The sequence below is a fragment of the Lolium perenne genome, chromosome 4 (genome assembly GCF_019359855.2).
Source record: "Lolium perenne isolate Kyuss_39 chromosome 4, Kyuss_2.0, whole genome shotgun sequence".
NCBI classification, from domain to species: Eukaryota; Viridiplantae; Streptophyta; class Magnoliopsida; order Poales; family Poaceae; genus Lolium; species Lolium perenne.
Genome location: NC_067247.2, coordinates 105,246,228 through 105,318,316, shown reverse-complemented (window position 1 = coordinate 105,318,316; position 72,089 = coordinate 105,246,228). Strand labels below are relative to the sequence as shown.

At 43.5% G+C, this 72,089-nt stretch overlaps 1 protein-coding gene across 1 annotated transcript; it reads right to left on the bottom strand.

The window, feature by feature from the left end:
* Positions 1-56,510: 56,510 nt before the first annotated feature.
* LOC127348549 (fe(2+) transport protein 1) lies at positions 56,511-60,296 on the bottom strand. The gene is made up of 2 exons (XM_051374537.2): positions 59,547-60,296; positions 56,511-57,163 (listed from the first exon to the last, which is right to left on the bottom strand). The coding sequence occupies exons 1-2, from the start codon at positions 60,186-60,188 to the stop codon at positions 56,708-56,710; spliced, it is 1,098 nt and encodes a 365-aa protein (XP_051230497.1). The 5' UTR covers positions 60,189-60,296; the 3' UTR covers positions 56,511-56,707.
* Positions 60,297-72,089: the final 11,793 nt, after the last annotated feature.

Genomic DNA, 72,089 nt, shown 5'->3' with positions numbered 1-72,089 from the left:
GCCCTCACGCCCATCTCGGGTGTGGGGGCGGCACCCTGCTTGTTTATCATCTAGTAGATCTGATCCGTTACGATTGCTCCTTGCTCTGCAAGGATTAGTTTAATATCTGCAATAGTTAGGCCTTACAAAGGGGTGGAGGATCCAGCGGCACGTAGGGTGGCGTTCGCAAGTCCTAAACAGGATGTTCCGAGGATCAACGTCATGTTGGTTTTTAGGCCTTGTTTAGGATCGGCTTATGAGCACCGTGCGTGGCCGCGAGGCCCAACCTGGAGTAGGATGATCCGATTATGCGGTGAAAACCCTAAATCGTCGTAGATCTCATTAGCTATATTTTGATCAAGCAGGATCACCAAGTATTCGTGCACCCCGTACGAATCATGGGTGGATCGGCTCTTTGAGCCGATTCACAGGATAACCTGAGAGCCGATCGAGGCTCGTATTTAATGTTTACGTGTATGCCATGCAGGAACTAAGCGAGGCATCCCCATCACCTTCCTGACCAGGTATAGGTCAGGTGGCACGCCCTTGCACTTCGCATCGCCGCGTGTGACCAGAAGAGCATTGCGGGCCGTCGCTCGGAGGGGTCTCAGCCAGCCGCAGCTCTAGGCTCTTCCCGGCTCTACTGTGTTGACAGGCCGCTGCCCGCCGGTGGGTTTTGGCAGGCAACAGAAATAATGACAATATAGCGACAAGGTGGACTAAAATGTTGAGCCTACAACCAAGCACAAGTTCTTGGTTGTAGCCTCGGGGGCTACTCCCATCGGGAACGCTGTTCGCGTGCCCGATGAAATTAACAAAGGAAAAATAGAAAAGCAAGAGAGTATATTTCGAGTTATAGTTAACTCTACATATACTCCCATCGGGAGAGCAGTATAAGTCATATTTGACTCGATAAAATGTGCCATTCCAACAGCCGGAAAAGCACTCGACAATATATTCTCAGAACGCCGAAGTTGCGATCAATTTCTGAATGCCGCAAATTTGCGAAGGTAAGACCCCAGATCCGTTCTGCTGGGCGTGGCATCGCCGAAGACTGCGCTCTGCTACTTTTATCCGTATCAACAGATACGAAGAAAAATCCTAACGGACGCGTTAGGTACCCGATAAATTTGACTGGGACTCGACAGAATGGTAAGACCTTAAGCGACACCTGTCGAAGTTTACACCAGTATCCCGAGATCATGTCCAGGGACGTGATTTTGAAGTAGGTTTTTGCGGATTGCCACTAGAGCAGTTAACTAGTACCTGATCCGTCAGATGAACTAGCCCCAACTACCAGTATCCCTGTACAATATAGAATTTTATGTGAAGAAATATAAAAAAGTTAAAGCTTTCGAGTAAACATAAACAGTGGAGATTTTCCCTGACTCTACGATTCAAGCAAAATCTCGGGGGCTACTGACATAGGCATCCCAAATGGGCCTGCCGAATATAGTACCCGGGGTTTATTGAAGGCCCACTACCCGAAGAATAAGAAGATTCGAGAGCCCAAGATGTATTTAAGGAAAAGATAGAGTTGTAATAGGAAGTGTTATTTGTAATCTGGCGGGATGAGTTAGAAACCGTCCCGGACTCTGTAAACTTGTATAGCACGAATCCCTCGGCTCCACCTCCTATATAAAGGGGGAGTCGAGGGACGAAGAATCAATCGAATCATTGTCTGCAAACCCTAGTTTTCATATTCGTCGAGTACTTTTCGGCTGAAACCTTCGAGATCTACTTGCCCTCTACTTCTAACTAAACCCTAGCCTACAATCCATAGGCATTGACAAGTTGATACCTTGTCATTGGCGATGCGCCTAGATTGATTTGTGGTGAACGTTGGTTGTTGTTTATTTCATAAACCCTAGATACATATTTATAGTCCAGGGGACTTTCATATTTATAACCTCGCAAGTGTCCACCAGCATCTTATTGACAGGCCTCCCATCGATATAACCTCGCAAGTACAGGGCCTTCAGATGTCTGTAGCTTCTTTCTCGTGGCTTCTCAAAGATAACCGGCCGTGGGCCGCAGTCAAGTTGTGCCACAGGTGCCTCATCTAATCCTGGAGCACTGAACTCCGAAGGAAGGATGAACACCATGTTTGTGCCAGCCGATGTTTCATCATCGGCTTTCCTTTGCTTGGGGCGCCACACCATTTTTTGTGGTCGACCCTCTTCATCCAGGGTTCGCTGAACTTTCGCGGCCAGATCAGGCCGCGCCTTCCTTAGCGTGCGCAGATATAACCTTTCGGCTTCTTCCAAGCCGCGCAATCGCTGCACCCTACGCTTTTGGGAACGGCTGAGTCCATCAGGGCACCACCTTGGCCGGTGGTACCTGTCTTCTTCTTCTTCATCGTCTTCCAAATCCTCGAGATCTTCCACTCGAGGGGACTCAGCGTGCTTGTTCCGAAGTGGGAGAGGCCCTAGACGTTTGAATACGGACACGTTAGCTGCATCCTTCCTCTTTTGCTTGCATTCTGGGCAGTTGCCGATTGTAGGCAATCGGCTTATTCCTGAATCCCAGCAGTGTCTGAAGAAGGGGCAGTCCCAGTGCCTATCCTCATCGTCTTGCTCCCTCGATTCTTCCTTGGCACGGCGCTCGTACTCCTCCTCATCGCGATCATGCCGACGATGTCTCCTAGCGTCCCTAGCCAGACGGTCTCTATCATCATCGTCGCTGGATCGTCGGCGTTGGCTATATTGACTCACATACTTATTGAGGAGGTGATCAGAGAGAGGTCGCTGATATCTTATGTTCTTCACCTCTCCCTCTGTGACGTAGCGCTTGCCATCGTGACGGAGCCGATCGCGTGGAGCGGCCTCCTCTGTGTCCTTGCTACGAGAGCAGCTGCCCTCGTCTCCATCTTTGCCAGAGTGGTGTCCAGGTCCTACCATGTTGATGCTGAACGAGGATCCTGGCTGGCAACCTTCAGGGTAAGTGCACCCCACCATGTTAACGGCGGGGAAGGGGTGGGTGTCGACCTTCATGGCGTACTGGTTAAAAATCAGACGTCCTTGTTCTATCGCCATTTGGATCTGCTGACGCCACACCCTGCAGTCGTTGGTGCCATGGGAGAGCGAGTTATGCCATTTGCAGTATGGCTTTCCGTTCAGCTCCTGTACCGTGGGGATTTTGAGGCCTTCGGGTATCTTCAACTGCTTCTCCTTGAGTAAGAGGTCGAAGATTTGCTCAGTTTTAGTCACGTCAAAATCAAACCCTCTGGGCGGGCCTGGTGGCTTAACCCATTTGCAGGACACGGGGGTTGCCCCCCGAGTCCATTCAGCCACTGCTACCTCTTGATCTCCCGCAGAACCTTCGTCTTCATCTGCCTCAACCAGGACTACCGCACGCTTGAATTTGTCTTGGTACAAGTCCGGGTGGCGCTGTTCATATGCCGACAGTTTCTGAACCATGTGCGCCAGTGAAGGGTAGTCTGCTTGGGAGGCCATGTCCTTGATTGGTGATGCAAGGCCCACCACTGCCAACTCGACTGCTTCTTTTTCAGTCACACGAGCCGAATAACATCGGTTCCTTAGATTTCTGAAGCGTTGGACGTACTCTGCCACGGTTTCTCCACGCTTCTGACGTATCTGAGCTAGATCGGCAATGCCGGCCTCGGAAGCTTCTGAGTGAAACTGCATGTGGAACTGTTCTTCCAACTGCTTCCAAGTCCGGATCGAGTCTGGCGGCAACGAAGTGTACCACCCGAAAGCCGATCCCGTGAGGGACTGTGCGAAGAACCTCACGCGTAGTGGATCCGACGCTGAGGCCGTTCCTAGCTGTGCCAAATATCGGCTCACATGCTCGATGGAGCTGGAACCATCTGATCCACTAAATTTGGAGAAATCAGGGAGCCGATATTTGGGTGGTAGCGGGACCAATTCGTACTCGTCGGGGTACGGCTTGGAATAGCCGATTGTCCTCCTTTTCGGCACCATGCCGAACTGGTCTCTCAGTATAGTACTGATTTGATCCGCGGTGCTGGCTGCAGGAGTCGAACTCTGAATATTCGCCGGGGTGGCGTACTTAGCCAGCCATGCTTGCTTTTCCAGCTCTGAGCCAACTGCAGGAGCTGAGCTCTGGAGGTTCGTCGGAGTGGCGTACTTAGCTAGCCACGTCTGCTTCTCAAGATCTGTTGCTGACGTTCCTCCTGCTTTTCCAGAAGTCCCTGCTGTCGCGGCCTGGTTTGTGAGTGCCCAGTTACCGCAGTCTGGCACGTATGTGCACATGTATCCGTGAGGGATCTCCTTAGGCGCCTCATGCAAGAACTGGCAGTCACTAGGGTCACCACCGATCTTGTAGACGACGAATGCCGGTGAATTCGGCACTTCTGGTGCTGCCAACGCAAATGGCAGCGGTGGACGGGACTGGAGTGGCATCTCTCCCTGGTATGTCCCGAGAGCTGGACCTGACGGAGAGTACTGGTGCCTCATGATCTCCTGGATCACCCGAAGAGCGACACGCTCCAAAGTGTTCACCAGGTTCTCAGAGTGGCGGTGCAGCGAGTGAGCCACCATGTAGTTAATCTCCTGACGCAGGGACCTGGTGCGTTCTTCTGACGGGGCGGACAGGTCTATCCCATCGAGCGCACCATCAGGTGAGAACCCCTTCCACCTGATGCCATGTGAACGGGTTCTGTGAAAAGAGCCGATGAGGTCGGCCTCGAGGATAGCTTTGACCTCGTTATACTTCTTCTTGAGCTCGTCGGTCAGATCCTCGTACGTGACTGGGGTGCCGTCCACCATCTCGGATGTAGATGGCGATGTGGTTGATGTCGAAGATTGTCCCACCGGGCGTGCCAGAATGTGTCACGGTCAGAAACCCACCGGCGAGCAACGACGGGCAACACAGGAGAGCCGGGAACAACTTAGGGCTGCGGCTGGCCCTGGTCCCTCCGAGCGACGGCCCGCAAAGAGTCTGGCACGCACGTCCGATGCTGGTGCAAGGGCGTGCCACCTGACCTATACCTGGTCAGGAAGGTGATGGAGATGCCTCGCTTAGTTTCCTGCATGGCATACACGTAAACATTAAATACGAGCCTCGATCGGCTCTCAGGTTATCCTGTGAATCGGCTCAAATAGCCGATCCACCCATGATTCGCACGAGGTGTACGAATATATGGTGGTCCTGCTTGATCAAGATAAAGCTAAAACGATCTACGACGATTTAGGGTTTTCACCGCATAATCGGAACATCCTACTCACGATTGGGCCTCGCGGCCGCGTACGGTGATCGTAAGCCGATCCTAGACAAGGCCTAAAAACCAACACGAGGTTGATCCTCGGAACATCCTGTCTAGGGCTAGCAAACTACACCCTACACGTCGCTGGATCCTCCAACCCTTTGTAAGGCCTAACTATTGCAGATATTAAACTAATCCTTGAAGAACAAGGAGCAACCGTAACGGATCGGATCTACTAAATAATGATCAAGCGGGGTGCCGCCCCTACACCTAAGATAGGTGTAAGGGCGGCTAGATGTATAAGGGTTGCACTACGACAGCATATGATACGAAGAACAATGCTAACCCTAACACATCTAAGATAACTACGTTGCTCGCCATCAAAAAGGCTTCAGTACGAGCAACGCATGAACAACAAATAAGCTTGTACTGCCTAGATCGCAAGATGCGATCTAGGCAGCATGATGCTTACCCGGAAGAAACCCTCGAGACGAAGGAGTTGGCGATGCGCCTAGATTGATTTGTGGTGAACGTTGGTTGTTGTTTATTTCATAAACCCTAGATACATATTTATAGTCCAGGGGACTTTCTAATTTAGGCGTGCACCTAACCGTGCACGGGTTAAACTCTATCTTTTAATCTAAGATGCGATCTACTATATTACAGATACACGGGCAAACTAGCCCAAACTTTGCATATAAGGCCGATTCATGTATATTCTTTCATGTATAATCTTCAAGCCCATCTTGATCGCGGCCCACCTCTGACTCGGTCAAATTCTGGTGATAACAAGACCTTGTTTATCAAATTGAATGCTTACTAGCTACATGACATAATAAGAAGACTATGTACTTTGGTTTTTCATTTTCTATTTTTTTAAATTTTCTACCCATTTGAATCTTGGTCAAATCCTAGGTTTGACCATGATTTAAACAAGTTTAAAACATGAATATGAAAAATTAAGCATCTATCATTCTTAAGTCACTCCAAAATGTAACTGTTGGAAGGGTTTTTGAAATTTCCATGTTTGAAACCAAAAACCACTTCTCTTCATGCTTGACTCTCATAAAATCGACCGAGATTAGGGTTAGGGCGTAGATACATGATTTGTCTGGTTTGAATACGTCCAAACATTGTTTATCAACTTGAATGCTTACTATATGACATAAGAATGCTTACCATATGTTTTCTTATGTCATATAGTAAGCATTCAAGTTGATAAACAAGGTTTGGACATATTCAAACAAGACAAATCATGTATCTACCACCTAACCCTAAACTCGGTCAATTTTATGAAAGTCTAGCATGAAGAGAAGTGGTTTTTTGTTTCAACATGGAAATTTCAAAAAACCTCCCAAGAGTTACATTTTGGAGTGACTTAAGAAGGATAGATGCTTAATTTTTCATATTCATGTTTTAAACTTGTTTAAATCATGGTCAGACACCTAGGATTTGACCAAGATTCAAATGGGTATAAAAATTCAAAAAATCAGAAAAATAAAAAACAAATTATATAGTCTTCTTATGCCATGTAGTAAGCATTCAAGTTGATAAACAAGGTCTAGACATATTCAAACTAGACAAACCAGTATTTGAATTTTTATACCCATTTGAATCTTGGTCAAATCCTAGGTTTCACCAAGATTTGAATAAGTTTAAAACATGAATATGAAAAAGTGAGCATGTATGCTTCTCAGTCACTCTAAAATGTAGCTCTTGTTGGGAGGGTTTTTGAAATTTCCATGTTTGAAACCAAAAACAACTTCTCTTCCTGCATGCTTGCCTTCATAAGATAGAGTTTAGGGTTAGGGGTAGATATATACATGATTTTATGGTTTGAATATGTCTAGACCTTGTTTATCAACTTGAATAATGCTTACTATATATATGACATAAGAATGATATGTCCTTTGTTTTTCATTCTTTTGATTTTTTTCTGAATTTTTATGCCCATTTGAATCTTTTGGTCAAATCCTAGGTTTGGCCAAGATTTAAACAAGTTTAAAACATGAAAATGAAAAGGGAAGCTTGTATCCTTCTTAGTCACTCTAAAATGAAGTGTTTGGTTTTTTTTTTAAATTTCCATGTTTGAAACCCAAAACCACTTCTCTTCATGCTTGAGTTCATAAGACAGAGTTAGGGTTAGGTGGTAGATACATGATTTGTATGTTTTGAATATGTCTAGAGACCTTTTTTATGATTACTATATATATGACATAATAAGACCTTGGTTTTTCATATTTTTTTTGATTTTTTGAATTTTTATGCCCATTTGAATCTTGGTCAAATTCTAGGTTTGGCCAAGATTTGAACAAGTTTAAATCATGAATATGAAAAATTAAGCATCTACCCTTCTTAGTCACTCCAAAACTCTTGGGAGGGTTTTTGAAATTTCCATGTTTGAGACCAAAACCACTTCTCTTCTTGCATGCTTGACTTCATAAGACAGAGTTTAATTAGGGTTAACTTAGGGGTAGATATATACATGATTTTCTGGTTTGAATATGTATAGGCCTTGTTTATCAACTTGAATGCTTACTATATATATGACATAAGAATGCTATGTCCTTTGTTTTTTCATTCTCTTGATTTTTTCTGAATTGTTATGCCCATTTGAATCTTTTGGTCAAATCATAGGTTTGACCAATATTTAAACAAGTTTAAAACAAGAAAATGAAAAGGTAATCATGGATCCTTCTTAGTCACTCTAAAATGAAGCTTTTGGGATGTTCTTGAAATTTACATGTTTGAAACCCAAAACGACTTCTCTTCATGCTTGACTTCATAAGACAGAATTTAGCGGTTAGGGGTAGATACATGATTTGTCTAGTTTGAATATGTCTAGACCTTGTTTATCAATTTTAATGCTTACTATACGACATAAGAAGACTATATGTGCTTTGCTTACTATATGACATAAGAAGACTATGTGATTTAACCAAGATAATTTAAACAAGTTTAAAACATGAAAATGAAAATGGAAGCTTGTATCCTTCTTAGTCACTCTAAAATGAAGTTTTTGGGAGTGTTTTTGAAATTTCCATGTTTGAAACCCAAAACCACTTCTCTTCATGCTAGACTTCATAAGACAGAGTTTAGGGGTTAGGGGGTAGATACATGGTTTGTCTAGTTTGAATATGTCTAGACCTTGTTTATCAAATTGAATGCTTACTAGCTACATGACATAAGAAGACTATTTGAAGGGCTATTTTCTAATAGTTTTCTTATGTCACATAGTAAGCATTAAAGTTGATAAACATGTTGCCAAACTATTTGATGGGCTATTTTCTAAAACACTAGTATGGCAGTATGGTATTTTCCCTAGCTATGTAGAAAATGATGAACAATCCATGCCTTTTGATTGCCTTTTTTGAACCACCTTTGGCTTGACTTCAAATTTAGGTAGGGCAAAATCATGCGGGGAGGGGACGAGTGTTTCTTTTGGATGCATCGCTCGTATTTGCAAGTTTAAATCATGAATATGAAAAATTAAGCATCTATCCTTGTTAGTCACTCCAAAACTCTTGGGAGGGTTTTTGAAATTTCCATGTTTGAAACCAAAAACACTTCTCTTCATGCATGCTTGACTTCATAAGATAGAGTTTAGGGTTAGGGGTAGATATATACATGATTTTCTGGTTTGAATATGTCTAGACCTTGTTTATCAACTTGAATGCTTACTATATATATGACATAAGAATGCTATGTCCTTTGTTTTTTCATTCTCTTGATTTTTTTTCTGATTTTTTATGCCCATTTGAATCTTTTGGTCAAATCCTAGGTTTGACCAATATTTAAACAAGTTTAAAACATGAAAATGAAAAGGGAAGCTTGTATCCTTCTTAGTCACTCGAAAATGGAACTTTTTTGGGAGGTTTTTGAAATTTCCATGTTTCAAACCCAAAACCACTTCTCTTCATGCTAGACTTCATAAGACAAAGTTTAGGGGTTAGGGAGTAGATACATGGTTTGTCTAGTTTGAATATGTCTAGACCTTGTTTATCAAATTGAATGCTTACTAGCTACATGATATAATAAGACTATGTACTTTGGTTTTTCATTTTGCTGTTTTTTCATTTTCTGTCCATTTGAATCTTGGTCAAATCCTAGGTTTGACCATGATTTATACAAGTTTAAAACATGAATATGAAAAATTAAGCATCTATCCTTCTTAAGTCACTCCAAAATGTAACTCTTGGGAGGGTTTTTGAAATTTCCATGTTTGAAACCAAAAACCACTTCTCGTCATGCTTGACTTTCATAAAATCGACCGAGAATAGGGTTAGGGGGTAGATACATGATTTGTCTGGTTTGAATATGTCCAAACATTGTTTATGAACTTGAATGCTTACTATATGACATAAGAAGACTATATGCTTTTAAAATTCAAACATATGGTAAGCATTCTTATGAAGTCAAGCATGCATGAAGAAAAGTGGTTTTTGGTTTCAAACATGGAAATTTCAAAAACCCTCCCAAGAGCTGCATTTTGGAGTGACTAAGAAGGATAGATGCTTAATTTTTCATATTCATGATTTAAACTTGTTTAAAACATGGTCAAACCTAGGATTCGACAAAGATTCAAATGGGCAGAATTTAAAAAAAAAAATCAAAAAATGAAAAACCAAGGCACATAGTCTTCTTATGTCATTTTATGAGGTTTTTGAAATTTCCATGTTTGACACCCAAAACCACTTCTCTTCATGTTTGAAACCCAAAACCACTTCTCTCCATGCTTGATTAAATCCTAGGTTTGACATAAAAAGACTATGTGCTTTGGTTTTTCATTTTTATGTTTTTTTTGAATTTTCCGCCCATTTGAATCTTGGTCAAATCGTAGGTTTGACCAAGAGGTAAACAAGTTTAAAACATGAATATGAAAAAGTAAGCATGTATCCTTTTTAGTCACTCCAAAATGAAGCACTTGGGAGGTTATTAAAATTTCTATGTTTGAAACCAAAGACCACTTCTCTTCATGCTTGACTTCACAAGACAAAGTTTAGGGTTAGGGGTAGATACATGATTTTTCCGGTTCAAATATGTCTAGATCTTTTTTATCAACTTGAATGCTTACTGTATGACATAATTAAGAAGGCTATGTGCTTTGGTTTTCATTTTTTTCATTTTTCTGAATTTTTATGCCCATTTGAATTTTGGTCAAATCTTAGGTTTGACCAAGATTGAAACAAGTTAAAAACATGAATATGAAAAAGTAAGCATGCATGGATCCTTCTTAGTCACTACAAAATGAAGCTGGTGGGAGTATTTTCCTCCCACACGTGAGCTTGGTACCACTACACAAGAACCATGCATATGTTAAAACCTTTTTGAATCATGTGTTTTTTCTTCTCTTGATTACTGCCCAAAGGAGAAAAATTATATTAAATGGGTGTTTTCTATGAAGTGCCTACCGAATGAAGTGTACACACTACCACCAATCCAATTTTCACAGGTCTACATATATAAGAGACATGGTAGCTACGTACGATGGCAATTTCCAACGATCCATGGATTATCTTTGTGTGCAACCATATACTGAATTATTTCTGGGCTAAAAGTTTTATTTCAAATGTAATTGGAAGGAAGGGTACATGAATTAGAATTAAAAAACTAGGTAAATACATGACATACCCCCAAGATGTGGAAGCCTAAAACAATGGCCAAACATGTGCGGTGCATCCAAGTATAACACATAGCATGCACCGATAGTTTGACCTAAATTTGAAATCAAGCCGAAGGTGGTTCGAAAAATCGTAAAATGGCAAAACAAAGCATGAAGTTACAAATTTGTGATGTACTATATGTCCATTAGGATATTACAAGGCTGACAAGTATACCTATTGATGGCGTGTAACTCACACGTTCGTTGGGAACCCCAAGAGGAAGGTATGATGCGCACAGCAGCAAGTTTTCCCTCAGAAAGAAACCAAGGTTTATCGAACCAGGAGGAGCCAAGAAGCACGTTGAAGGTTGATGGCGGCGGGATGTAGTGCGGCGCAACACCAGGGATTCCGGCGCCAACGTGGAACCTGCACAACACAACCAAAGTACTTTGCCCCAACGAAATGTGATTGAGGTTGTCAATCTCACCGGCTTGCTGTAACAAAGGATTAACCGTATTGTGTGGAAGATGATTGTTTGCAGAAAACAGTAGAACAGTATTGCAATAGATTGAATTTCAGTAAAGAGAATTGGACCGGGGTCCACAGTTCACTAGAGGTGTCTCTCCCATAAGACAAACAGCATGTTGGGTGAACAAATTACAGTTGGGCAATTGACAAATAAAGAGGGCATGACCATGCACATACATATCATGATGAGTATAGTGAGATTTAATTGGGCATTACGACAAAGTACATAGACCGCCATCCAACTGCATCTATGCCTAAAAAGTCCACCTTCAGGTTATCATCCGAACCCCCTCCAGTATTAAGTTGCAAAGCAACAGACAATTGCATTAAGTATGGTGCGTAATGTAATCAACAACTACATCCTTAGACATAGCATCAATGTTTTATCCCTAGTGGCAACAGCACAACACAACATTAGAACTTTCTGTCACTGTCCCAGGTGTCAATGCAGGCATGAACCCACTATCGAGCATAAATACTCCCTCTTGGAGTTACAAGCATCTACTTGGCCAGAGCATCTACTAGTAACGAAGAGCATGCAAGATCATAAACAACACATAGATATAACTTTGATAATCAACATAACAAGTATTCTCTATTCATCGGATCCCAACAAACGCAACATATAGAATTACAGATAGATGATCTTGATCATGTTAGGCAGCTCACAAGATCCGACAATGATAGCACAATGGGGAGAAGACAACCATCTAGCTACTGCTATGGACCCATAGTCCAGGGGTAGACTACTCACACATCACACCGGAGGCGACCATGGCGGCGTAAAGTCCTCCGGGAGATGATTCCCCTCTCCGGCAGGGTGCCGGAGGCGATCTCCTGGATCCCCCGAGATGGCATCGGCGTTGGCGGCGTCTCTGGAAGGTTTTCCGTATCGTGGCTCTCGGTACTGGGGGTTTAGTCACGGAGGCTTTAAGTAGGCAGAAGGGCATGGCCGCGCCGCCCTAGGGTTTGGGCACCCTGTGGCCCCACTTCGTTTCGTCTTCGGACTTCTGGAAGCTTCGTGGAAAAATAGGCCCCTGGGCGTTGATTTCGTCCAATTCCGAGAATATTTCCTTACTAGGATTTCTGAAACCAAAAACAGCAGAAAACAGCAACTGGCACGTCGGCATCTTGTTAATAGGTTAGTTCCAGAAAATGCACGAATATGACATAAAGTGTGCATAAAACATGTAGATAACATCAATAATGTGGCATGGAACATAAGAAATTATCGATACGTCGGAGACGTATCAGCATCCCCAAGCTTAGTTCTGCTCGTCCCGAGCAGGTAAAACGATAACACAGATAATTTCTGGAGTGACATGCCATCATAATCTTGATCATACTATTTGTAAAGCATATGTAGTGAATGCAGCGATCAAAACAATGTATATGACATGAGTAAACAAGTGAATCATATAGCAAAGACTTTTCATGAATAGCACTTCAAGACAAGCATCAATAAGTCTTGCATAAGAGTTAACTCATAAAGCAATAATTCAAAGTAAAGGCATTGAAGCAACACAAAAGAAGATTAAGTTTCAGCGGTTGCTTTCAACTCATAACATGTATATCTCATGGATATTGTCAACATAGAGTAATATAATAAGTGCAATAAGCAAGTATGTAGGAATCAATGCACAGTTCACACAAGTGTTTGCTTCTTGAGGTGGAGAGAAATAGGTGAACTGACTCAACATTGAAAGTAAAAGAATTGTCCTCCATAGAGGAAAAGCATCGATTGCTATATTTGTGCTAGAGCTTTGATTTTGAAAACATGAAACAATTTTGTCAACGGTAGTAATAAAGCATTTGTATCATGTAAATTATATCTTACAAGTTGCAAGCCTCATGCATAGTGTACTAATAGTGCCCGCACCTTGTCCTAATTAGCTTGGACTACCGGATCATCACAATGCACATGTTTTGACCAAGTGTCACAAAGGGGTACCTCTATACCGCCTGTACAAAGGTCTAAGGAGAAAGCTCGCATTTGGATTTCTCGCTATTGATTATTCTCAACTTAGACATCCATACCGGGACAACATAGACAACAGATAATGGACTCCTCTTTTATGCATAAGCATGTAACAACAATTAATAATTTTCTCATTTGAGATTGAGGATATATGTCCAAAACTGAAACTTCCACCATGGATCATGGCTTTAGTTAGCGGCCCAATGCTCTTCTCTAACAATATGCATGCTTAACCATAAGGTGGTAGATCTCTCTTACTTCAGACAAGACGGACATGCATAGCAACTCACATGAAATTCAACAGTGAATAGTTGATGGCGTCCCCAGTGAACATGGTTATCGCACAACAAGCAACTTAATAAGAGATAAAGTGCATAATTACATATTCAATACCACGATAGTTTTTAAGCTATTTGTCCCATGAGCTATATATTGCAAAGGTGAATGATGGAATTTTAAAGGTAGCACTCAAGCAATTTACTTTGGAATGGCGGAAAATACCATGTAGTAGGTAGGTATGGTGGACACAAATGGCATAGTGGTTGGCTCAAGTATTTTGGATGCATGAGAAGTATTCCCTCTCGATACAAGGTTTAGGCTAGCAAGGCTTATTTGAAACAAACACAAGGATGAACCGGTGCGGCAAAACTCACATAAAAGACATATTGAAAACATTATAAGACTCTACACCGTCTTCCTTGTTGTTCAAACTCAATACTAGAAATTATCTAGACCTTAGAGAAACAAAATATGCAAACCAAATTATAGCATGCTCTATGTATTTCTTCATTAATAGGTGCAAAGCATATGATGCAAGAGCTTAATCATGAGCACAACAATTGCCAAGTATCACATTACCCAAGACATTAATAGCAATTACTACATGTATCATTTTCCAATTCCAACCATATAACAATTTAACGAAGAAGAAACTTCGCCATGAATACTATGAGTAGAAACCAAGGACATACTTGTCCATATGCTACAGAGGAGCGTGTCTCTCTCCCATAAAGTGAATTCTAGGATCCATTTTATTCAAACAAAACAAAAAAACAAAAACAAACCGACGCTCCAAGCAAAGCACATAAGATGTGATGGAATAAAAATATAGTTTCAGGGGAGGAACCTGATAATGTTGTCGATGAAGAAGGGGATGCCTTGGGCATCCCCAAGCTTAGACGCTTGAGTCTTCTTAGAATATGCAGGGGTGAACCACCGGGGCATCCCCAAGCTTAGAGCTTTCACTCTCCTTGATCATGTTGCATCATACTCCTCTCTTGATCCTTGAAAACTTCCTCCACACCAAACTCGAAACAACTTATTAGAGGGTTAGTGCACAATAAAAATTAACATATTCAGAGGTGACACAATAATTCTTAGCACTTCTGGACATTGCATAATGCTACTGGACATTAGTGGATCAAAGAAATTCATCCATCATAGCAAAAGAGACAATGCGAAATAAAAGGCAGAATCTGTCAAAACAGAACAGTTCGTATTGACGAATTTTAAAATGGTACCAGACTTGCTCAAATGAAAATGCTCAAATTGAATGAAAGTTGCGTACATATCTGAGGATCATGCATGTAAATTGGCTTAATTTTCTGAGCTACCTACAGGGAGGTGGACCCAGATTCGTGACAGCAAAGAAATCTGGAACTGCGCAGTAATCCAAATCTAGTACTTACTTTTCTATCAACGGCTTAACTTGGCACAACAAAACACAAAACTAAGATAAGGAGAGGTTGCTACAGTAGTAAACAACTTCCAAGACACAAAATAAAAACAAAGTACTGTAGGTAAAAACATGGGTTGTCTCCCATAAGCGCTTTTCTTTAACGCCTTTCAGCTAGGCGCAGAAAGTGTGTATCAAGTATTATCAAGAGACGAAGTGTCAACATCATAATTTGTTCTCATAATAGAATAAAAAGGTAACTTCATTCTCTTTCTAGGGAAGTGTTCCATACCTTTCTTGAGAGGAAATTGATATTTTATATTGCCTTCCTTCATATCAATGATAGCACCAACAGTTCGAAGAAAAGGTCTTCCCAATATAATGGGACAAGATGCATTGCATTCAATATCCAAGACAACAAAATCAACGGGAACAAGGTTATTGTTAACGGTAATGCGAACATTATCAACTTTCCCCAAAGGTTTCTTTGTAGAATGATCAGCAAGATTAACATCCAAATAACAATTTTTCAGCGGTGGCAAGTCAAGCATATTATAAATTTTCTTAGGCATAGATAGCAACCAATCTTTAGCTCTTCCTCTTAATGAGAAAGGGAACAATTTTAATTTTATAATGTCACCATCTACATCTTTATATTTTTGCATTTCACATAATTCAACAAAATTATTAAGATGGGCAGCAGCATCATCAGAACTAACACCAGAAAATTGCTCTCGCATAACAAGATTCAGTAAAGCAGGTTTAATTTCAAAGAATTCTGCTGTAGTAGCAGGTGGAGCAATAGGTGTGCATAAGAAATCATTATTATTTGTGGTTGTGAAGTCACACAACTTAGTATTTTCAGGGTTGGCCATTTTAGCAACAGTAAATAAAGCAAACTAGATAAAGTAAATGCAAGTAACTAATTTTTTTGTGTTTTTGATATAGCAAACAAGATAGCAAATAAAGTAAAACTAGCAACTAATTTTATTGTATTTTGATTTAGTGCAGCAAACAAAGTAGTAAATAAAACTAAGCAAGACAAAAACAAAGTAAAGAGATTGAGAAGTGGAGACTCCCCTTGCAGCGTGTCTTGATCTCCCCGGCAACGGCGCCAGAAATCTAGCTTGATGGCGTGTAACTCACACGTTCGTTGGGAACCCCAAGAGGAAGGTATGATGCGCACAGCAGCAAGTTTTCCCTCAGAAAGAAACCAAGGTTTATCGAACCAGGAGGAGCCAAGAAGCACGTTGAAGGTTGATGGCGGCGGGATGTAGTGCGGCGCAACACCAGGGATTCCGGCGCCAACGTGGAACCTGCACAACACAACCAAAGTACTTTGCCCCAACGAAACAGTGAGGTTGTCAATCTCACCGGCTTGCTGTAACAAAGGATTAACCGTATTGTGTGGAAGATGATTGTTTGCAGAAAACAGTAGAACAGTATTGCAATAGATTGAATTTCAGTAAAGAGAATTGGACCGGGGTCCACAGTTCACTAGAGGTGTCTCTCCCATAAGACAAACAGCATGTTGGGTGAACAAATTACAGTTGGGCAATTGACAAATAAAGAGGGTATGACCATGCACATACATATCATGATGAGTATAGTGAGATTTAATTGGGCATTACGACAAAGTACATAGACCGCCATCCAACTGCATCTATGCCTAAAAAGTCCACCTTCAGGTTATCATCCAAACCCCCTCCAGTATTAAGTTGCAAAGCAACAGACAATTGCATTAAGTATGGTGCGTAATGTAATCAACAACTACATCCTTAGACATAGCATCAATGTTTTATCCCTAGTGGCAACAGCACAACACAACCTTAGAACTTTTACATCCTTGTCCCAGGTGTCAATGTAGGCATGAACCCACTATCGAGCATAAATACTCCCTCTTGAAGTTACAAGCATCTACTTGGCCAGAGCATCTACTAGTAACGGAGAGCATGCAAGATCATAAACAACACATAGATATAACTTTGATAATCAACATAACAAGTATTCTCTATTCATCGGATCCCAACAAACGCAACATATAGAATTACAGATAGATGATCTTGATCATGTTAGGCAGCTCACAAGATCCGACAATGATAGCACAATGGGGAGAAGACAACCATCTAGCTACTGCTATGGACCCATAGTCCAGGGGTAGACTACTCACACATCACACCGGAGGCGACCATGGCGGCGTAGAGTCCTCCGGGAGATGATTCCCCTCTCCGGCAGGGTGCCGGAGGCGATCTCCTGGATCCCCCGAGATGGGATCGGTGTTGGCGGCGTCTTTGGAAGGTTTTCCGTATCGTGGCTCTCGGTACTGGGGGTTTCGTCACGGAGGCTTTAAGTAGGCAGAAGGGCAAGTCAGGAGGGGGCACAGGGGCCCCACACCATAGGCCGGCGCGGCCAAGGGGGGGGCGCGCCACCCTAGGGTTTGGGCACCCTGTGGCCCCACTTCGTTTCATCTTCGGACTTCTGGAAGCTTCGTGGAAAAATAGGCCCCTGGGCGTTGATTTCGTCCAATTCCGAGAATATTTCCTTACTAGGATTTCTGAAACCAAAAACAGCAGAAAACGAGGCGGCACTTCGGCATCTTGTTAATAGGTTAGTTCCAGAAAATGCACGAATATGACATAAAGTGTGCATAAAACATGTAGATAACATCAATAATGTGGCATGGAACATAAGAAATTATCGATACGTCGGAGACGTATCACCTATGTTGTAAAATTGAGTAACATAATACACAATATATATATATATTACCCAAAATATACGATTAAAAAGTTAAAATGGACATCTAGTTTGTAATGATATAATTTTTGTACCATAAAATTCATATTATGTTGTAATCAAATTAATGATATAGGGATGCACGCTGACATTATAATCCCTAACGGAGGGAGTAAGCACTTCAGTTATGAAAAGTACCGAACAATGTATGCGAAAATGATTTTTATTGGAATACTAGTTCAACTTATTTTGTTATAAAGGGGCGTCGTGAGATTGATCGACCTAAATTTGTAAACAAGCCAAAGTTATTGTGGGGCTCGATATAAAAAGGTCGAAAGAAATGATGGAGTCATATAATTCGTGGTTTACATACTTCCACTATGAACAAAATTTACTTGAAACTTGTTGGCCATGCCATTCTGCTACCACCCCCCCCCCCCCCCAAAAAAAATTCAAATATGAATCCTTGTGGCACGACCATGTTGGGGTTCACTTCTGGGCTTCTGGCTATCTACCCAGCCGAGCATGCAGGCTCTATTACCTTGTACGAATCCTCGTTTTAAACCAAGAAGAAGTGAACAACCCCCCCACCCCCCGCCACACACACACACACACACTCCTCTCTCTCCACTAACCGGCTTTAGATATCGCATCATTTGTCTCTCAGACTCCATTGATTTGCCCCAAGTTCAACAAGGTCGCTCCCTTTTCCTCTGAGAGTCCATTGACTTTTATTTGCTGGTGTCACTTGTGCTAAACTGTCATTCCTTGTACTCCCTCCGATTCATATTACTTGATGGTAATATAGATGTATCTAGACACATTTTAGTTGTAGATACATCCATTTTACCATCAATTAATATTGATCGGAGTTGCAGCGTGGTATGAGGCCTGCCGCCTGCCACCGTCGGCGAGGTTCCAAGTAAACGGTGCCAGAAGAAGAGTAGCACGGCTCCGGATTCAACCACGAGGCCGGCGGCGATGGACGGCACCATGGAAATAAACGCTACGAATTTGGAGGCCATCGCGTACAACATCGCTCGAACGGCGCAGGTCATGTGCTCCCACGACGGCTGCGGGGTCAACGTCAGCTACCACGAGTCCCTAAGACACCAGATCGCGTGCCCGCACGACCGGTGCAACTGCACGGAGCAGGGCTGCGAATTCGCCGCCCCACCGTCAGCGCTCCTCGTTCACCTCGCAGAGGCCCACCCGATTCAGGTGCACAGGTTAGAGTATGGAAAGTCCATAGAGTTCCGGGTGACCATGACGCACCCGTGCTCGCCGTACAGGCGGCTCGTCGTCGAAGGGGATGACGGCTCCGTGTTCGTCCTGTACATCGACGCGCTCGGCCCGGCCATTGTCTTGTCTTTGGTATGCGTCAGGTCGGCCACATCCGTGTGGCCGCTCTACAGGGTGAAGATCTGGGCGCACGGCCCGCCGCCGTCCTCGAAATCGGACTACAGGCGGGATGTCGTGAAGATGTCTGCCGATGCTTCTAGCAGCGCGTCGCCGGGCGCTGTCGTGTTTGAGGAGCTCACGTCGTTCCTCGTTGTGCCGGGGCCATACCTCGTTGGTGCTGGATCGTCCAAGGAGCTGCATTTCTACATTCGCTTATGCAAGCAGATGTAGCTACTGCTACTTTGCGTAGTTGAAAAAACTGTCAATTTGTAAAGTACTAGAGTGTTCGTACGGCTGCTATTTTTTATGGGGTCTTTGTTTCATATTTGTGCTGAACTGTTTGTAGTAGTACTTATACTTAATAATGATGCAGCGTGGAAGTGAATACTCTTTTTTTTTGTGAATCGGAAGTGAATACTCCAACTACTATATGTAATTGTAACCCCTCCATCTGATTTACTCCCTCCATCTCGATTTAGAGGGCTTGGTTTATTTTGCAGCAGGACCAAGGCATTGTTTCATTGGATGACGAAAACTCTCCGGAGCGCTGCCTCCTCCGGATGACAATAAAACATGATGTACAATGGGTTGTTTTTTAGTCTTATCTTTGGTAACGAGACATCCTAAATTTGTGGTGAGAGAGATTTATGCTAAGAGATGATCTCTTAGCTAAGAGAAGGCAAAGTCTTTTTTCATCTTTCTCTTTCTTCCGCATCAGCATTTATCCTACGTGGCACTGCTAAAATATCACCATTGTACATGCCCTAATACTCCACTAATGGTGTACAAAGCGTGCATGCAGCCGATCACATGCCCCCATGCAAACTTGTTTGGTTTCACACTCCACCAGCATGCACAAGGCTGTTCCCAGAGAATAGAAAAAGGAGAAAAGGGAAGGTGGAGACTAATTCGAGAAGGTTACTAGTACTTCTAATTTAAATGCATGCAGGCCTTAGATGAGAGGTAATATGGGACAAATATTTGTTCAGATTAGGCCCTGTGAACCGAGACAGAGGGGTATAAAACTATCTGCACTTCCAGATCATTTCTCCTGTTTTTAGATGTCCTTTCACTTACTATAAAAAACAAAGAAGCACTATAAGGGCTGCTTTCAATCAAAGGAATGTGGAGAGTGTAGAAATAGGAAAGGTGTAGGATTGAAATTTTCCCATATGAATCAAATCCAACATAATTCCTATGTCAATCCTATGAATCAAAGAAGCCCTAAGTGGTTACCGGTGCTTAATGCACAGTTCCAAAGAGTTCATCCCATGATCCAAATAACTAATAATCAGATGATGTCAATTTTTATGTATGTAGTTGTGCCTATTACCATCACAAATATAGTCTCAAATAGTATGATGGCAGAGATACACATTTTTTAACTACCATGATTTTCGGAAAATGCTGAGTCAATTTTGACATAATTTGACTTTCTAAAAATAATACGGAGTATAAGCCTTAAGCTTTGAGATGGAGGTACTATATTGGGTTTTCCTCGTCTTAAGCAAAATCCCTTCCCATCCCCTTAAATAGAGTACTCCAGCCTCGAGGCTAGGAGATAAGAGAGGCCATCGATATGCCATACTCCTCGCGCGCTCGCAATGCTGGAAACTATCACCGTTACCCTGAAGATGGACTCCACCGTGCTTCACTGCATTTTCTGGTCCCAGCCCCTCAAGCCCCCCGTCTTCAAGGTCGATCCCTTTCCCTCCCACACTCCATTGATGTTTCTTTTGTGGGTTCACTACTGCAAAAATGGGAATCCACGAACTTTGATTTGTGCAGTGCAAGGGTAATCATTTGGCCTGCGGCCGCTGCCTCAGCGAGCTTCCCGGGAACCGGTGCCATAGGTGCGTGGAACCCCGCGGCGGATTCGAGCAGGACCCGACAATGGACGCCGTCGTATCAGCGGCGACGGTTGAGTGCCCCCACAGCAGCTGCGGGAGCTTGGTGGCCTACCACCAGGTCCACGACCACAAGATTGCATGCCCGCACGCCCCTTGCGCTTGCACGGAGCCCGGCTGCGACTTCGCCGCCCCGCCAACAGCGCTCGTCACCCACTTCGCAGCGGCCCACTCGATCCAAGTGCACAAGCTCCCGCCGTACAACACGACCAAAGTGTTCCAGGTGCCGGTGCCGGTGCCGGGTTCGCCGTGCCTGCGGATCATCGCCGAAGGGGAGGACGGCGCCGTGTTCGTCCTGATCATCGGCGTGCTCGGTTTGACTTCGACCACCATCGTGTCTACCGTGTGCGTTAGGACGGCCGCGTGCGTGTGGCCTCTATACACGGCAAAGATGTGGGCGAATGGGCCGGCGTCGTGCTCGTTGGCGCACGCGAGGAGCAGGGCGGACACCGTGAGTGTGTCTTTGGAGGCGTCGAGCTGCGCCTTGCCGGGCGACATCGCGTTTGATGAACTCACGCCGTTCCTCTCGGTGCTGCCGCTGTACCTGGTGCTTGATGGACCTTCCAAGCTGCTGCGTTTCTACATTCGCATCGAGAAGGAGAACAATTAATCCTCAAAATAAGTACTCCTACTCCATATGATGATACGTACTAGTATAGTGCTAATGCGGATGTAACCTCTAGTAAAGTACTAGTACTAACACTGTCTGAGTTGTACTATTATTTCAGTTTCGCTTCTATTGTTGGGTAACATCATCAGGAACATAACTTGAACTTATTGGTTTCAAATCTGTGACAACAAAAGAAAAAGAACAAGAAAGGGAGTACTCCGTAACTGTTTTTCGTCCTGCTAATGCAACCCTGAGGTGACAGGGACAACTTTGTACGGAGTACAAAGCATCGTGCTCATATAAATATACGTACAAAATCATCAGCAGTACCTCGATAGGTGCCATGTCCATTGATAGACTGGGTAACTGGGAGATGGATATTACTACTGGATAGCTGTCCTGACGTGATAGGATGCCTACATACACCCTACTCGGCAGGTGACGATACCTTCCCAACGAAGGTATCCAGTCCCATCCATTGATTATTTTATTATGGACGGAGAGCATTCTAGAAGAGATGTCATGTCTTGGGGCAGAGCTTCGGCTTAATCATGGTTTTGATATGGCCACGACTTTTGTCATTTAAGGCAACACCTATGGGAACCAAAAGATTACTGAAACAACAACTACATTTTACTTGACGCTAGTGTAGATGTATCTAGACATATTGTAGCTATAGACACTTCCATTTTAGCATCAAGTAATGTGGATCGGAGGGAGTAATACAATACATTATACTCAGTATAAGGTTAACTTTGGCACACGCTGGGACGCACATATTTGTTAGAAGTACACACATGCAAGACAGAGCATAGAGTAAAATAATTACTCTACTATTTACTTATGAGCAACCAAAAGCTTGTACGTGTCCACTATATATATGGGCATGGACTACACTTATTGCTTGTGGATGAGGATAGCTGTTGTGGACAACACAGTGCATGCTGTTAGAGTGAAACGACACACTTATTATGGATCGTAGGGAGTATGCAAGATAAAAAAGATCTACCATACATATTATTATTATATACTTTTTTTGCGAATCTTATTTTATACTTATCAGTTATGTACTCACGACACTGGGAGCATACACACACACGATCGTACATACTACAGTAGTACTGTACTGCTTTTAACACTACTTGCAAGATAAAATATAGCTGGATGTACAGAACTACTTATCACTGGGTGCATTAGTGCATACACACACGATCGTATACATACTAGTACTGTACTGTACTACTTTTAACACTAGGCTATCCTTTTCAGTGATCTTCCTCTTCAGCTTCCACAGCCTGTACCATGCTGCTCTTCTTCTTCTTCTTCTTCTTACTCCCGCTGTCCTGGAATTCCGCCAATTTTTGTTGACCCTTCTCAAAGTTCACTATTCGCCTGTATACCTCATATGTCGCGTATGCGTCGATGCTTGCATACATGATATGCTTCATGGACAAGGGCACCTGCTTCCACAGCTTGTGTTCCTCATGCGTAAGTTTTTTCATGATAGATTTGTACTGGCTGTCTATAATGGCCGCAGCATAGTCAGCCAACGAATCCTTATTGTTACTAGTGGAATCGGCAGGCTTCCACCTTTTCTGGATATCCACGAAGTTCACCACTGAGAGGTTGCAACGCCCAAGCCTGGTAATGTCGTTGCCGATGTCAACACCTGCAAATGTTACGTCAGCCTTGCCAAGAAAGTCAGCGAGTTTGGGGCATGGCTGGTCGGCCGAGGAAATGCAGTACGGGAGGCAGTCCGTGCCCATGCACAACTGTATGAGGGCAGCCTTCTGTTCAGGCCCATAGGTGTACTCTATGTCTAGGCCAACAATTTTGTACGAGTCTTCTTTCTCCAAGATCAACTCGATTTTGTTGATGTGTTCCTCCACCTTAGACGCCATATTGGTATAGTTGGCCGTAATGGTGGTTGTTCCATGAGCGAGGAAAGTGTGCCCGTGGTAGAACGCTTCCATGGAGGGTAGCTAGAGGGGCACATGCGAGAGTGTCAGGGAGAAGACGAAATGAGGAAGACGAATGTTAACCGCCACGCCAGGGCCTGGAAACCGCTAGATGCATGCATTTTGGACGGTTTTGAAGATGACGGGCCATAGGGCACGAATGCAGTTTTCTTGTTAAAATAATAATAACCGCCCACGTACCTAATTAATTGGATGCTTATTTGTTTCTCGAGAGGAGCCTAGTTTTTTTCTACTACTCCGTACGAAACTCTGAGGATCTAAATCATCAGCATTAGTACAAAGAGATTCAAAAGTAATAGTATTACCTTCGTCTAAAAGGAGGTGTCTTAGTTTTGTCTAATACGGATGTATATAGACATATCTTAGTTGTAGAAATTACAAATATGTCTTCCTTGCACCACTTAGCTACCACTACAAACACTAACGCAAGGTAGATCAGCATCATGCAATGTAGACATTACAATGTTTTTGTACTACTGTACTTGTCTTCCCTGGTCTATGATTCAATATCTAGTATACTGTACTGCTTATACACCAGGGAGATTCAAAATACGAGTTGAGCGCCAAAACTCCCGCCTCCATACACATATTTCGAATTCCCATTCGACCCCTATTACCAATGACGCAATGGCAGACAAGTGAAGCCGGCGTGGGTTGGGGTCTCGTTCGTAATTTACACATCCCCTCTGATATATATAGTCTACCGCCTTCCTTTCGTCTTCCCCATTTCCGCCAAAAATCTGTCGCAATACTCCTGGCCCATCATCTCTCACCTGCCGGACCACCGCACCGGAATATCCCGGCCGTACTTAGCCAGCCTACCACCTCACCTACCTGAGGTTACCGACTCCCTCGTCCGCAGCATCGGATCTGCTTCACCGACTGATTCGTCCGCAGAACCAGATCCGCTTCACCAACGCCGCCATGCACTGCACTATCTGAGTTCACCGACTCCCTCGTCTGCCGTACCTGATCCGCTTCACCAACAACGCCGTGCACTGCACCGGATCTGCTTCACCGACTCCCTCGTTTCAGATGTGCTTCCCCGAAACCATCATCGACCGCCCCTGATCTGCTTCCTCGACGCCGACGCCCACCGCAACCGCAGCACCCCCGCCGTCGTCGACGTGACCCGCAAGGATGCCGAGTATGACTACACGAAGCCGCCGTCGAGGTAACCAGACCCCCTCCCCCCTACACGTTTTGGGCTGTTACCATAGAAGGTTCAAGCATGTCTTGGTCAACTAGAATGTGTCTATATACATCTGAATCTAGTCATAACTGAGATTTATATTAGCATGTAAGTATCTAGAATTGGTTTACTGTCATGCAATCCAATCTAGTTAAACCCGTGTCAATCTATATCTATACCTAATAATATATAATAATAAAGAAACTAAGGCAAAATTTTCGTCCAACTTCAAACTACCCATAAATTTCCGAAAATTACACCTATGCCCCCCGCGAGTTAATACTGATTCGTCCGTCTAAAAAAGCATCGACAGAGAAGTCACATAGATCCAGCTCCGCCCTGCTCTCAATGCGCGTGGCAGATGGCAGAAACCTGCGCATTTGCCCATGCCACTCCTCGAGCTCTCTGTCTTGATGTGCTTCACACACATGGCTTATAATACTAGGAAGCTTGTACATGACCCTTTAGATTGTTGCCATGTGCCAGAATCCAAACCCTATACCATACTTCTAGAATACTCTACAAACTCTAGATATTTCATACTACTCGTAAATATCTTACTCTAGAACATTCCCCATTCTACAATTCTCTCTACATACCTTGGATACTTCATGACTAAGCTAGCTCCTTTACTAGCCAACCACATTGATAAGATTACTACTAACAATCTCCCCCATAATCTTGTCATATAAACTATCTTTACTACGTATTAAATTTAAAACAGGTCGCGGTGGTTGGTGATGGTATGTCAAACGTGTATACAACTCACCCGAACATAAAAAGTAAGGTCAGCGTGACCGGCTCCATGAGGAGTTCTTATCAGGATTAGTTAGGTCACGACCAAAATCCAATCCGTAGCACTAGGTAGCAAAATCAGCACCCCTTTCCTAATTCTAATCGCTAAAACAAGCATAGATCGGTTCAGCCACACATCTTTTTCGTTCGCTCCCCTTTTTATTCTCTAAGGAACCCTCTCCTTAATGAGCATAGATTGATGGAGATGGCTTTTGTACCGGTCAATCTTTATATCAGCAGGTGATCCGTCCTTTCTCCTCTGCCGTGGTTCATCAACGCGTGTCCGACAATCCCGGTTAGATCGGCACGATCGGCAAAAAAGAAAAAAGCCAAAAGAGACCCATTGATTAGGCTCCTCTTGCCGTGCAACTTTAAATTTTCTAACTTTTCTTTCATTCGCAAACATACAGTGACAACTTATATGACTCTAGGTTTCTTTTCCTAATTTTTGCACGTGCATGCATTTTCCATTTAAAATTCATAGGACATACAAATCTCAACACTTATGCAACTAAAAATCCTTTAAAAACAAAACTTTCAGACCCTGCAGCATTTAAGAGGTTAGTGACAAGAATCAACCACATGTTTAGGAGCGCAGTGACATTCTCGCTAAAAAACCATGTTTCACGCGTGGGTGTTTCATTAATAAAGAGAAATATCTGATTAGTAAAGAGAAATATCTGTTCAGTTGGGGCCACATTTCGACGTGTGTCCTCGACGAATCGGTTTCTCAGACAAAGTATCTCGAAGGTGTTCATAGAGGTAGCATGTGCATTTGTGCGTTCATAGAAGCGAGTGTATGTACTTAGTGAGCATTTATATTGTACCGTGTTTTGTAAAAAAAGATGGTGTGAAAGGGAACCTTTTACGATATACTCCCTCCGTCCCAAAACATAAGGGGTCTAAGGATTGGTCAAAAGTCAAACCTTACAAACTTTGACCAAATATTTAAAAAATATTTACATCTACAATATCAAATTGACATATTAAGAAAATATACTTTAGGGTGAATCTATTGATAATGATTTAGTATTGTAAATATTTATATTTTTTGTATAAACTTGGTCAAATTTTAAAAACATACTTTTAACTAATCCTTAGACGCCTTATTTTTGGCACGGACGGAGTATCATTCAATAAATACTATGAATTATTCGATCGTTTGTTCAAACATGTCAATTAGATCGGTCGATTGATCAACTCGGATCGGTCGATCGAGCATCAGAGTTGTCTCTGTGGTGACAAAAAATAATGCACATTGTATAAGACTGACGTACCACAGATTGTAAAGAAAAATGAGGACCATGTGGCCACACATCCTGTACATAGACATTGTGATTATATTCCATTTATTCTATTTTTGGAGAGAGCGATCTTTCGTTATTAACCCGTTGCAACACACGGGTATTATGCTAGTATCCCCTAATCCAGATCACATGGACCATGCACTTCATCTTGTGATGGCATCACACCGACTCACGTCAAGCAACGCCGCCGCACCCTGCTTGTTAGCCTCACACCGACTTCATATTAGATATCATGTAGTGCATTTCAAGTACCAAATCACTGAGAACCAACCTGTGGTTGGATGGTTAGGAGGCAGTGGCACCCCCAGATTTGACGCTTTGGTGTCTCAAAAATGGAGGAATATTCTTGTGTGGGATGCGGCGTTCCCGATGACATTGTGGTGATAGTGGTGACTTCGTCAATCTCAATACCCGTCGGATCAGTTTCTTGGATGCATTTTCCTGGATGTGCTCGAAGGGGTAGAGTGTGTGTGCGTGAGTGATGAGTGTATGCATGTACATGTGAGCGTCTATGATTGTACTGTGTGTTGCAAAAAATAGTATTAATTTTTATCTTGTTCATACTAAGACTAGCAAAACGTTCCCTGCTCTATAAACTCTCAAGAAACACCCCTATAATATCTATCTAGTTCGTCCTAATGTTAGAACAGTAATTGCATGCTATGTAATTCATCTATTTTTGTTAGGAAACCTACATGTTTGTTTGCTTTTCTTATTCTCAGGTGTCAGGTTGTGTGCTGGGACCATAGCCGCCGTCTGTTTTGTTCGTTGCAAAATGTTGTTTTATATTCCGCCATTCTGTGCTCTTCTGTGTTCACAAGGTTTTAAATTATAATTTCCATCTCTTTTGTTGTAAACAATGACGGTAAATGCCAATTACTATTTCCTTTCTGCTATCCTTTTGCCATCATGTAGTACATGTGTGAACTCATTGCTCTGGTACATTTAAATTCTTCATTGTTTTTGTTCTTCAAGAGCTGCAACCCTAACTCTTTGCTGTAATTTCATGTTGCACTAGCACATGGAACACAACAAATCGTGGAGTGAATCACCCCTATAATCCAGTAAGTACCTTTCATTTTTGTATTGATATGCTTATCGTGCTGGGAACCAGTTTGTGTTTAACACATTTACTCTCCATATAGATAGGATAACTGGTTTGAAATAAATCATGCTATTTATATGACTGCACGTCTTCGTTCATTTTCCTGCTAGCTTCTCAAACTTGTTCTATTGCCTGTCTAATCTTTTTTTTGTTTGATCATGATTAAACCAATTTAATTGTTCTGCTTAACTTAAATGATCTGGCATTTTATTCCAGCCACATAATGTTTGATTGCTCTTGCACTTCCTCATACCGTTATGTCTTCTGGATTTCATCCATACATGATAAGAATGTTTTGCTTGGTGAATATGAGTCAGATGATGATTCAATTGGTTATTAGTCCTTGATTCATTGAGTTGACTGATGATTAAAACATATAAACCTTGGCACTTTCTGGCATGCTTGTTGTGGGATATAATGAGCATATTTGTTTTTTGTAAGTTTTTTTTTCTGATTTCACTGTTGATTAATCCAATGCCACCTTCTGTAGTAGGAAATCCACCTTCAGTGGGTATCATAAATAAGATATGTTGTTTCTTTTTGGCTGACCCATCTTTTATTTTTAGGCACAAAATGGTTCATTTGTTTGTTTCTCCTTCCCTTATATTGGGCTCATGGGTTAAACATTGAAATAATATGTCAGTTTATATGAATCCCAGAATGGTTGCTGTCTAATCTGTCTTAATTGGTCCTGCTCGTTTATATTTGGCACCAAATGGATATATTTCTCGTTTATCTGAGGCATTCCCATGGCTGGCCGATGATGAAAATCATGAAATTTAGGGGGTTGGAGATTCTCCAACTGCACAATGTCTGGCTAGTTTTGTCCACATGACCACTTTTGTGGAACTTAAGGGATCTGAAGCACCCCTTCCAAGTGTCAATTTTAATTGATAGACTTCTGTTATGCAGTTTCCTGGCTTATTTTATTAGGCACAGACTGCCTAGTTACTTGATTTATTTTGTTCATATTTACCATCCGGTTGCTCTGCCTGTTGCAATGGGGTTGATAGCTTGCTTTGTTATATTATGCCTTATGCTTTGTGAAAATCTGCCATCTGTTTTGATGCTTTGCAAAATCTGTGACAACTAATATGGTTGTTTTCTCAAATTGTATGGTTCTGTAACCTGCACTGTCTTGTTTTCAGCCCCTGAATAGAGCAAGGAAGGCAGATGGCAGGGCATGTACATCAAGTGTCCAGGTCTTTCCACAGCACAACCATGACAATGCCAATTCATCTGATAGTAGGATGATATCTACTGTCCCAGCCATTCCAGCGCAAACAATCGCTGCCTTTGCACACGAATCAATTGATATAATGCAACAGCAAAGAGATGAAAGAGATTCAAAAATCGACATAACAGTCAATGAGATACATGAATTGAAAAATAGGCAAGCTTGGATTGAGCAGATCCTTAATAATCTACTCTGCAGATCTAATGGAAAGCCAGCTGTTACTTGCACTCCGATGAATTCTACCTAAAAAAAATGCAGTTTTGCCGATGATGCCATTTGTATGGCTTGTATCATTTGAGTTATTTCGACTTGTTGTGGTATTTGAGAATTTTTCCTGTTATTGTAACACTTGAGCTTTTTTCATGTTATTGCTATAGTTTGCAATAATTGTAACAAATTTTCAATGTAATGATTATTTGATCTTGAGCTTTTTTCCTGTTATTGCTATAGTTTGCAATCATTGTAACAAAATTTCAATGTAACGATTATTTGATCTTGCACTCGGCCTTAAACAGAACTACTAGTATGGTCTCACAATTTTTTATCATTATACTTTGCAAGATTTAGCGGATGCCCCAAATTCAGTGCATCTCCACCGGCGGCCCCGATAGCGATTTGGGGGCCTGCGTCGATTTAGGGCTCGCACCGGTGCGCTCCAAACGGCGCCTGTCATTTGTCGAGCCCAATAGAATCGCCGGCATCCCATGCCGGCCCCTTTGACAAGGGCGCGAATCGGGCACCCCGGTTGCCTTTGCGGAACGACGGTTTTCTCTGGTGGGGGCGCCTTGTCCGCGAGAGGACGCGACGGTTCGCATCGGCCGCGATGCGGAAAGGTTGGTCGTCGGCGTTTAAGGTCATGTAAGAGGTAGTTATAGTACTCGTATGTGATTTTGGTGATGTGGAGGAAAAAGAATGAGGAGAGAGAAGGACTATGTGGTGCCGATTCAAAGAAACCGGATCAAGCAGTACAAGTGGGACCCAGCAGAAATATGACATGCATATTTTACTTATCCTAAAGCAAGTGGCCCACTTCACCAAGCCATGCACATTACCTCCGATTCATATTAATTGACTTCAATGTGGAGTATCAATTTCCATCACAGATGAGTCGAACAAAATTGTTGGTTCGCTTTTCCTGTCAGAACATATGCATCGATGCTCTGTTATGTGCGGAACCGATTCAATGGACGTTTTGGTTCGCTTTTGATACACATAGTGCATGGTCTAAAGTTACAGACAGTCTGTAGGCTTTTTACAGACAGCTTACAGACACCATTTTTGTTGTTGTATGAAGGGTGTCTATAACTTATACTCATATATAGCTATGACTAGATAACTTACAGATAGACTATTGTATACACTGTCTATAGCATTGTCTACTCCGTAGATGACTTGGAGTAGTATTACAGACAACATCCGTCTAAATCAATGTACATGTGGCGCGGAAACCGAGGCAGCGACTGGCCACGAGGGCAGCGACTGGCCATGCGGCGTCCAGTCGCCTTAAATGTGGGTAGTTGCTACCGCTAGATAGGACGTACGCCGTCCACCACCGCCGCTCCATTCTCTACTCTCCACATCAAGATGCCCGCCGTCTGAAGACCACCTACTCGATGGTTGGCCTCAACGGCCGCGCGCTGCCTCCAGCACCACCGCAGCCGCAGCCGCAGCCGCAGGCCGACGACGAGCACAGCTCCGACGAGGACGAGGGCCCACGGTTCGAGGCGTGGCATGATGTCTACGTAGCACAAGCGGAAGCAGAGGTGGCGGAGGAGGCAGCGCAGTCGGGCGAGCCGCCGCAGGCCCCCGCCGACCCGAAGCAGGCGGCGATCCTCGCGTCGCTGAACGCACAACGGTACCAGCGGTTGAGGGACGAGGAGCGCGAGTTCGTCAACGACGAGAACCTCGAGCACGTCCTCGAGATATCGCGCCAGCGAGCGGCCACGGAGGAGGCGGGACGTCGCCTCATGGAGGCGGAGCGACAGAAGCTCGCAGAGCTTAACGCTCATCGCCACTACGACGCGTTCGCTCGCCAGCAGGCGAGGCGCGCAGAGATCGAAGCTTCTCGGGAAAGGCTGGAAGCGCGGGAACAGCGCCGCCGGCAAGCCCCTGCGACCCCGGCCACCATGCTCCACCGCCAGATGCGCGAAACAACGGAGGAGAGGCGGGCACGAAAGCAGGCGGCAATGGCGAAGAACAACGACGTGGCAGGGCCGTCGAGCGCCCCTACCGACGGCCAGTAGACCAGGATTAAGTTTATGTTTAGTTATGTTTAAATTCGAGCTACTTTGGTATAAATTTCGTATGAATTTGGGTTTTTAGATGTCAATTTAAATTTTAAAATCTATCGGGGCTGCCGTTTTGGGGCCGCCGGTGTGGGAGCAGCGTCCCCAAATAGAGGATGATGTGCCGGTGGAGATGCTCTTATAGATAGATAATGATCATGGTAACAGAAAAAATCGTCAACGTGATGATGATTTGATGTTGCACTCGACCTTGAACATAAGTACTAGTACGGTCTCACACTTTTTTTAATCATTATACTTTGCAACATTTAGCAGATGCGCCAAATTCAGACATAGATCATGATCATGGTAACAAATTTTCAACATGATGATGATTTGATGTTGCACTCGGGCTTGAACAGAAGTACTAGTACGGTCACTCAAAATTTTAGCATTATACTTTGCAACGGATGCACCAATTTCAGAGATAGATCATGATCATGGTAACAAATTTTCAACGTGATGATGTTTTGATGTTGCACTCAGCCTTGAACTGAAATACAAGTACGGTCTCACAATTTTTTATCATTATAGTTTGCAAGATCTAGCGGATGAGCCAATTTCGGCCTTGAACAGAGGTACTAGTACGGTCTCACATTTTTTGATGATCATGGTAGTAACCGGTATTTAATGTGATGATGATTTGATTTTGCACTCGGCCTTGAACAGAGGTACTAGTACGGTCTCACATTTTTTTATCATTATAGTTGGACCTTAGCCAAATTCAAAATCTCATAGCGGCAAAACTTCCCACCCACAAAATACAAAAATTTCACACGCTTCCAAATTCCCATTCTACCCCTGTGGAGATGACAGCAAGGTCGGTTGGTGGGGGGGTATGCACGTCATTTTTTGGATCACCACCTCCCTAGCCCGGAAACCCTCCCAGAAAAAATTCATTTCCCTCAGACCACCCACCGAAACTTCCCAAGTCCCTCTCTCCCACCTCCACGACCACCGCACCGGAACATCCCCGCCGGACTTCCCTGGCCTACCCGAGCCCTCGCGATCCTCGTCATCCGGCTGCCTGCCGGAGCCGCTTCATCGACGTCGTCATCAACCGGACCGGATCATCCCCGCCGTACCTCGAAACCATATGCTCATCCAGCAGTCTACCGCAGTCGCTTCAGCTGAGCCGCTTCGCCGGATCCGTCTTCCACCGCATCGGATCTTGCTCACCGACACCGCTGTGCATGAACCGGATCTGCTTCACCGGCGCCTTGCATGATCTAAACTCTTCTACTGTCGCTTTTCTATTGCTTGCCTGCAAGTTCTTGTTTAATCTTGGGGGAACCTGTTTGTGCTAACGACGCGCCGTTACATTTTTGCAGATGAGATGAGTAACCATGAAGTGTAATGGCCGTCTCTCCAACCCCAAGTAGCACATGCAGCGTACTTCATCACCGGATCTATCAACCCCAGGAAGATCTGTTGTGACTCCCATAGAGTGCTTCTCCTAATGTAAGTCCCTTGTTTTAGCGCCATGTTCTGGGTTCCGATGCTTGTTTGTCTGAAGCTCTTTTAGTTCATTCATAGCTATGACCGTAACACCTTGCTATTTTCTAGTTCATTGCTAACTTTAAGCGATTGAACATTTTGGTTTGCATTCCCTGCTCTGTAGATGTAGCCATCATAACTTCTATCTTGCTCAGTCGTTGTTACAAAAATTATAGGTATTGTAGTAACATCCTGCTATTATTTAGTTCATGGCCAATTTTAAGTAATTGCACATGTTGGTTCGCATTCCCTGCTCTATAGCTTTTGGCATCGTAACTTCTATATTTGGTTTACATTCCCTGCTCTGTAGATCTAGCCATCATAACTTTATCTTGCTCAGTCGTTGTTACAAAAATTATGGCCTGCTACTATGTTGTTTGTGCCAATTTTTTACTCCATGAACATGTTGGCTTGCATTCCCTGTACTACAGGTGATGCCATTGTTTTGTATCTAGTTCATTGTAAGCTAACAAAGTAAGGACTTAGTTTGGCATGCTATCACTCTGCTATCTAGCCTGTAGTATAAATAAACTTGTCATACTACTAGATAATAAATTTGCGTGCCATCTTGTTCTTCAAAAGCTGCATTATTGACTTGTTTCTCTGACTTGGCATGAAGCTCACATATGGAAAGCTGAACATATTGGTTTGCATTCCCTCTTATACAAGTTCACAGGTGATCCCACTATATTCTGTATCTGGTCCATCCTAAGCTCCATCATTAACTGTCCTCTATGTGTTGCTCATTACAAGTTTATATCCCGAAACATCTTGATTTGCATCCCCTTCACTATAAGTTCAGGAGTATTATTTAGTTCATGGCCAATTTGAAGTAATTGCACTTGGCACATGTTGGTTCACATTCCCTCCTCTTTAGCTTTTGCCATCATAACTTCTATTTTTGGTTTACATTCCATGCTCTGTAGATGTAGCCATCATAACTTCATCTTGCTCAGTCGTTGTTACAAAATTTATAGCCTGCTACTATGTTTTTCATGTCAATTTTGTACTCCCTGAACATGTTGGTTTGCATGGGACTCGACAGTAGTAAGTCTGCTGTTTCATTCTAACATGCTCTGTTATATTGGCTGTTGGTATGCGGCATGCACTCTTTGTTTGCTTATTGTGTGCATTACAATGATCTTCTTATAACGACGAAATGATGAGTTCCAAATTCTTTGGCAAACAATATTGTAGTGTCTTTGCGTTTCCATTGTTGTTGTCTTAACTTGTAATGTCTTTGTTTCAGATATAGGTGCTGCATGGACAACTTAAAAGATTGCCGGATCACTTCATTGTATTGCTAGGTTTAATTACCATTCAATTTCTCTGGGTTCTGTAATATTTTTTCAAAGCCTTGCAGCTGATGTAATATTTAGTTAGTTTTTATAGTTCTTTCGCGCATTTTTTCTTTTTTGCTTGTGGTAAGTGAGGCTATCCGACAGAAATCAATGTTGCGTAAATATTCTCAGTATCTAAATCACGAATTCCCATCGCTTAAACGGCCCAATTAAGCGAAATCACATATGTGCCGGCCCGCAAAATCCTAAAGCGCCTATTATGCCGGCATATAAACAGCAACTAAACGGGCTGGCCCACTTACTTATTGGACCAGCCCACTTGATTTACCGTGGACCCCACACTCTAATTGGGCCGGCCCATTTGCTTTATGGTGGACCCCACCCACTACTGGGCTGGCCCACTAACTAGCTGGGCCAGCCCAATTGCTTTTGTGGTGGACCCCACATACTAAATGGGCCGGCCTTTTAAGTGGAAAGTGGGACCCACCTGTGTTTTTGGCCCGGCCCACTTGCTATATGGTGGACCCCACATACTAAATGGGCCGGCCCTTTAAGAGGAAGGTGGGACCCACCTTTGCTTTTGGCCCGGCCCACTATCTTGTTGGGCCGGCCCATTTGCTATATGGTGGACCCTACGTTCTAAATGGGCCGGCTCTTTAACAGGAAAGTGGGACCCACCTGTGCTTTTGGCCCGGCCCACTATCGTGTTGGGCCGGCCCACTTGCTACATGGTGGACCCCACATACTAAATGGGCTGGCCCTTTAACAGGAAAGTGGGACCCACCTGTGCTTTTGACCCGACCCATTATCTTGTTGGGCCGGCCCACTTGCTATATGGTGGACCCCACGTACGAAATGGGCCGGTCCTTTAGCAGGAAAGTGGGACCCACCTGTGTTTTTGGCCCGGCCCACTTTCTTGTTGGGCCAGCCCATTTGATCTAATGTGGATCCCACGTACTAAATGGGCCGGCCCGATAGCAGGAAAGTGGGACCCACATGCTAATTGGGCCGACCCAATAACTTCTTGGGCCGGCCCAGTTGTTTTAAGGTGGACACCACTAGGTAAATGGGCCGGCCCGATAACAGGAAAGTGGGTCCCACATGTTTTGTGGGCCAGCCCTTTTGCCTGTTGACCGGTCAAACGAGTGCATTCGGCCCGGCCCACATGCTTAGTGGGCCGGCCCATTAATGTTTTGACCAGTCAACCTTAGAGGTTAGGCCCGACCCACGTAACTAATGGACCAGCCTAGCTATATAGTTGACCGGTCAAACTAAGTTAGCTGGCCCGGCCCGCAAACTTAATGGGCCGGCCCGCTTAAGACGTGGCAGGCCTCGTGTGGGCCTACCATCTACCACGGGGTTTCAGCGGTTAACACCGTTAACTGCCAGTTAACGGCGTCTGCCACGTGTCAGTTTGCATGATGTCAGCAGTCAACGGGCTCCCGGAAACACTTCTGCAACAGTCCGATTTTCCGTGGCGGAAGGGCGCCCAAGCGCGACGGACCGAAAAAAACGTGGTAGGACTTTGCCTGACACAGTTTCGACAACAGAACCCATATCGTCGGGTTAGGCCCATAGGCGACGAAAAACACCCCTTAGCGGACGATTTTGAGACGTTGCCTATCAGAACTTTTCTTGTAGTGGATGCATGAGAAGTAATCCCTCTCAATACAAGGCTTAGGCTAGCAAGGTTGTTTGAAGCAAACACAAGTATGAACCGGTACAGCAAAACTTGCATAAGAACATATTGCAAGCATTATAAGACTCTACACTGTCTTCCTTGTTGCTCAAACCCGTACCAGAAAATATCTAGACCTTAGAGAGACCAATCATGCAAACCAAATATCAACAAGCTCTACGGTATTTCTTCACTAATAGGTGCAAAGTATATGATGCGAGAGCTTAAACATGAGCACAACAATTGCCAAGTATCAAATTATTCAAGACATTATACCTATTACCACATGTAGCATTTTCTGTTTCCAAACATATAACAATTAACGAAGCAGTTTCAACCTTCGCCATGAACATTAAGAATAAAGCTAAGAACATATGTGTTCAGATGCAACAGCGGAGCGTGTCTCTCTCCCACACAATGAATGCTAGGATCCAATTTTATTCAAACAAAACAAAACAAGAACATACAGACGCTCCAAGTAAAGCACATAAGATGTGATGGAATAAAAATATAGTTTCACTAGAGGTGACCTGATAATTTGTCGATGAAGAAGGGGATGCCTTGGGCATCCCCAAGCTTAGATGCTTGAGTCTTATTGAAATATGCAGGGATGAACCACGGGGGCATCCCCAAGCTTAGAGCTTTCACTCTCCTTGATCATATTGTATCATCCTCCTCTCTTGATCCTTGAAAACTTCCTCCACACCAAACTCAAAACAAACTCATTAGAGGGTTAGTGCATAATCGAAAATTCACATGTTCAGAGGTGACATAATCATTCTTAACACTTATAGACATTGCACAAAGCTACTGAAAGTTAATGGAATAAAGAAATCCATCAAACATAGCAAAACAGGCAATACGAAATAAAAGGCAGAATCTGTCAAAATAGAACAGTCCGTAAAGACGAATTTTTCTAGGGCACTAAACTTGCTCAGATGAAAATGCTCATATTGAATGAAAGTTGCGTATATATCTGAGGATTACTCACGTAAATTGGCAGATTTTTCTGAGTTACCTACAGAGAATACTACTCAAATTCGTGACAGCAAGAAATCTGTTTCTGCGCAGTAATCCAAATCTTGTATGAACCTTACTATCAAAGACTTTACTTGGCACAACAATGCAATAAAATAAAGATAAGGAGAGGTTGCTACAGTAGTAACAACTTCCAAGACTCAAATATAAAATAAAAGTGCATAAGTAAAATCATGGGTTGTCTCCCATAAGCGCTTTTCTTTAACGCCTTTCAGCTAGGCGCAGAAAGTGTGTATCAAGTATTATCAAGAGATGAAGCATCAACATCGGGGGTTGGAGTTTTCTCAACTATGCATTGTATCTTATCTATGTAAGTTTCAGAGGCTCCTTTTTCATTACTCTTAGGCTTGCTACTCTCATCAAACAAATTTTCAGGAACAATCCAATCAAAATTCTTTTCTAGTGCTTCGCACATTCCTAAGAGCTTGCAAGGTATTGGTGTTTTAATGTCCCCCTCATAATTAACTTTATTAGTGTACTTTTGTCTATCTTTTTCCATCTTTTCAAGGGTGCTAGCAAAGTTGGTATAAGAGCCAAGCATATTATATTTAGTAAAGACTTTTCTAGCTTCTCTTGCTACATCACCAAATTCTTTAAGAAGGGTTTCTAAGACAAAATCTTTCTTTTCTCCTTCTTCCATATCACCTAGTGTAAGAAACATATGTTGTATTACGGGATTGAGATTAACAAATCTAGCTTCCAACATGTGTACTAAAGAAGCAGCAGCAATTTCATAAGTAGGAGCAAGTTCTACCAAGTGTCTATCTTCAAAATCTTCAAGCGTACTAATATGAGTGAAAAAATCTTCTATATTATCTTTTCCAATGATAGACCCTCGTCCTACCGGTACATCTTTCAGAGTAAACTTAGGAGGAAACATGATGAAATAAGTAAAGTAAATGCAAATAACTATTTTTTTGTGTTTTTAATATGGAGAACGCAAAAAAGATAGTAAATAAAGTAAGGCAAGTAACTAATTTTTTTGTATTTTGATATAAGAAAGCAAACAAAGCAGTAAATAAAATAAAGCAAGACAAAAACAAAGTAAAGAGATTGGAAGTGAGAGACTCCCCTTGCAGCGTGTCTTGATCTCCCCGGCAACGGCGCCAGAAATTTAGCTTGACACGCGTACAACACGCGACCGTTGGGAACCCCAAGTGGAAGGTGTGATGCGTACAGCAGTAAGTTTCCCTCAGTAAGAAACCAAGGTTTATCGAACCAGTAGGAGTCAAGAAGCACGTTGAAGGTTGATGGTGGCGGAGTGTAGTGCGGCGCAACAGGGATTCCGGCGCCAACGTGGAACCTGCACAACACAACCAAAATACTTTGTCCCAACGCAACAGTGAGGTTGTCAATCTCACCGGCTTGCTGTAACAAAGGATTAGATGTATAGTGTGTACGATGATGTTTGCAAAGAACAGTAAGAACAAGTATTGCAGTAGATTATATTCGATGTAAAGAATGGACCGGGGTCCACAGTTCACTAGTGGTGTCTCTCCAATAAGAAATAGCATGTTGGGTGAACAAATTATAGTTGGGCAATTGACAAATAAAGATGGCATCACAATGCACATACATATTATGATGAGTAGTGTGAAATTCAATTGGGCATTACGACAAAGTACATAGACCGCTATCCAGCATGCATCTATGCCTAAAAAGTCCACCTTCGGGTTAGCATCCGCACCCCTTCCTGTATTAAGTTGCAAACAACAGACAATTGCATTAAGTATGGTGCGTAATGTAATCAACAAAAATATCCTTAGACAAAGCATTGATGTTTTATCCCTAGTGGCAACAACACATCCACAACCTTAGAACTTTCTGTCACTATCGCAGATTTAATGGAGGCATGAACCCACTATCGAGCATAAATACTCCCTCTTGGAGTTACAAGTAACGACTTGGCCAGAGCCTCTACTAGCAACGGAGAGCATGCAAGATCATAAACAACAGATAGATGATAGATTGATAATCAACATAACATAGTATTCCATATTCATCGGATCCCAACAAACGCAACATGTAGCATTACAAATAGATGATCTTGATCATGATAGGCAGCTCACAAGATCTAACAATGATAGCACAATGAGGAGAAGACAACCATCTAGCTACTGCTATGGACCCATAGTCCAGGGGTGAACTACTCACACATCAGTCCGGAGGTGATCATGGCGATGAAGAGTCCTCCGGGAGATGATTCCCCTCTCCGGCAGGGTGCCGTAGGCGATCTCCTGAATCCCCCGAGATGGGATTGGCGGCGGCGTCTCTGGAAGGTTTTCCGTATCGTGGCTCTCGTTACTGGGGTTTTCTCGACGAAGGCTTCTTATAGGCGGAAGGGTAGGTCAGGGGGCGACGCGAGGGACCCACACAACAGGGCGGCGCGGCCCAAGGCCTGGCCGCGCGGCCCTGGCGTGGCGTCGCCTCGTCGCCCCACTTCGTATCACTTTCGGTCTTCTGGAAGCTTCGTGGAAAAATAAGACCCTGGGCGTTGATTTCGTCCAATTCCGAGAATATTTCCTTTGTAGGATTTCTGAAACCAAAAACAGCAGAAAACAGCAACTGGCTCTTCGGCATCTTGTTAATAGGTTAGTGCCGGAAAATGCATAAATATGACATAAAGTATGTATAAAATATGTGAGTATCATCAATAAAGTAGCATGAAACATAAGAAATTATAGATACGTTTGGGACGTATCATGCCCGAAGCCCGATGATGAACAAGCAGAAAGCATCTTTTGTCCTCTTCTAGTCCGTCAATTCCATTGCACCGTATTCTTCCATGATGATGAGGATCGCACTATGACTTGGATGACTGGCAAGGAGAAGTACTCATGCACCTACACTCAGTTCTGTGAAGTCATGGGTTTTGGTGGTGGCCTTTCTCAAGGGTTCAAGATTCATTCTCGGTCTAATCTCACTAAAGGTGACATCTCCTTTTGCTATCCCCCGAACCGCACAGCTGGGCCTCCCACTATCTCTGGGATGTACTACTCTTATCTTGTCCTTGCCAAGATGTTCCGTGAAAGTCTCATCAGCAAGTCTGGCGATTCCAGTGAAGTTAGGAACTACCACCTCAATCTGATGTACTACTGCCACCCTGACAGGATAAGGAAAATTGATGGCTGTGATCTCACTCACTGTGAACTGAAGCGTTCAGTTATGGGCCGCATGACTCCCAACTATGCTCAGTATGTTCAGCGGCTCATCAACCACATGGTACCTCCTCCTCTCAACACATTTGATCAAAGGGTCATCATGGAACCATTCAAGTTCCCCACTTAGGACACCCGTCTGGACGTCCCTACCATGATACCCTCTGAGCGCCGTTCCAAGGAACGCCATGATCATCCTGCAGCTAGCTCCAGCTACTCTCGGCGCCCCAAGCGAGGTGTCGCTCGCTTCTTCTCTAGCATGTGGCAAATGTGCAAGAATACCAATGATGTTGCACATCAAAGTCTTGCTTTGAACCAGGAGACACGGAGGAGACAGAATGAGTTCATGGCTGGACGGAATGTCCCTGTTTCTCCTTCTGGCCCTGAGATGGAGCCTGTGGTTGCACCTGCTTGGGAGATGCCTCCCATTACTGATGAGATGCTCCAGAACTTCGACCTCTCCATGTATGCTCATGGTGGCCTTCCTCCTAGGACTGCTAGTGCCCCTGCTGATGATGATGCTGACGAGGATGAAGGTGATGCGGATGCGGATGCGCGTGATGATTGTGAAAGCTCCTATTCCGCTGGGCATGAGTTCTATTGATGGGTGCGCTAGAATCTCTCCTCTTTTCTTCGCCTTTTTGGTGTTCCGATGCCAAAGGGGGAGAAGAGAGTAGAGTCTAGGATCACGGGGTTCTTTGATTGTCACAAGCCATGGGTGTTGCTTTATTTGATTCTTATATGGCTTGTGCTTATTTGCTTTGATTTCTCAAGAACCATTTGCTACTTCGAATAATTCGTGTATGGACGACTATTTGTATGCTTAAGCACTCTATTAGGATAATCATGCTTTATGCTTACATATCTTGATATACTTGTCCATACCATGCTTGTTTCCTAAAGATATTGGGGGAGCTTCTCATATTCCACAAATGGTGCACTTTATATTCAAACGCAAACTTTCCAAGTGCACACATTATGGGGGAGCTGTCGTAATATCTTATATGGAATCAAGGTTTAGAGCTTATCATAATATCTATATGTGACTCTAGCTCGGTTTGTCATCGTATACCAAAAAGGGGGAGATTGTAAGGGTATTTTACCCTTATCCATTATTTTGGTAACAATGACACCGTGCTAGAGTATTTGGTCTAATACATGTTTATAAAGAGAATCTCAGGTATTAGGCAAAGAGGCATAAATGGTGTATCAAAGGAACAAGAAGGCTAAAGGAGACCCCCCACTTCGACAACAATCAAAAAGGGGTCTACAGCAGGAATCCGTCCTGCCGCCCAGTTGGCCGGACCGTGCGCCGGACTGGCTCCGGCCTGCCGCCCGATCAGCCGGCCTCTCAACCGGCCGGCCCAGCGTGCCGACCGGTCGGCCGGGCGCCAACCGGGTGACCTCCTGGACGACGCAAAGTGACCCCGGTCAGGGTCCGGCCTGCCACCCGGTTTGGGCCGGCGGGTCTGGTCCCTGGTCCGGTCCGACCGGCCCCTGCACCGGACACTCCGGTCTGTGGTCCGGTTGACCGGGATTGTCGGGAGAAAAGCTGATGTGTCAAGTTCCAATGGCCACATTTCAAGTGACACTATAAATAGCCCTTCTCCTACCTCTGAAGAGTTAGGCACTACACTACAAGCTGTTCTTGAGCTCTCTCTCTCATATTCCATTGCTAGAAACACCAAAAGCCTCAGATCTCCCTCCTCCTCCACCCAAACTCAAATCCCTCCGGGGAAACGTTAGAGGAGGACCCGATCTACTGTTCTACCAAGCCAAATCTCATTCCTCCTTGTATTCATCGAGAAGCTTGCTTCCTAGGGTTCCTTGGAAACCCTAGGTGGGCAAGAGTGGTCCGGAAGCATCCGGGCTGTGGATTCGCTCCGGACAAGATTGTGAAGGTTTGGAGGCTACCTCAAAGTCTACCACAAGTGAGTGGGCTATTCCTTCGTGGGATAGGCTCCGGAGAATAGGGTGAGCCTTCGTGGCGTGGGGAATCTTTCGTGGGACCTCCACCCCTCCAAACGTGGCGTACCTTCTTGCAAAGGAAGGGAACACGGGAATACATCCTCGTCTCCGCGTGCTATCGGTTATCTCTAACCGAACTCCTTACTTGTGATTTAACTGCCTGTGAGAGCCTTCGTGCTCGAGTTAGTTGTATCCTCATATAGGTTGTTTCACCTAGTTTGCATTAGGCTCACCTTTATATTCCGCAAAGCCTAATATTACAAATAAAGAATTAAAATCTATAGAAACCTATTCACCCCCCTCTAGGTTTACCATCTCTATACTTTCAAGTTTTTTTTTGTCCCGTAGCTTGGTTCCCAATGTCGTGACCAAGTAGAGGCTTTCCTACCACCCCTTTTCGTGTAAGATGGATACTAGTTGGTTTGTACCGTCCCTTTTACCTTTGTTTGGATGCGGCAAAAACAAACTTTGTGTTTCCATTATGAAAGTAATGGACAGGGAAAAACTTACATGCAAAATTTCAGTTTGTATTCTTTTGGCATTTTTATTTTACTGGTCACCGCGAGGGGTTCAGAGTACTTAGGTTCTGCAAATCCACTTTCTAGTAGGAACGTGTCATATTTATCGTGTAACTTTAAAAATCAATATCCAAGTTCCCTTAGTTCGAGAATCAAGACGATGCCATCTTTGAAATAGTTTTTTACGCGATCTTTGAAATAGTTTATGGTGTGTTTGGTTTTGGGATGAAGAAAAATGAAATGGTATGGTTTCATTTGGTTACATTCTTGTGTTTGGTTGAGAGTTGACTAAAAATGTGGAATGCAATTGTTTCTGTGTTTGTTTAGGAATTCAGAAGGGCTAGAATTGGGTTCAGCCTCACCTCTATCATCGAAATGGTGAGGTTACCTCCCACATGTGTATTTGTATTATATTGGCGGTCTATGAAATTTGAAGCTAATCAAACTTTTAGCAGAATTTTGTTTATATTTTTGGCAATGAGTATTAACAAATATATACTCACAAGGATAACAAACATATCACATCAACAGTAACACACATTTCAATCCATACAGCCATAGGCAATCTATAGGTTCTTGAGGATTACTTTTACTTTTTTTTGGACTTGTTACGGCTATGTGCTTCTTGGTTATGCAGATGTCTGGTGTAATGCTCAAACCTTTTAAGTAATAAAATATCTACTTTATCGGAAAACCCAGAAACAATTATCTAAATAGCATAATAGCAATCCAAAAGCATTAGTGAAAGTTCATTACAGTCCATTAAACTATGACCAAGTTCATATATCATACTAGCTACTAGATATCCAATAGAAACCTAACTGAAGTTCATGCAATCACTTGAAATTATAAATCACTCCAAAGGTATTCTCCATATGCCTACTCACCCAAACCAACTTGTATCGTGACTGGATTTGCAGTCTTAGGATTGTCAGCAAGACGAGCATTGTAGTGAGTTATATGTGCCTCATAAATTCCTGAGTGGCCACCAAAGCATCCCACAAGACATCAGGTATAGTACCATTATCTCCACTTCTCAACAGCATCAACCATCATTTAGAAACCATCTTTGAGAGTGGTCACTAATTCATCATCTTCAATTTTCACAACCTTAGCCTTCTTTTTTGGTTGTGTATTGGAATTAGAAGACTTGCCTACATTCGGCAACAAGTTCACCCCACTTTCATCTTTAACATCTATAGACTAGGGGTCATTCTGAGACTTGGCATGCTTCCCAGTAGCTGCAGCCTCGCCGCCAGTTGGAAGAGACTAGGGAGAGGAGGGGTTGCAACAATTTTTTGTTGATTTGGAAGGCCAAGAACTTGGTTATGTTTCCAAATTAAAGAAATGGCCTAATGAGCCGCTTGTTGTTCTGTCCAACATATGTTACTCTAGATTGATTTGGTTGACTTCCTTTACAGATGAAATCGGGACACGAAGAAGCAACTCACACATTACGCATGACTTCTTGAGTGAAAAATGGGTTGGAGTTTTTGGTGCTGGAAACATATGATACCATGGGTATCATAGTTTCTATAACGATCTGAGGAGGGTGTCGGTGTTTCAGTAAGGGAGGGAGATATTGCTCCTGGCTTTGCTTAGTGTTGTACTACCTCCGTTCTGAAATATAAGCCCAGCTTTTTAGAAAGGCTTATGTTTTGAAAGCGGGGTAATAGTTTGTTTGTTTCCATGTCCTCTTTAGAGTTTAGGTACTTTTCGCTTCCTAGAGTCTATAATGTTTTCATACGTCACACAAGTCATTTGGATGGCAGATCATGCTAACTTGTGAAAATGTCTTGATAAAGCACTTGTGAAAATGACTTAATAAAGCAGTAACACTGTTAGGCCTTGTGCAGTTCAAGAAAAGTCATAGATGAGCATTCCAGACGATAGTTTACTCTAAATGTGTCCCTGATAGCGTAGATATATCCTTAGCATAAAAATGGAAAATCCATGTTATGTTCAAACGAATGCCACGTAATGGAGAATGCACGTGTACCTTGTTAGCCATAATCTTAACTCGCAAGATTCGTGGAGCCGGACGGTGCGGCCAGCCAGAAGAGTAGCTGAGTTAGTTGTTAGCTGCATGTGTACGTGTGAAGTAGTCATATGATCGTGGCCCGACTTAGTGCGTGAGTGGCGCACGATCAGGGCCAGCTTGTGGCTTGGCTGCTAGGTGCGTGCGTGAGTCTATTTAAAGAGGCTGCCTTGTGTGTGTAGAAGGGAGCTAGCAGATGAGAGAGTCTCCTGTGTAGTCTCCACATATAAGCGTGTGTAAGGAGGAACCAGAGATGTAGTCTCGTCGGGGCCGTGGTGTGTGCCCGGCCGGCAGGAGAGCTCCTCTGGGTAGTGCTGCGTGTGTGCGTGTGTACCTCCATGTATGTGTTTGAGTTGAGCTGAAGAGGAAGAAGCGTAGGGCGTCAGTGCGCCCACGGCGGCGTTCGTGCGCCGGCCGGGAAAACTCCGTGTCTCCACTCCATCGTCTCCCTCCGTTCGTTAGTGCGAGCGAGGAAGAGAAAAGTGCAGCCGAGGTGCTGCACCAACATACCTGGATGGATTAACAGAAGTCAAAGCCTAAGAGAACTACACTAGGAGGTAGGAGCAGTACGATTCATGACCATGGTATTAACGCAGCTAAGCCAAAGCCAGATCGACATGACGGGACATGGGCGCTTGCACTTGCTTGGACGTTCCAAACACTCCACCGTCTTAGCCACGAGCCCACGATGTTGTGTTTTAGTGCATGCTGCATATCTGATATCTGCCGTGATCATGCCTAAGCACTGCCAAGTAAAGATTCAGAGAAAGATCAGTCTGAACTAATGATATCTTGGTCTGGAATAGCAAAGCGTGTTAGGCTCGAACGACGCAAAGCACAACGAACCACATGTGTAAGCATCACTAAATTATTAGTTAACCCGTGCCCAGTGGACCAAGCCAGAGTGCGCCGTCCATGCAAATTAAGGCGCGCTAGTCAATAATGCCGACTTGTTTACCTCAACAAAAACAAAAAAGAACAATAATGTCGGACTTGTTCTAGGCTTCCACGGTCGGAGGCGTGCTCCCACGTGCGCCTTCAGCCTCTCGTCTGGTCAGCGAGTGCGCCGAGACGCTAGCTCGAGAGCCTCGAGAGATTTGCGAGGCACTACGTGACACCACACAACGAACAAAACACAATTGCTATTATTGTCAAGACGATTCTTCTTCTTCCTCCCCAGTACGCTTGGAGCCCTAAACCGGCATCGAGTTTATGACCACACTTGTCGCCTTCACACACTCGCCGCCCCCGCCATGCCACCACGTTGACGAAGACTCAGATGCTAATCACATGGACTCACACTTCTCTTGCCTAGTGCCTATCTCCTCTCTCAATTTTTCTTCTCGAAAAGAAGAATCATTCTCGCTTTTGTATTGTTGCCTAGTGCATCCTTAGTTGGTGCAGAGGTAGAAAATTAAAATTCTCCCCAATTTTAATTAAAATCCTCTCGTATATGTGTGGGCAGTGTCACCACACTCATCTTAACAGCCATGTTCGATTTCGTTCCACACAAGGTTGCTAGTGAGTGGTCACCGTCGAGCAAGGTCCATACAGAGCTCGGACTCGAAATTATATCTTTCATTAATCTAGAATGGCAAAGCGTGTTACAAGTTGGTTGTAAGGGAGAAATAGGGGAGGCAATACAAGTACCCATCTAGGGTTCTATCCTCTTGTCGGTGATGTTGCCAGTTCGCTCCATCTTCGTTGGCTTTGAAGCCTTAGATGTGCGGAAGAATACCGCTTTTCACTGGCGGAAAGGTTGTTGTTCTTATTATTTTAGGTATTTGTTGTGTCTTTTTGAATGATTAGGCGGATACATCCTAATGTTTGAATAAGGTTCTTCTTGCTTTATCCCCGTTCCGGCGATGCGTCTAACGCATACGAAGGATGTGTGGATTTTTTGTTGTTGCAAAAATGCTACCAATCTATTCATAATCTTCAGTAGCAGTATAAGAAAACCTAAAAATAATAAAAACTACAAAAATATATTTGGACCACCTAGTGAAAACAATAAACACTTGACCATGCCGAAGGCGTCGCCATTCTCACGCCTCCCTCCTTGGCAGGCCGATATGTAGAGCATGTGCAGAGCGTGCACTTGCATATGGCCCTCAAAATATTAGGGCCCCAAATTTTATGACTTAGCCATCTTAATCCTAAGATTACATTAGGCAATAAATAATACTCACTCCGTCACAAAATGTAAGACGTTTAAGGATTGGTCAAAAGTGAAGCCTTACCAACGTTGACCAAATATTTAGGAAAAAATATTTAAATCCATAATATGAAATGAACATATGAAAAAAATAAAATTTATGGTGAATCTATTGATGTTGATTCACTATTGTAAATATTGATATTTTTATGTATAAACTTAGTCAAACTTAAAAACATTAACTTTAAATAATTCTTAGACGTCTTACATTTTAGAACGGATGGACCATTTACTCCTTTCTACAAATCTGCAAACGTATGAAAACTTTGGCTCGTCAGCACAGTCGCTACTTACTGGCTATGACTCTAATTGTTTGGGTGCAGTTCCTCAAAAGTAATTGCATGCTAAGAGCATCTTCACTCGCGTCCCCCAAACCAAAACCGTTGCCCCAAACGGCACTGGATTGAGCGTTTGAGAGATGTGTTTTGTTCGTGCCACGTTTGGGGATGTCGCTCCCCAGTCGCGTCCCCCAAACGCCGCCCCCAAACATTAAATAAGGGTTTTTAGAAACACAACCATTATCAAATATAGCATACAAATAAATATTTTGGCGGAGATTGTTTTTAAATTAAAATACAACAAACAATAAAACAACTAAACAAATGTAAATAAATAGGGCTAGATCAATGTGCTGCGGCATTTGCTGACAATCTTTTGATCCTCCACAAATGCTCAACGAGATCAGCTTGAAGTTGCTCCTGAACATTGCTATCACGGATCTCTACGTGCATGGCGAGGAAATCAGCAAAATCTATAGGCAACTCATGATCAACTCTTCTCCGCCTCGGCGTTAAGCACGTCCTGGAGGGCCGCGATGATCAACAAATGCTCCCGGAGGTCGTCGTCGAAGGCTTGCTCGTCCTCCCCTCTCGTCGTCGCTATCCATGTCTGAAGCAAAATCAATGGTTAAAATTGCGCTGCGGCAGACGATGCAGCGAATAGCGGCCAATCACGCGTACCTGGCAAGTCGTCGAGCACCTTGTGTGCGCGGAGGTGGGGCGGATTTGACGCCGCGTTCTAGGACGCGCAGGCGAAGCGGCGGCGGCGGAACGACTGGCAAGAGTGTCAGTCGCGACGATGGTGCCGACTCTCAGAAGAGATCAGTCGTCGAAACGGCCGGCAAATCCAGCGGCGGTGGAGGGGTTGGAGGCGCGGGAGGGAAGGAGCGACGAGAAAAAAGCGCGAACCAACGGTTTATGGAAATAGTCGCCGATATGTGGGATCCCGTCTCGCTTTTCATTGTGTCCGGCGTGCCCGGAGCGTCCCCTGTGGGGCGGGGACGGCCTCGGGGCACCGAACACCATATCGGGGCGCGCCGGACAAAAAACGGCTTTGGAAAACGCGGCTGGGAACGTTTTTTTGTCCGGCGTGTCCCAAATCCCTTTGGAGGACGGTTTGGGGGACGCGACTGGAGATGCTCTAATGCCTCTTCCTGTGTTTCCAACATTCCATCTCTATACGTCCATGTTAACCCTTTTCATATTCCTTTTAATTCAAAATAGGATGTCTATAATATTTGGATAAAGTTAATTTTTTAAAGTTTGACCAACTATATAGAAAAAGAGTCAACATTTATAATCTCAAACTAATATTTTTAAAACCATCATGAAATATATTTTCATAGTATCTGCATTTAAAATTTTAGATATTGATATTTTTCTATACATAGTTGCTCAAACTTTAAAAAAGCTTGACTTTGACTAAAACTATATGCATCCTAATTTGGAAAGAAGTAAGTACTATTTCTATACCGGTTTATCAAGATATTAATTTTTTGTGAATCTTTTTAACTACTAATTGGGTCAACTTAATACAAAAAAACATATCACTAGAAGCTTTTTAAAATATGAATCAAATGGTATAATTTTTGCGGCATTTTTCTCATATTTTGTCGACCAAATCAGCGATTAATTTTTTCTGGAAGTGTGTAATACTGGGAGGTAGTAGTAAAAACCATCTCTACACGTAATCCAATACATATAGCTTTAAATCATATATATTATTCAAATAGTAGAGTCATTTATCTTAGTCCCTTGGTCGTGAAAAAAATGTCACAAATTTGTTTAAATTTGAATGTATCAATACACTAAATAACATCTACATACATCTGAATTAAGATAAGTTTATGATATCTTTTGGTACGCACCATGCCTCCGATTTCTCAGCTACGGCCCTGCTCATTGGCACAAGGCAAAGCTAGTCGTATTAGATTTTATTGTATTAGACAAAAAAAAAAGTTGCCGTGCTAAGACCTCACATAACCAACGTAAGAGCAGCAGGCATCACCGATGAAGAGAAGTGTAGATCATAAAGAACACATGCCAAATCCAGCAAGATCCGCAGAAGACAAACCCGCACGCTCGCCGGCGAAGCAAGACGCATCACCAGAACGGAGGCTAGACGGGGAGGACTTTATTCCATCTTTAGAGAGTCACCGCTACCATGAAAGGGCGTGTGGAGTTGTCTTATGTACGGATCTCCTAGGATCCGGCTGGTGTTCATGTTAGTTGGTGTGGTTGCAGGTCTGTCTGCTCCGATATATGGTTTTTATCTTTGATGTTTGCCGCTCTGGCGAGCTAGTCCTTTGTGACAAGCTCTGCTAAGGTGTGCTTGGAGGCTGCACACACTCCATCTTCCTGCCTCCCCTCCTATACGTGCGGGCAGAACTCGTATCCTATGAAACAAAGGTATCTATGCACCAGCTACACATATGGGTTGTGAACCATTTACCATTGGATACAAAATAAGGGTATCAGATCTGACCACACCGTGGAATGCTAGTATATTTACAAATCGAACTTTGGAGCGTTGTCTAAATGGACGAAAGGTCTTCTCGGATCCCATCTCCCTTGCACTCTCTGGTAGCGTGATCTATTGCTGGGCTATGAGACGCTTAAACTGGATCAGAAGAGGGAAAAGGAGAATGAGGAGTCAACAATAATCACCGTCAGCTCCATGTTCTGATTTGATATGGATTTTGGACCATATCTCCATATTTGATTGGAACCATATCCCGTTAGCTCCCATTAGAAATTCACAAGATCCCGATTTCAATAAAATTCAGAGCTTTTCCAATCAGAAATCCCTAATCTGAATCTAACCGTGTGTGTGTGAGAGAGCAGACTTGGACGGCTCCCAGAGAGAGAAGAACACCACAGTAAGATCCAAAGGCTCATAATCGACCGGTTCAGCTGGTGCATGACTTGCTATCGTGCGCTCAAAATATGCGTCTCTACTTTAGCTCAGCGGCTCGACGTATAGTGTTCGATCCGTCTATCTAAACGCAAACGCGATTCAAATATGTATCACGTCTGCGTTTGCGCGGACATCGCAGTCGTTCGCACGCTTCTCGCACATTAATGGCAACACAAATGCTCCTTCTTCTGCGCGGCATAACTTACGAGCGGCGTGTTGCAGCTTTTCTACGCCGCATTAATGGCGCGCCTCGCATTCCGAGCGGTGCGTTGGTCGGCGGCTTCACAACGGCTTATGGCAGGGCATGGAAAGCGAGGTGGCGTTCGAGCCTTTTTAAGATCCGCTAGCGGCGCCCATTTTCTCGACAACGCCATTGCCAAAGCCCGCCGTATCCACCCGACCGACACCAAGGGGAAGGGTTGGCCGCACCGCAAGACGAAGACGCCCACGAGGCAAGCGGCTCGTGGTCCGGCAAAAAACCGCAGGTAGGGCGGTACGTCCACATCGAATCACGCGCCGCCTCTGGGAGAAGAACCGGCCGGTACCATGGCTGGATGCGAGCCTGCCTAGAGGGCTGGTACCTCAACTCCAGGCGTGTGTCGGTCCCTCTCGTGCCACGCGAGGGCCGAGAGTGCCGTGACGGGGTGCGCCGCCGAGCCATCTTGTCGGCTGACCTCTGAGAAGATCCGGTGTACGCACTCAATTCCTACAACTGGATCTTGTTCTGGACGCGGGAGTTTGACGCACGCCTCCGAGCGGGATACCTCGACGACGTCGAGCATTTCGATCGCGAGCTCGCCGTGGACGAGGACGACGACAGTGACGTGGACGTGTACGAGGACGACGATGCCGAGGCCGTGGCCGAGTACGAGGCCCCGTCGGATGGCCATATGTACAAGGCGGAGACAACGGCCACGACGACAACGACGACCCGACGTGGGATCCGGAGATCCATCCGCTGGACATTAGCGAGGAGGTGGCCATTTTCATTGCAATGGACAATAGCGAGCTCGTCCAACTCGCAATGTGGGGCGGAGGCCATCCAGCTTCGTGAGTCGTCACTGGCGCAGGGGAGGCCAGCGACTCCTCCTACCACGCCGACACGTATCCATGGGCGCGCGCCGTCTGCTGATCCTTCGACGGCCTGAGATCCGTGGCCACCATCACCACAACCTCCTACTCCGCCGATGGCCTGGCAGAAGTCACCGCAGGCTGCCCTTCCTCCTCCACCGCCAGCGTACCATCTCCCATGGCGGATGCCGGAGTTCATCGACCTAGTCAATGACGATGAGCAGTAGTCCGTATCTAGGTTTTAGCGTTTTGATATATTTTTAGAATTATGTAAATTGTGGATTTTCAATGGGAAAAAAATTATACGTCGGACCGTTGAAAACACCCTTACATGCAAACGGACGCGCGGTCGATTTCAACCATTCAACCCGACGCAAACTGACGGTTCGCGTCTATTTTAGCGTCCGATTTCCGTCAAGCCGTTGAAGACGCCGTTAGCAGGTTTCATAGGATAGGTTCTCCGTGCGGGCAGTGTGGCCACGCCATCGTAGGATTGGCCATGTTCGATTTCGGCGCAAGATAGGTTTCTAGCAAGTGGTCACGGCCGAGCGAGATCCATAGAAAGCTCGGACTCGACGCCGTGCACTACAGGAATGGGGCTATATGCCGAGGGCCGGGAACCCTCGGCGTAGCATGCTTTGGCCCTCGGCGTAGGCTATGCCGAGGGCCGCCCTCGGCATAGCTCCTCGGCGTGTAAGTCCCTCGGCAAAGGCACTATCGCCGTCGGCGTAGCCCGGCCCTCGGCGTAGCACGCTACGCCGACGGCAAAACCCTCGGCATAGACTTTTAAAAAATTCAAATTTCCCGTTTCCAAAAAAATTCAAAAAAAAAAAAAATTCGAAATTTTTTTTTTCTATATGCCGACGGCAAAACCCTAGGCATAGACTTTTAAAATTTTAATTTCTTTTACACAATTTTTTTCCTTTTTTTCCTTTTTTTTACTTGTTTATCTTTCACCCAATACACTTTTAACTCTAACTACACTTAATCTTATGTCAAATTACAATCATGGTTAAACTTCCCGGCCGGTCACCCATCCTCACACTACTCCAGCCTCAGCACGCTTAACTTCTTGGTTCCATTCAGATGAGCTTCCATTATAGAATTGACACCTCTTGCTGATAATAATAGCATATCAACCCTATTAACCCTTGAACCGTGATGCACACTTCTTTATTTTTGAATCCCAAACAATTACTTAAGTAGACAACAATGAATATATATAAGTAATAATAATATTGAATTCAAATAAAAATAAAATGATTTTATTTTTTGGTCTTTTTCTATTTAATATTGAATAATTAATATCTTTAAATCGGAAAATCAAAATTCCACAAATAATATGTCTAAATCGATCAGAAAAATGAGAGGAATCTAAATATAACATACATATCATCATTTGAACCTAAAAATTAGAGGAATCCAAATATGACACCCAATTTGCCATGTGGCCAAAACAGCCCCCTCGCGAGATGCGAAATGGCCGTATCGGGCGGGTTGGTGCACCATTCGCCAACACGCTAAACGGACAAAAATTAGCACATAAAGTGATGTGTTATAGACATAAAAACATTTTTTGCGGAATTTATTGAGCGACGGAAAGTGTACCCCTAGTTCAAATCCGGTCAGTTTCCAGCGGATTCGGGGGGACACCGCAGGAAGCCGCATGGATTCCCAGATAGCTAGCGCGCACATATGACATGTGATATGTGGTGCGAAGGCGGTGTCCTACCACTACGCGGAGGTCTCTCGCAATACTAAAATGCGCCCCATGTAGCTGCTTCACAAAATAAACCCGTTTTGGCACCCCGAAAATGAAAAAAACCATCGCCCATGGGTCGGATTGGAAATCCGCTCCCGGGGCCTTGCTTCCCATCCCAGGGACCACGCACGTGCCAAATATGGCCTCGTTCCGACAAACTATGCGGTGTCACGGGCCGTTTCCTACTCATTTGACCTAAAAGTCATAGAACTCCGGACGTGATAGCCCTGTTTGTGAAGGGTTTTCCAAAATAATTGCCGTATCCTAATTCCGACTTTTGGAGTGGTTACTAGGACACATAAAATGACGCCATGCGGCTCCGCGGGATTTTCTGACTTTGTTTAAATTGTCATTTGGCCAAAAGGGGCCCCCCACGAAGATGCGGTATGGCCGTACCGGGCGCGCTGGTGCACCCGTTTACCTTCGCGCTAAACGGACAAAAATTAGCACATAAACTGATATGTCATAGACCTAAAAACAATTTTTGCGGAATTTATTGAGCGACGGAAAGTGTAGCCCTAGTTCAAATCCGGTCACTTTCCAGCGGATTCGGCGGGACACCGCAGGAAGCCGCATGGATTCCCAGATAGCTAGCGCGCACATATGGCATGTGATATGGGGTGCGAAGGCGGTATCCTACCACTACGCAGAGGTCTCGCGCAATACTAAAATGCGCCCCATGTAGTTCCTTCACAAAAAAACCTGTTTTGGCACCCCGAAAATGAAAAAACCATCGCCCATGGGTCGGATTGGAAATGCGCTCCCGGGGCATTGCTTCCCATCCCAGGGACCACGCACGTGCCAAATATGGTCTCGTTCCGACAAACTATGCGGTGTCACGGGCCGTTTCCTACTCATTGCCCTAAAAGCCATAGAAATCCGGACTTGATAGCCTGAAGGGTTTTCCAAAATAATTGTCGTATCCCAATTCCATCTTTTGGAGTGGTTACTAGGACACATAAAATGATGTCATGCGGCTCCGCGAGATTTTCTGACTTCGTTTAAATTGCCATCTGGCTAAAACGGGAAACTGAGAACATATCAGAAAGTGATTGAATTGTTTCTATGTTAACATGTTATTCTACATGATTCAAATATGCATGATTTTGACATAAACGGATAGAGGATGTTTTTCTGAACATTTTGATACCTCATACGCATTTTTCTGACATCATATGAATTAGTTATGATTTTTACAAAATTAGACAAATTTGAAAAATAGCCTACGCCAAGGGTGGCCGTCGGCGTAGCCCTGTCTACGCCTAGGGCCAAAGATATGCCGAGGGCTGCCCTCGGCGTAGAGGTCGCTACGCCGACGGCCACGTTTCGCCGAGTGTTGAAAGGGCAGGCTGGCCTGGCCGGACCATACGCCGACGGCCCCGACTTTTTGCCGTCGGCGTATAGCCTGGCCCTCGGCATAGCCTCCCATTCCTGTAGTGATGTTGGAGTGCCGGGAAACTGTATCTCAGGGAAACTGTATCTCTTTTTAGCCTAGAACGGCAAAACGTGTTAGGCTGGACGAGTCGGACATATGAAGCGAGACATTTTTCAATGAATGGCAACATGTTCCGCGTCCGGTCGGCGGTCCCGGCACGGAGGCATCAGCCATGCATGGTCCCGCGTGCGCATTGCCCGGATCTCGCTCGCTACCTGTAGGTGTAGCCAAGCACAAGCAGGCTGCACGTGCCGGAAACCAAGAGCGCACGACGGGGAAAACTTCCGGGACCAGACGCCGCTCAAGATGCACCACACGGGGATGAATCGTGGTGTGCCTGCGTAGGAGTATCGTGGACACGTAGGTCGCCCAAACACTTCTTTCTGTCCACGAGCTGAAGCGATGTATTACTACATCACGTATAGACGTCTAGTGTAGTGGTATGGCCTTCTTTGCCTAATTTACCAGGAACGATGGCGTGTCTAGGGACATGCTACCCTGGTTTGATTTTTTCAACGGCAATGGTTTGTCCTATGACAAACTACATTGGAGGTCCGAAAAGTTGATGATCGGCGATGGAACCGCGTCGAGCTCAGGTGAAGAGGTGATCTGTCCATTTTTTCCTTGGTGGCTGCTACGGTGGTGTCGAAGAAGATGGATAGGCGTTGGTTTGTCACATAGGTATATCCTATCTTTCCAGATCTGTAAGATCGGTGTATACGTACTTTATATCTCATCTTTTATTTATCAATGAGAATCGTATTACCATGCAAAAAGAAAAAGAAAAAAAAATACGTACAGTATTTGGCTTGCGCTGCGATAGTACACGGTGCATTTCTCAACACCCAATTTGTTTTTTTTAGCTTATTCTCAACACCCAATGAGCTGTTTGATTCTCAGGAGGGCCAACGAAATTGCGAGAGCCGCTTTGTCCGGCCCACCAACATCTATCTGACCGATCGAGGGGCCTAAAGAAACCGTCTGCGCCGTTTGCACGCCGACGATTCTTGGCCCAACCTGCGCTCTGGAGCCCAGTGAAGGAAGTTCCAACCGATTACTACGTCAACTTTTTTTTCCCAGATTCTAAAAAGAACGCGAACTCTTTTTTCCGACTATTATTGCCTACTCAATAAAATCTCAAGTTTCGATTTTATGGTTTCGCTTTCATTTCTTCTTCATTTTCCCCCGTGTCTACTAGGTGCTGCTACCATACAAAACGTACTTTGCACTTGCCAAAATAATAAGAACCAAACGATATAAAATTTGATCAAGTATGCGAAAAAACATATCAATACCTAGAATGCTAAATCAATATCATTACATTCACCATAATGTATATTATTTTGGCGGTATACATTTAGTACTATGGTTATAGATTATTTTATCAATAAATGTGGTCAAAATCGAGTTCATCTGACTTCTTGATAAACTTGCATGCATCATACTATGGCGAGGGCAGGTACTCAGCACCATTCTCTCCTCTACCACCCCAGGCGATTAATTTGACCTATTACTCGAGTAAACTATGGTTTACATTGCTTGGGCGTCTAGCGTAATGGTGAGCGTGCTCCGGGTACTTGGGAATTCCATTCTCCGCCTACTCCATCGTTGGATGTCACTAGAGCGAGTCAGATCTCACCCATCCGATTATTTTGATCATACGCTATTGTAGCATCAATATTTAGGTGCTATTGTAGCATCATTTCAACATTTTATTTCACAGTGGGTTAAAAATGTTGCAAGAATTACGACAACATTTTGAAGAACATATGGAGCCAAAAGTAAGAGAGTATGCAGCAAATCTCCATCAGCCACAGCAAAACTCCAAGATAAAAGTCAACACACGCTTGCATCATCATGTGGGGGACAATATTTAGATTTGTTAATGAAAACATTTCCAGCATTGCAATAAGAATTACAGCAGACACCGAGTCTTCGCATCTAAACATGCATGAGTTTGAAGCATGTACAAAACATGCAAAAAGTTAACTGAAACTAAACTTGTGATGGAACGGTGGGTCAGGCTCGCCGGAGCCCCCTTGGTGTCAAATCTAGCGACCCAGACCTATTCCCAAATATGACATGTGGACAGCGAGTAAACATGAGCAAAGTATCGTCAGTTTTTACTTTTTACACATAGTATTTCTTGTCCATTAGACGTGTACGACAAGTACAAAGATTACAAGTTTACAACGTGACCTGCTGGCTGAGGGTGATCCATCACGCGAGCTTAATTACTAGTCTAGGGCGGCAATGCATAGTTGCATACTACACGTAGAGCATACTGCAGGGCGTGGCCACGCCACGCGCGGGAGAGCCGTCGCACGGTCACGCCCACTTGGCCATGACGGACATGCCGCCAGCGCCGAGGAGGACGGCGGTGAGGCAGATGAGCTGGAGCCTGACGCTTCCCTGCAGCTTGGGCCCCATGAAGTCGGCGGCGAGGAGCTCCACGAGCGCCATGTAGTGCAGCAGCCCGGCCGAGGCGGCGTTGAGCAGGCCGACGACGATGAGCGCGGTGGGGCTGTTGTCCTTGTAGACCTTGGTGAGCGCCAGGCCGAGCGCGATCCCGAAGGGCGTGGTGGTGGAGAAGAAGAAGACGAGGCCGGCCTTCATCTTCATGCCGTACTCCGCCTGGAGGATGCAGCCGCCGAGGCCCATGCCCTCGAACATCTGGTGGAAGCACATGGCCGCCACCAGCGGCCGGATGGTGCACACGCTCTGCGACGCGCCCATGCCCAGCCCGATCACCACCGAGTGCACCACGATGCCCATCTCGAGAACCTGCACGCACGCACGAGCGCCACCGGCCGGCAGAGAAATTAACTAAGCATGTAGTAGAACAGAAACTAGACGTGCATTTAATGGTACGGTTTTAAATTCGACGGCAACAGCGGAGAAGAATCTCTCCTGCTTGTTAATTAGCGTTAGTGCTTCATAAAGAAAGGTTAAAGTGCTGACTGTTTTCATTTTTCTAGCCTATAGTCAGAATACACAATTGTTGTTTAGGCTGGTCATAGTGGGTAGTATCATATAGTAGTATCATGCATATGATACTTTTGTATGATACTAGATCCATAATGCATAGTTTCATAGACTAGTGTCATAGTTTTGCTATATTAATTAATTTGTAGAATTCCAATATAAATTTGTGTACAAGATTTGTTTGATAGTAAATTTTTTCATGATGTGCGCTATGATACATTATGTACCTATGATATTCTAATCTCCTCTTTTATCCATAATTACCTGCCACAACAATATTTTTTGTGGGGCTAGGATGCATGGTAGTAGCTAAGATACTAGCACTATACATGGCTAGCTATAAAACTTAAGGAGGAAAAAGTCATTAACTTAATCTAACCGTTGGAAGCCTCAACTAGCCAATAATGAGGAAAAAAGTCAGCCTTGCACCTAGCCAACTTAATCTTAGTGTTCCATTTAGTTTGGAAAACTAAAGTCAGACGTGTAACGTATTCCTATCTACTTAATTGAGTGCATAGTTAAATAATATCCTAATGTCGACATGTCCTCTCCAATTCTACAGGATCAGAAAATTACATAAATTTGGCTAAAGAGTGTTTGATAGCACATGAAAAAATAGTATAAAAAAGGTTTGAGCGGATAATTAGTTTCCTCTGAAATTGAGGGCATAAGAATCCTTACTAGAAAGTCCTAAGGATTGTAATCATGTGTATTAAACGACCTTCTTATAGGGGGAAAATCATAGGGATCCAAATCCTCTAAATATCCTACTGTGCAAAATTCTTTTGAATCAAAGGCCGAGCCCAAAAGTATAGGATAGAAAAATGGAAGATTACACCACCATGTTTGATTCGGTTGATCGATCTCTAGTCATGACTACCAAATACAACATTATTTTGATAAAGGGGAAAAACTTTTGATAAAGTTGTACAAACACTTAGACGAATAATTCTCAAGTGTTGATAAAATTATACTAATGATCTTACATGATCCACATGTTGATATATAAACTGCTACAAACATTTGGTAAACTAATTTAATCTAGCTATGTGAGACCTGAGTTAGTAATCAATAATACTAAGAAAATGTCAGCTTTGCTTGTATCATGCTTGATATAAGTTTGATTTCTTTAGGAAAGCTAAAGTCAGACATGTAGTAACTCCTAGAAGCTTAATTGAGCTAATAGTTAAACCTATCCTAATGTCGACATGTTAAACAATTATTAGGTAGATAAATGGAAGATTATTATGCCACCGTGTTTGATTCAGTTGTCGATCCCTCGTCACAACAATCAAATACTACGGCATTAGCTTGGTCATTTTTCACTTCACAACAGAGATAACATTTGGTCGAATTAAAAATTCTCAAGTACTGATGAAATTCTAAAGATGATCTCCATTCATGGTAATCCACGTGTATCATTTTCATGGGAGACAATGTCAACGGAGCGCGTGCATATGGCCATTTGGAGTCGATTGCCTCCTGAAGGTCCGAGGGGCTGTACGTTTGTACGGACGGATTCTGGTATCAGTTGGCATCTGACTATCCGAACCAAAACAATATGTCGTCACTCGAGACATGGTCAACTATGAAACCAATCTCGAAGACAAGGACTACTAGTAATTTGGAGTTTTTTTTTGTCATGGTGATGTACTTGATCGATAAAAAAGGTTAATTAACTACTACGTACTCAAGTACATCTAAGTACCAAGTACAGAGTATATGTACTGCAAAAGAGTTCCTATTCCGTACGAGAATACAGAAATCGCACTAGAGCAATGGTCGACTTATAAATCGTATTATAAGCACAAGCACTACTCACTCCGTTTTTATTTACTCGGTGTTTTGGGTTTAGTTAAAATTAATTTTGTAGTCATGTAAGAAAAATATCAACATCGAAAATACCAAATACATATAATATGAAAATATATATTTCATGACACTCTAATAATATAAATTTTACATTATAAGTGTTAATATTTTTCTCTAAAAATATTAATCAAAATGTATAAAGTTTGACTTTAACTCAACCCAGGATGCAAAGTTTGGGAACAGAGAGAATACAAGTTCAATAGTTCATTGATTATTGACAGTGAGAAAGGATGCAATTCAGGCCCACAAGTTAATTAGCTGCTCCATTAAGTAGGAATTGTGCAAGGCTGCAAGAGCAACACAAGATTACCTGAACGACGACGCGGTTTCGTCGCAGCTGCATCTTACCAGCCTCGGCGTCGTCTGCTACGGCCACGCCGTGGCCATGACCGTGGCCGTGACTGTGCCAGTGTCCTCCCTGCTCCGGGCTCTCGTGATCTGCGACCACAGCGCTGCTGGGGCCGGTAGCGCCGCCCTTCTTCCGGTTGTAGAAGGTGAGCATGAGCGAGTCGACCATGAGCGTGAAGATGGCGGCGAGCATGGCGACGAAGGCGGTGAAGGAGAAGTCACCCCACGGCTTCTTGGGGAGGCAGGGCGAGGTGAGGTTGTTGAAGGAGTCCGGCAGCACGTGCATGTAGCCGGTGGCGAGGATGACGCCCGACGCGAAGGCCTTGACGATGGAGAAGAGGCTGCGGTCGGGCTGGAGCGCAGGCACCGACCGTGCGAAGAGCGGCAGGCAAACGCCGATCACGCTGGAGATGAGGATGGTCGGGATGGCGATCAGCTTCAGGCGCAGCGCCTTGGGAACGTTGTGGCAGGCGCTGTCCAACGAAGGGTCGGCGCACACGTCGGACACCGACTGTGACTGCTGTGCCTCAGCGAGGAGGGGAGTGGAGCAGATGAGCAGGAGGGCAAACGAGACGAGGGCTAGGGCCTGTGACGACGACGACATTGCTCGATCTTGGTGCGGTCTTGACGTCCTTGTTGGGAACTTGGGCGAGTTAGCTTATTGAGCAGCTTTCTCGTCTTGACCTTCAGTGAGGAGCTAGCAAGTTACTTCGACAAGATGGATGAGTACGTAGTGTAAGTACTTTGATGTGTGTGGGTGAGGTTTTATATAGGGTTTGAAGCTGGTGGAAGCTTAGGCCGCCGGTCCCACTTCAGTTCATGGGTATTCAAGTGGATGCCCTAATATTTTATCAAAATAAGGGAAGGTCAACATTGTAGAAGATATATAGGAAAAAAAACTATTTTCTAAAACAAAAAGAACTATCCAATGATGACATTGAAGATGTTGATCAGGGTGCGCGAGGGACCTGCCTCGTTGTCATTCTTCCGCAATCTTGGCACAAGCCCGCCTCTCGCCCTGATTTCGACCGCCTGCCATTGCACCTCCACTGCTTGCCGCTTCGCCCGGCCTTCGAGTGCCCTTCCGGTGCGACCCGCTGGTGTGGTCGGCTGGTTCCTGCACGCCGATCCGCTCTCGCTGCCTTCATTGTACTGTGTGCCTACCGGTCTTCCTCCACTACAGCAACCTATTGCGGGGGGGGGGGGGGGGGTGCCCAGCCTCCTGTTGGGTGTTTATCTGGTTATGTCCGCACAATGGGCGGGAACATGTGTATTCATGGGTCTTGAGCTGAATACCTAAAAAAATTGGCAAAGTTTAAAAATTATATGAAAGAGCCATCAACTCTTGTTTCGTTTTTGTTAAATTTGATCTCCTTTTTGTACGCAAACACTTGCTGTTGTATTTAGTTAGAGTGAGTGAAAGAGCAACATATGGTCATGGGATCGAACCAAAATTGTTGTATTTTTTTTACTTTGAATACCATTGACAAAAATAAATGTGTGATGGGTGCATTTTTAGCATGTTTATACACCGTTAGTTTTATTTTACATGGATACCTCTGAGTAGCGATAGGATTTTTTTATTTTACCGCACTTCCGCACCCCTTTTATGCTTGTTTACGCATGATCCTAAAATATTAAGGCAATGATGAAATATCAATAAAAACTAACATTTTTATGATAGTTTGACATGATAAAAATCATGTAAGCACTTAACCATGGACCTGGTTGAAAGGGAAACGCGAGAACAAGTTCCAGGAAATTTAGGACATCGGTACGGGGGGAGCCTGCCCGTACCGTCCGCCCGTTCGTCGTACCAGGAGCGCCGCCTCGATAAATACCCTCACCTCCCGCAGACGGATCTGAGCTCCAAGCCCACACGTGCGACCAGAAACACCAGAACACCATCCGAGAAGAGATCTCAAGGAGGAACAAGAGGGGGCATCATCCAAGTTTCTACCAGGATCATCGGAGGACAAGGCATCATCCCCTTCATCATCAACCACTGCACCATCACCATCTCCATCCCATTCATCCCATTAGATTGTAATCTCCATCGATATTGTGGGTTTGTACTTGAATTCACATCGCTACTGATGGCGTGTAACTCGCACGTTCGTTGGGAACCCCAAGAGGAAGGTATGATGCGCACAGCAGCAAGTTTTCCCTCAGAAAGAAACCAAGGTTTATCGAACCAGGAGGAGCCAAGAAGCACGTTGAAGGTTGTTGGTGGCGGGATGTAGTGCGGCGCAACACCAGGGATTCCGGCGCCAACGTGGAACCTGCACAACACAACCAAAGTACTTTGCCCCAACGAAACAGTGAGGTTGTCAATCTCATCGGCTTGCTGTAACAAAGGATTAACCGTATTGTGTGGAAGATGATTGTTTGCGTAAAACAAGAAACAAGTATTGCAGTAGATTGTATGCGATGTAAAGAATAGGACCGGGGTCCACAGTTCACTAGAGGTGTCTCTCCCATAAGATAAAAGCATGTTGGGTGAACAAATTACAGTCGGGCAATTGACAAATAGAGAGGGCATAACAATGCACATACATGATATGATAAATATAGTGAGATTTAATTGGGCATTACGACAAAGTACATAGACCGCTATCCAGCATGCATCTATGCCTAAAAAGTCCACCTTCAGGTTATCATCCGAACCCCTTCCAGTATTAAGTTGCAAACAACAGACAATTGCATTAAGTATGGTGCGTAATGTAATCAACAACTACATCCTTAGACATAGCATCAATGTTTTATCCCTAGTGGCAACAGCACATCCACAACCTTAGAACTTTCTGTCACTGTCCCAGATTTAATGGAGGCATGAACCCACTATCGAGCATAAATACTCCCTCTTGGAGTTAAGAGTAAAAACTTGGCCAGAGCCTCTACTAATAACGGAGAGCATGCAAGATCATAAACAACACATAGGTAATAGATTGATAATTAACATAACATAGTATTCTCTATCCATCGGATCCCGACAAACACAACATATAGAATTACAGATAGATGATCTTGATCATGTTAGGCGGCTCACAAGATCCAACAATGAAGCACATGAGGAGAAGACAACCATCTAGCTACTGCTATGGACCCATAGTCCAGAGGTGAACTACTCACTCATCACTCCGGAGGCGATCATGGCGATGAAGAGTCCTCCGGGAGATGATTCCCCTCTCCGGCAGGGTGCCGGAGGCGATCTCCTGAATCCCCCGAGATGGGATTGGCGGCGGCGGCGTCTCAGTAAGGTTTTCCGTATCGTGGCTCTCGGTACTGGGGGTTTCGCGACGGAGGCTTTAAGTAGGCGGAAGGGTAGGTCAGGAGGCGACGCGAGGGGCCCACACAATAGGGCCGCGCGGCCAGGAGGTGGGCCGCGCCGCCCTGGCGTGTCGCCGCCTCGTCGCCTCACTTCGTTTCCCTTTCGGTCTTCTGGAAGCTTCGTGGCAAAATAGGACCCTAGGCGTTGATTTCGTCCAATTCCGAGAATATTTCCTTTGTAGGATTTCTGAAACCAAAAACAGCAGAAAACAGCAACTGGCTCTTCGGCATCTTGTTAATAGGTTAGTGCCGGAAAATGCATAAATACGACATATAATGTGTATGAAACATGTAGATATCATCAATAATGTAGCATGGAACATAAGAAATTATCGATACGTTGGAGACGTATCAGCATCCCCAAGCTTAGTTCTGCTCGTCCCGAGCAGGTAAACGATAACAAAGATAATTTCTGGAGTGACATGCCATCATAACCTTGATCATACTATTGTAAGCATATGTAATGAATGCAGCGATCAAAACAATGGTAATGACATGAGTAAACAACTGAATCATAAAGCAAAGACTTTTCATGAATAGTACTTCAAGACAAGCATCAATAAGTCTTGCATAAGAGTTAACTCATAAAGCAATAAATCAAAGTAAAGGTATTGAAGCAACACAAAGGAAGATTAAGTTTCAGCGATTGCTTTCAACTTATAACATGTATATCTCATGGATAATTGTCAACATAGAGTAATATAACAAGTGCAATATGCAAGTATGTAGGAATCAATGCACAGTTCACACAAGTGTTTGCTTCTTGAGGTGGAGAGAGATAGGTGAACTGACTCAACATAAAAGTAAAAGAAAGGTCCTTCAAAGAGGAAAGCATCGATTGCTATATTTGTGCTAGAGCTTTTATTTTGAAAACATGAAACAATTTTGTCAACGGTAGTAATAAAGCATATGAGTTATGTAAATTATATCTTACAAGTTGCAAGCCTCATGCATAGTGTACTAATAGTGCCCGCACCTTGTCCTAATTAGCTTGGACTACCGGATCATCGCAATACACATGTTTTAACCAAGTGTCACAAAGGGGTACCTCCATGCCGCATGTACAAAGGTCTAAGGAGAAAGCTCGCATTTTGGATTTCTCGCTTTTGATTATTCTCAACTTAGACATCCATACCGGGACAACATGGACAACAGATAATGGACTCCTCTTTAATGCATTAGCATGTGGCAACAATTAGTGTTCTCATACGAGATTGAGGATATATGTCCAAAACTGAAACTTCCACCATGATTCATGGCTTTAGTTAGCGGCCCAATGTTCTTCTCTAACAATATGCATGCTCTAACCATTAAGGTGGTAGATCTCTCTTACTTCAGATAAGACGGACATGCATAGCAACTCACATGATATTCAACAAAGAGTTGATGGCGTCCCCAGAAGCATGGTTATCGCACAACAAGCAACTTAATAAGAGATAAAGTGCATAAGTACATATTCAATACCACAATAGTTTTTAAGGCTATTTTGTCCCATGAGCTATATATTGCAAAGGCGAATGATGGAAATTTAAAGGTAGCACTCAAGCAATTTACTTTGGAATGGCGGAGAAATACCATGTAGTAGGTAGGTATGGTGGACACAAATGGCATAGTGGTTGGCTCAAGGATTTTGGATGCATGAGAAGTATTCCCTCTCGATACAAAGTTTAGGCTAGCAAGGTTATTTGAAACAAACACAAGGATGAACCGGTGCAGCAAAACTCACATAAAAGACATATTGTAAACATTATAAGACTCTACACCGTCTTCCTTGTTGTTCAAAACTCAATACTAGAAATTATCTAAACTTTAGAGAGACCAAATATGCAAACCAAATTTTAGCAAGCTCTATGTATTTCTTCATTAATGGGTGCAAAGTATATGATGCAAGAGCTTAAACATGAGCACAACAATTGCCAAGTATCACATTATCCAAGACATTTTATCAATTACTACATGTAGCATTTCCCAATTCCAACCATATAACAATTTAACGAAGAAGATTCAACCTTCGCCTTGAACATTATGAGTAAAGCCTAAGGACATATTTGTCCATATGCAACAGCGGAGCGTGTCTCTCACCCACACAGTGAATGCTAGGATCCATTTTATTCAAACAAAAACGAAAAAAAAACAAACAGACGCTCCAAGCAAAGTACATAAGATGTGACTGAATAAAAATATAGTTTCAGGGGAGGAACCTGATGATGTTGTCGATGAAGAAGGGGATGCCTTGGGCATCCCCAAGCTTAGACGCTTGAGTCTTCTTAAAATATGCAGGGGTGAACCACGGGGGCATCCCCAAGCTTAGAGCTTTCACTCCTCTTGATCATAGTATATCATACTCCTCTCTTGATCCTTGAAAACTTCCTCCACACCAAACTCAAAACAACTCATTAGAGGGTTAGTGCACAATAAAAATTAACATGTTCAGAGGTGACACAATCATTCTTAACACTTCTGGACATTGCATAAAGCTACTGGACATTAATGGATCAAAGAAATTCATCCAACATAGCAAAAGAGGCAATGCGAAATAAAAGGCAGAATCTGTCAAAACAGAACAGTTCATAAAGACGAATTTTAAAACGGCACCAGACTTGCTCAAATGAAAATGCCCAAATTGAATGAAAGTTGCGTACATATCTGAGGATCACGCACATAAATTGGCATAATTTTCTGAGTTACCTACAGAGAATTAGGCCCAGATTCGTGACAGCAAAGAAATGTGTTCCTGCGCAGTAATCCAAATCTAGTATGAACCTTACTATCAACGACTTTACTTGGCACAACAATGCACAAAACTAAGATAAGGAGAGGTTGCTACAGTAGTAAACAACTTCCAAGACTCAAATATAAAACAAAGTGTAGTAAAAACAATGGGTTGTCTCCCATAAGCGTTTTTCTTTAACGCCTTTCAGCTAGGCGCAGAAAGTGTGTATCAAGTGTTGTCGAAAGATGATGCATCTTCAGCGGGGTTTGGAGTTTTCTCAACCATGCATAGTATATTGGATACATAAGTTTCAGCGGCTCCCTTTTCATTAGTCTTGGGCTTGCTACTCTCATCAAACAAATTTTCAGGAACAAGCCAAGCATAGTTATTTTCTAGCGCTTCATTCATCGCTAGGAGCTTACATGGTATTGGTGCTTTGATCTCCCCACCATCATTAATATTATTATTGTACCTTACTCTCTCCATGTCCATCTTTTCAAGGATACTAACAAAATTGGTATAAGAACCAAGCATCTCATATTTAATAAAGACCTTTCTAGCCTCTCTTGCTATACTACCAAATTCTCTAAGAAGGGTTTCTAAAACAAAATCTTTCTTTTCCCCTTCTTCCATATCACCGAGTGTAAGAAACATGTGTTGGATTATAGGATTGAGATTAACAAATTTAGTTTCCAACATGTGTACTAAAGCAGCAGCAGCAATTTCATAAGTAGGAGCAAGTTCTACCAAGTGTCTATCTTCAAAATCTTCAACTTTACTAACATGAGTGAAAAATGCTTCTATATTATCTCTTCCAATGATAGACCCACGTCCTACCGGTATGTCTTTTAGAGTGTAATTAGGAGGAAACATGATGAAATAAACAAAAGGTAAATAAAGTAAATGCAAGTAACTAATTTTTGTGTGTTTTTGATATAGAGAACAAGACAAGTAAATAAAGTAAAGCTAGCAACTAATTTTTGTGTGTTTTGTTTAAGTGCAGCAAACAAAGTAGTAAGTAAAATAAAGCAAGACAAAACAAAGTAAAGAGATTGGATTGTGGAGACTCCCCTTGCAGCGTGTCTTGATCTCCCCGGCAACGGCGCCAGAAAAAGAGCTTGATGGCGTGTAACTCACACGTTCGTTGGGAACCCCAAGAGGAAGGTATGATGCGCACAGCAGCAAGTTTTCCCTCAGAAAGAAACCAAGGTTTATCGAACCAGGAGGAGCCAAGAAGCACGTTGAAGGTTGTTGGTGGCGGGATGTAGTGCGGCGCAACACCAGGGATTCCGGCGCCAACGTGGAACCTGCACAACACAACCAAAGTACTTTGCCCCAACGAAACAGTGAGGTTGTCAATCTCACCGGCTTGCTGTAACAAAGGATTAACCGTATTGTGTGGAAGATGATTGTTTGCAGAAAACAGTAAAACAAGTATTGCAGTAGATTGTATGCGATGTAAAGAATAGGACCGGGGTCCACAGTTCACTAGAGGTGTCTCTCCCATAAGATAAAAGCATGTTGGGTGAACAAATTACAGTCGGGCAATTGACAAATAGAGAGGGCATAACAATGCACATACATGATATGATAAATATAGTGAGATTTAATTGGGCATTATGACAAAGTACATAGACCGCTATCCAGCATGCATCTATGCCTAAAAAGTCCACCTTCAGGTTATCATCCGAACCCCTTCCAGTATTAAGTTGCAAACAACAGACAATTGCATTAAGTATGGTGCGTAATGTAATCAACAACTACATCCTTAGACATAGCATCAATGTTTTATCCCTAGTGGCAACAGCACATCCACAACCTTAGAACTTTCTGTCACTGTCCCAGATTTAATGGAGGCATGAACCCACTATCGAGCATAAATACTCCCTCTTGGAGTTAAGAGTAAAAACTTGGCCAGAGCCTCTACTAATAACGGAGAGCATGCAAGATCATAAACAACACATAGGTAATAGATTGATAATTAACATAACATAGTATTCTCTATCCATCGGATCCCGACAAACACAACATATAGAATTACAGATAGATGATCTTGATCATGTTAGGCAGCTCACAAGATCCAACAATGAAGCACATGAGGAGAAGACAACCATCTAGCTACTGCTATGGACCCATAGTCCAGGGGTGAACTACTCACTCATCACTCCGGAGGCGATCATGGCGATGAAGAGTCCTCCGGGAGATGATTCCCCTCTCCGGCAGGGTGCCGGAGGCGATCTCCTGAATCCCCCGAGATGGGATTGGCGGCGGTGGCGTCTCAGTAAGGTTTTCCGTATCGTGGCTCTCGGTACTGGGGGTTTCGCGACGGAGGCTTTAAGTAGGCGGAAGGGTAGGTCAGGAGGCGACGCGAGGGGCCCACACAACATGGCCGTGTGGCCAGGAGGTGGGCCGCGCCGCCCTGGCGTGTCGCCGCCTCGTCGCCTCACTTCATTTCCCTTTCGGTCTTCTGGAAGCTTCGTGGCAAAATAGGACCCTGGGCGTTGATATCGTCCAATTCCGAGAATATTTCCTTTGTAGGATTTCTGAAACCAAAAACAGCAGAAAACAGCAACTGGCTCTTCGGCATCTTGTTAATAGGTTAGTGCCGGAAAATGCATAAATACGACATATAATGTGTATGAAACATGTAGATATCATCAATAATGTAGCATGGAACATAAGAAATTATCGATACGTTGGAGACGTATCAGCTACCCTCATTCCATTCGCAAGATTATGATGATGTTCTTGTTGTTTCCATGTGTGAGTAGTTCACCTCGTTCTTGGGGAAGATGGAGAAACCCTAGCAATATTACAATATGAATGAAGATGATTTATAGCTTTGTACTATGATTGTATGTTAGTTTTCTCTCGTAATGTTACATGAAGTCGACCATGTAATATTTGCCTTAGGTCATGAGAGGAAACTACGTTCGGAAGTATGATAGTGTATACGGCGGGAAGTGACATACCGTGTGTGGTGCATTATTGTATGGAAGGAGGGGATAAGAAAGGACTCACTATGCTTTCACAAATAACCATGGAGAAATCTCTTAATTGTGATGGATCAATAGGTAGCTTGCTGAAGGACATTGCGGTGGTTATTCAGGGATGCATTATAAAATGCGCATCCCACCATCGAGCCTTTCCTACATACAATGAGAACAAATATATAGATTATCTTTTTTATTAGTTGTAACTCTTTTATTCTTTTAACAAAGGTGGGGAGCTCTGGGGCTTTTTTTCCCTACAGTATAAGGCTTCAAAAAAAGATATAGCTTATCTAGTTTGTGTTCTTAATCAATGCTAGTGGTGGAACCAATAACCCCAAGAACATTTTAGCCTTATTGAAGTTCAAACTTAATTCTTCGTAATCGATTCGTGCTTTTCTATTTCAGTCATTTGTTTCGTAATCTAAGCCACACAACTCATTCAAAACAACATCTCATTTGGGATTCAAGACAGATTTTAAGTAAACTTAGATAAGTAGCAACAATGGACATTAAGATCTTTACTAGTAGTTCCTCGTGGTTTGATTCTCTTATTTTTAAACTATCTATAATTTATTTATATAGTTGCAGCCATCGAGCTATTTTCTGGCGCTGTTTCCGGGAAGCTCGGCGCTTTTGGTCTTTGTTTTTAGTTGCTAATTTATTTATTGCTCTTATTTAGTTGGTTACAAGTTTCAAGTGAAACACCATGGGGAACTACCAAGATGAGATACAACTTCAAGTTGTGAAGAGCTCTGGCCCATCCATGGATGCTTTTATTAAATTGAATATACTCATCAATCCAAAAGGGTAAGATATAAACCTAGTGCTATTAGATTTACTGCAATCCAAGATGTTTGTTGGAGATGATACTGAAGATTCACATGGGCATGTTGAGTATTTCGAAGATGTTCGTGCAACTTTCAATTTAAATATCTTTACTGAAGACGAGGTTAAGTTTAAACTCTTTGGTCAAACCCTTAATGATAAAGCTCGAGCTTGGTATAGTGATTACCCCATATTAATTTATTCTGATTGGAGGTCATTGTCTACTAATTTTTTTTAGATACTTTATTCCAGAAACCAAGTCACTTGGAGCTAGGCGGATAATCACAAACTTTAAAAGTCTAATGAAGAGAGCTTATATGAGAGCTACTCAAGATTCAGAGAGATTCTTAGCAATTGTCCCCACCATGATTTCCCACCATGGTTAATTATACATAATTTTTATGCAGGAGTTAATATTAAAAATAGAGATTTGTTAGATTTACTTACTGATAGATATTTTACTAAATATGGAGTTGATAGGGCTTAGAACTTATTAGAAACAATACCCAAGGATGAAGTCCCAAAGGATAGTAAAGAATCTGATGAAAAATTTCGAATAGAGCTAGAATCCATTAATAAGTTTATGCAGCCTAGAAAGGTTGTCGAATTGCTTGGTAACAAGAAACTTCAGCCTAAAGATATCATTCATATTGCTAAGGGTTATGCTAAACATTTACAACTCCCTGATGATTGGAAACACTATGAATCCTTATTTGAGTACATGTCTTTAAAGGAGATTCCAAAAGGCAAGCAAGACTAGGAGGAGGTATATAAGCTTGAAGGTGTATCACATCTACCTAGCCTTATTAAAGTTCAAACTTAATTCTTCGTAATCGTGCTTTTCTATTTCAATCATTTGTTTCGTAAACTAAGCCACACAACTTATTCAAAACAACACCTCATTTGGGATTCAAGACAGCTTTTTAAGTAAGCTTAGATAAGAAGCCACAAGGGATATTAAGACTTTTATTACTAGTAGCTCCTCGTGCTTCGATACTCTTATTTCGAAACTGGATACAATTGATCTGTGTACTTACAACCATCAATGTGCATGCTCATGTTCACCTAACTTTCCCGTTGCACAGTCTCGTAGGATGCAAGGAACTCTACTTGCTTCTGGTCCGCCAGCACCGACTCTTCCTCCTCCGTTGCCGCCTCCTTGTTGTTGTCGTCGAACTTGTCGTAGAAGGCCTCATCATGCAAAGGCGACGTAGTGGGTTATGTTGGAGATAGTGCCCTAGAGGCAAATAATAAGAAGTATTTATAATTTAGAGTGGATTTTGTACTTACACACATGGGTGTGGGTGTTTCCGTCACCGTCCATTTATTTCTCGAGATTCATGCTCACCATGGTAAAGATTCCATTCTCTCTCCTCATTTTATGAGAATCTTAAAGCACAATGGACGGTTACAAAAACATCCACACCCATGCGTGTAAATACAAAAGTATTTCCCATTTATTATATCTCAATTTTTCATAATAGTTTCGTGCCATGCTATAACTATATTAAGCGGAAACATTCATACACGTGTGTTATTGTAAACAAACTAGGGTCCGTAGTAAGCACACATGTGCATAACTTGCTAATTGTGGCCAATCGTTGATCAAGGTTTCCCGATCATGGACATACACATCATTGACAATGGGATCATATCATTAGGTGAATGATTTGATGGACATGCCCAATATATAAGCATTGTAACGCGATCAAATCACATAAATTTCAACGTTATGATGTTTATGAAAGTGTAGTGACCTAATCCTTAGACCGTGAGATCATATCTAATCACTATCACCGGAGGCTGCTTTGATTGAATCAACCGTCACTCCGGAATAGGGTGATCATAAATGTATAGTTGGGTATTTCGATTGGATGAGTTGAGGCGTATGTATCAATAGCGGGATTTGTTCATCCACATGACAGAGATCCCACTAGGTTAGATTACATCCATAAGTTGTGTAGCGTATGAATAGGTCACGAGGATGGAATCACATAGAACGAGTTGAATAGCCTTGTCGGTAACGAGATCGAACTAGGTATGATGATACCGATGGTCATATCACAGACAAGTGCCATTATTGAAGTAACAAAGGGAATAGACTCAACGTAATGGTTCAGACGACTATCATATCTTCGTGGAATACATAGGGATCACTAGCTATGCCTCTCCAGGCCCCCTGGTGATCATTGATCAGAGAGTCGTCTCGAAATGTCTTTGTTGTTTCCGAATCGTTGGGTAACACACGTAATGGTTCAACGAAATTTATTTTTGGATTCATTGGAAATAGAGAGAGAATGCCGGAAAGGGTTCCAGAAGCATTCGAATGATGTTCGGAATTATTCGGGAGGTGTCTCTGGTCATTGGAAATTAAATAATATGTTTAATATGTTAATTAAATTAATAAATATATTAAAATATGATTTATTTAATATTAAAATGCTAAATGGGCCTCACCAGAAAAGGTGGCTCATGAGGAGGAGTGGCCGGCCCTCATATTAAAATTCTAAATGGACCTCACCACCTCTCCCTTCCCCTCCTTTTGTCCCACATTGCCAAGCCAAGATCCCTTGTCCCCCCCCCCCCAATTCTCCTATATATATATAGTTGACAGGTGGAGGGAGGGAAATATACAATTAATTAT

Coding starts and splice junctions, on each gene's coding strand:
- LOC127348549 (XM_051374537.2), bottom strand. CDS start 60,188: ATGTCGTCGTCGTCACAGGCCCTAGCCCTCGTCTCGTTTGCCCTCCTG. Junction 57,164..59,546: donor GAAACCGCGTCGTCGTTCAG/GTAATCTTGTGT, acceptor GCGTGCGTGCAG/GTTCTCGAGATGGGCATCGT.